General features: G+C 34.3%; 9 protein-coding genes and 1 long non-coding RNA gene across 19 annotated transcripts; 4 read left to right on the forward strand and 6 right to left on the reverse strand.

The window, feature by feature from the left end:
* Positions 1–6,368: 6,368 nt before the first annotated feature.
* Positions 6,369–11,188, reverse strand: LOC149392152 (uncharacterized). 7 transcript variants are annotated; one of them, XR_016300016.1, is made up of 5 exons: positions 10,212–11,188; positions 9,796–10,098; positions 9,292–9,405; positions 9,107–9,184; positions 6,369–8,971 (listed from the first exon to the last, which is right to left on the reverse strand). It is a non-coding gene; the product is annotated as an uncharacterized LOC149392152 (long non-coding RNA). The 7 variants fall into 7 exon arrangements; XR_016300011.1 differs by having other exon boundaries at positions 6,369–9,405; positions 9,796–9,866; positions 9,996–10,098; XR_016300013.1 differs by having other exon boundaries at positions 6,369–9,184.
* Positions 11,189–14,935: 3,747 nt separating this feature from the next.
* LOC149392153 (transmembrane 9 superfamily member 8-like) lies at positions 14,936–18,476 on the forward strand. The gene is made up of 7 exons (XM_089618808.1): positions 14,936–15,208; positions 16,030–16,194; positions 16,292–16,401; positions 16,486–16,591; positions 16,689–16,801; positions 16,939–17,092; positions 17,216–18,476. Exons 1-7 carry the CDS (start codon positions 15,086–15,088, stop codon positions 18,371–18,373), a joined length of 1,929 nt encoding a protein of 642 aa, XP_089474934.1. The 5' UTR covers positions 14,936–15,085; the 3' UTR covers positions 18,374–18,476.
* Positions 18,477–18,678: 202 nt separating this feature from the next.
* Positions 18,679–19,280, reverse strand: LOC149392154 (uncharacterized). Its single transcript, XM_089618809.1, has one exon. The coding sequence runs from the start codon at positions 19,064–19,066 to the stop codon at positions 18,797–18,799; it is 270 nt and encodes an 89-aa protein (XP_089474935.1). The 5' UTR covers positions 19,067–19,280; the 3' UTR covers positions 18,679–18,796.
* Positions 19,281–21,877: 2,597 nt separating this feature from the next.
* Positions 21,878–22,834, forward strand: LOC149392155 (early nodulin-like protein 15). 2 transcript variants are annotated; one of them, XM_089619507.1, is made up of 3 exons: positions 21,878–22,195; positions 22,295–22,493; positions 22,557–22,834. In XM_089619507.1, exons 1-3 carry the CDS (start codon positions 22,009–22,011, stop codon positions 22,654–22,656), a joined length of 486 nt encoding a protein of 161 aa, XP_089475633.1. In that variant the 5' UTR covers positions 21,878–22,008; the 3' UTR covers positions 22,657–22,834. The 2 variants fall into 2 exon arrangements, with proteins under 2 accessions (XP_089475633.1, XP_089475632.1); XM_089619506.1 differs by having other exon boundaries at positions 21,879–22,195; positions 22,295–22,834.
* Positions 22,835–22,861: 27 nt separating this feature from the next.
* On the reverse strand, positions 22,862–24,911 carry LOC149392156 (nucleoid-associated protein At2g24020, chloroplastic-like). The gene is made up of 7 exons (XM_089619504.1): positions 24,534–24,911; positions 24,036–24,181; positions 23,612–23,697; positions 23,466–23,505; positions 23,310–23,381; positions 23,173–23,229; positions 22,862–23,094 (listed from the first exon to the last, which is right to left on the reverse strand). Exons 1-7 carry the CDS (start codon positions 24,772–24,774, stop codon positions 22,996–22,998), a joined length of 741 nt encoding a protein of 246 aa, XP_089475630.1. The 5' UTR covers positions 24,775–24,911; the 3' UTR covers positions 22,862–22,995.
* A 94-nt stretch (positions 24,912–25,005) lies between these two features.
* LOC149392157 (Sas10/Utp3/C1D family) lies at positions 25,006–27,596 on the reverse strand. Its single transcript, XM_089619505.1, has 6 exons — positions 27,229–27,596; positions 27,073–27,128; positions 26,270–26,324; positions 25,702–25,782; positions 25,368–25,629; positions 25,006–25,272 (listed from the first exon to the last, which is right to left on the reverse strand). Exons 1-5 carry the CDS (start codon positions 27,437–27,439, stop codon positions 25,397–25,399), a joined length of 636 nt encoding a protein of 211 aa, XP_089475631.1. The 5' UTR covers positions 27,440–27,596; the 3' UTR covers positions 25,006–25,272; positions 25,368–25,396.
* A 1,206-nt stretch (positions 27,597–28,802) lies between these two features.
* Positions 28,803–30,619, reverse strand: LOC149392158 (uncharacterized). 2 transcript variants are annotated; one of them, XM_089618710.1, is made up of 4 exons: positions 29,894–30,619; positions 29,641–29,711; positions 29,347–29,530; positions 28,803–29,251 (listed from the first exon to the last, which is right to left on the reverse strand). In XM_089618710.1, the coding sequence occupies exons 1-4, from the start codon at positions 29,999–30,001 to the stop codon at positions 29,105–29,107; spliced, it is 510 nt and encodes a 169-aa protein (XP_089474836.1). In that variant the 5' UTR covers positions 30,002–30,619; the 3' UTR covers positions 28,803–29,104. The 2 variants fall into 2 exon arrangements, with proteins under 2 accessions (XP_089474836.1, XP_089474837.1); XM_089618711.1 differs by having other exon boundaries at positions 28,803–29,248; positions 29,894–30,608.
* Positions 30,620–32,088: 1,469 nt separating this feature from the next.
* Positions 32,089–33,585, forward strand: LOC149392159 (uncharacterized). The gene is made up of 5 exons (XM_089619588.1): positions 32,089–32,453; positions 32,522–32,636; positions 32,738–32,819; positions 32,930–32,981; positions 33,085–33,585. The coding sequence occupies exons 1-5, from the start codon at positions 32,175–32,177 to the stop codon at positions 33,145–33,147; spliced, it is 591 nt and encodes a 196-aa protein (XP_089475714.1). The 5' UTR covers positions 32,089–32,174; the 3' UTR covers positions 33,148–33,585.
* Positions 33,586–33,621: 36 nt separating this feature from the next.
* Positions 33,622–37,252, reverse strand: LOC149392160 (uncharacterized). 2 transcript variants are annotated; one of them, XM_089619586.1, is made up of 16 exons: positions 37,072–37,252; positions 36,780–36,821; positions 36,515–36,608; positions 36,209–36,387; positions 36,067–36,117; positions 35,860–35,916; positions 35,640–35,760; positions 35,105–35,171; positions 34,956–34,997; positions 34,742–34,847; positions 34,542–34,652; positions 34,371–34,442; positions 34,185–34,286; positions 34,063–34,109; positions 33,933–33,960; positions 33,622–33,757 (listed from the first exon to the last, which is right to left on the reverse strand). In XM_089619586.1, the coding sequence occupies exons 2-16, from the start codon at positions 36,795–36,797 to the stop codon at positions 33,647–33,649; spliced, it is 1,206 nt and encodes a 401-aa protein (XP_089475712.1). In that variant the 5' UTR covers positions 36,798–36,821; positions 37,072–37,252; the 3' UTR covers positions 33,622–33,646. The 2 variants fall into 2 exon arrangements, with proteins under 2 accessions (XP_089475712.1, XP_089475713.1); XM_089619587.1 differs by having other exon boundaries at positions 37,063–37,252.
* A 3,760-nt stretch (positions 37,253–41,012) lies between these two features.
* Positions 41,013–49,153, forward strand: LOC149392161 (transcriptional regulator). The gene is made up of 14 exons (XM_089619585.1): positions 41,013–41,362; positions 42,340–42,543; positions 42,619–42,800; positions 43,668–43,794; positions 43,882–44,076; positions 44,484–44,531; positions 44,657–46,081; positions 46,202–46,312; positions 46,854–46,924; positions 47,094–47,145; positions 47,234–47,320; positions 47,410–47,453; positions 48,032–48,106; positions 48,197–49,153. Exons 1-14 carry the CDS (start codon positions 41,210–41,212, stop codon positions 48,720–48,722), a joined length of 3,300 nt encoding a protein of 1,099 aa, XP_089475711.1. The 5' UTR covers positions 41,013–41,209; the 3' UTR covers positions 48,723–49,153.
* Positions 49,154–69,095: the final 19,942 nt, after the last annotated feature.

The following is a 69,095-nucleotide window of genomic DNA, read 5'->3' on the forward strand; positions in this document are numbered from 1 at the left end:
TAAATTTATAATCTTAAAATGTAATTTTTATGTTTTTTAACTAGATAATTTTTTGAGAAAAATCTGACTAGATTGTTATGAAATACTAAGTGCTTTGTTTTATTTATTTTGATAATTTCTTCAAAATCGTTATAATTTTATGTCTTTCGTAAAGCATGCGTCTGTTACTAAGATGATATTGTTTTTAAACAAGTGGGAATTGCATCCGGAAAACCTCTACAAGTTCAATGTCGTTTTTGTGCGTTTTAGAAGTGATTCTGCTTATTCATTTTGTGGATAGTTCAAACTTTTAGAATGTGTAATCATGGGCGCTCGAACATTTCGCTTCCGGCCAATGCCCATTCCAGTCCTTAATTAGCACTTTAGCCAAATGGAGCATAACGAAATTTTCGTTTTAAAATAAAATTTAAAAAAACGTTACGAAAGGGTTACAATATATATATATATATATATATATATATATATATATATATATATATATATATATATATATATATATAATAATCTGGATTGAAGATTAACAATATACACTGAAGGAACTCCTTCAGGATATTTTCAAATACTACCAGTTCCTTTATAGAATCGGAAGTTTCTGTCCAATGAGCCAACGGAATGGAAGTTCCGTTGGCCCGTTTTGTAGCGTCAGAATCAGAATTTCCAATATTTTCCCATTCCGATGCCATGTTTAGAAATGTGAGTTAAGTTGTTATGAAGAGGTCAATATAAATAATTATGATTTGTAGCTTTCGGTCTCTTTTTTTTATAAACAATAAACTCGTTTGGTTGGAGAAAATTTATCACTCGATAGAGTTTATAATCTTAACTAAACTAAACAACATTATTCATAATACAAAATTTAAATAAGAAATACTCTAAATGAGATTTATTTTGTATTTAAATAAAACAGATGGAGGAACACTTTATGTCCCCACCCAGTGTTTTCATCTCTAATTAATGAAAAGCATGTATTACTATTATGTACGTAACACTTTAGACCAAACACAATATAATAAATTTATTAATGTTAGACACGAAACTTTACGGAGACAAAATATCCTCAAAAAATAAAATTAAAGAAAAAAAACGACACTTTCTTTTAGCTGTTTACAAAAGGCGCAACTTTAGTTAAATGATTTGGAAATGTGACTAAAAAAGTAGGAATTATTATCGATATATAGGCGTGGGAATAAAACATCATTAATATATGATGATGGACACAAATATATGAGGGGCCCAAAACCCTATAATGGTAGAGAGTGTGGGTGATTCTTTATCATATGACATCATATTCCAATATATGAAATAAATTATTTCACACTATATATATATATATATTTTATTAAAAAGAAAAATAAACTATGAATATAATGTAAATAATAATAACATTTAAAACTTAATGGATTGCAATAGAAAAAATTAACGGATTACGGTGTGACTTATTAATATTTTATTTCTTTCCCGAACTCAATTATGAATTATAGTTTTGTGTTAACGAAAATCTTGCATTCAGCATTTGAATGGATAATTGGGAAGTGTGTTTGATATGCACTTTGAGTTTGATATTTTGAATTGAATTAACATTTTGATATGTTATTTTGGATAAAATGATTTTAACAGGCTTAAAATAAATACATACATGTGTCTATTGTATATTGCATTTATTTTTATTATGCAAAATAAATTTTAAGATAACTAGAAGCTAGTCATGAAAAAAAAAACTATAGAAAAATAAGGAATTTTTATAATAGTAAATGTACAAAAAAAAAAAAAATTATACCACAAATTGAATTGAAAAACTAATAATTGCTATCGGGTGTTGGTTCGTGTTTCGCAAGCCTGTTGCTTCTTCAACAATAATCATGTTTATTATGATTAAAAAAAATACGGTAAAATTTAGTTGTAATATTGTTTTAATCTACCTTTTTTTAAGGTAAATAGCCCTTATATCGTGTGTTTGAATTTTCGGTCCCCATAAATTTTCGTTTTGTGAAAAAATTAAAATTTGGCGGAGAAAACAGCGAGCTAAAATTTTTGGTCAATTAGAAGTGACTTTAGAAGCAACAATGTCAAAATGTTGTCGTTTTGGTTAACATATGAAAAATTTGGCTGAGACAACAAGAAAATTAAAATTTTGATAGCTTCTAATCTCAAACATAATGACTTTTTCACTGCACAATGTTTATATATCTATGGAATAGGTTAGAAGCGACTTGTCGCTTCTAAATGTAAAATGTCGCTTCTAAAAGTCATTTTTGTAGTATAAATTATGTAGCATTTTAGTAAGAAAAATTACATGGACTAAACTACATGAAACGTTAGAATTGCTAAACAGTTAACGTTTCGATATTTTTGTTTACATAGCAAATTCTGGTGATGTGACAATCAAACAAAATATTTGCTTCCGAGTTTGTCCTTAATTTTAATAATCATGTCTATATGGAAAAATGGACCAGTAACAAATTAAATAACTTTATCTCTCTCTCTCTTCAATTGGAATCTATTTTAGAAAAAAAAAATCGATAGCCAATTAAATAGCCAATATTATCACTTAAAATATCGCTCTCCCCCTCTCACATCCCAATTAATTATTCCATCTTTCATTAAAATTTCCTCTTCCTCTTTCTCTCTCTCTCTCACACACGCATGCGACTGTCATTAATGGCGGCGACCATAGCTCCGTCGTCGCTCCTTGCCGAGCTAGCTTATTTCCTCTTCCACACCCTTCTCCACCTCGACTGCTTTGTCTTCTCCGAAACATACTGCCATGGAGAAGAATGCCATAGCAACAAGAATGACGCCGTCGCGAGAAAACGTGAGCACACAATCACTCTTGTACTTTTCTTCCTTAAATGAATATTCTCGAATAACAACAATGAAAAATAAAAAATCTCAATCCAGCCAGAGCAGCCTAATTTTCGCCGCCATGCTTGCCAATGTCGAACGAGGCATGTCAAGGTCGATTTGGATGTGTTAAAGTCAGCGAGGAGGTTGCGGATCTCCTCCATCAATACATTTACTTCAGCGAGCCGGTCGGCAGCACAGAGACAGCCAATACAACTCGAAGGCGCGGCGTTTAAGGTGGGTCGACGAGGATCTTAAAAGATCAGATCGGGGTTTGGCTCGATTTGTGTTTATTTGTGCCAATGTCTATGTAAATTTGTGTTAATGTTGGTATATTACTGTTTATTTGAGTTAATGTCGATATATTTTTTTTGTTTATTTGTGTTAATTCAGCAAATGAAGTTTGAGAATATATGAAGTATGGCTTTTGTTTTCTTTTATTTTTGGGAAGTGGGTCAAACTAATATAATTTTTTTTCTTTGATTTTATACACTTTCCGTGGGGTTATGATAATTTTTTTTATTTCTTTAATTTCATGTTTAATACACTTGCCGTGTATATGTGGATATAGAATATTTGCTCCGCATTTAATTAATGGAGGATATTATAGTCTGATCAGGTTGGTTAATGTGGGTTTATAGCTATCACGCAAAATATCGATAAATAAAATTATGACTTAAAATTCAAACATTGTGCAACTTTTATTTGGAATTTTAGTGGTTAAACCATAATCTCATTAGTTTATTTGATAAAATTATGTTAATTAAGCTGGAAACTATGTTTTATGTAGGTGATAAAAATTAACAAAAAAAAATATATATATTTAAATGCAATGACTAGTTTGATTTATAATCAAAAGTTGGGGACTCTTTTACCCAATATATTAGTTTGTGAATCAAAATGTCACATTACAAAATACTTCACCGATTATAGTGGTTCCTAAGTTGGTGTAGTAGTAATCATATACTTACTTTCACCGTAAAATTCTAAGTTCGTTTTTCATGGGTTGTAAAAATGCATGCCCCTTAGACAAGTAAAGATTTATCCTCTTTCAATTTAGTGCTCATATACTATCATGTAATCTTGACCGATATGTCTCTTGCTCATACATTGTGAATATATAGCATGTAACTTTGACCGATAGTGTTACTTCTAATTTTTTTTAATGATAAATTAACATAAAGGGAATTGTGATAAATTATATATAAAGCTTCAACTCTCTAATATAGTTGGATTGATAAAAACAAATAAAAAAAATTAAAATTGAGCTCACCACAAGCTATTGAAACTCTATCTTACTTAGTATTGAAGTGAAACTGAACTGAAAATTTTGATCATGATATAATTGAGCAAATAATATTCAAACTAATTATACATTTTAATTGAATAGATAAAAATCGTAATACTGAAAAAATATTAAACATAATTATCACTAAGGTATCAAAAAACGATAACTCAACTCGAACTAAATTTGAGTTTAGATTATTTGAAATTTAGTCGCACCAAATCATACACGATAAGTTTTTCATTTTCATGATAACATTTATATCCATCAATATCTCATTGCTAATGTCAAAATCAATTGCCCAAGGTGGTGGACCATTTTGGCCCCCCCCTTTATGCCCAACCTCTTGGTGTGACTTTAGAATATAAATGTGCACGTTTTGGGTGATTGTTAGTGTTATTTCTTCGCTCTTGTTTTTTTCCCCTTCAAATAATTTTTAAGAGATTCTCTCTCTATCTCTCCCGGTTTTATGCTATCAAAAGCTCAACATGATTGTTGTCATTAGTCACATAAACTAGTAACTTCTTACCTCATCAATCCACTTATGTCCCCCCATTAATCTCCTTAAAATAAAATCAAATTAAAAACAATGTAAAGATGTTATTTATTTAATAAAATTAAAAGCTAGGAATACATTATACATCACATAAGATAAGATGATAAAAGAAACGGAAGAGGAAGGATAATTCAGCATTTACTAATGAGAATTGACATGGAGACAAGTGGATTCAACAATTGGTTAGAGCATTTATTTGAGGGACTAATCTACTATGATGTTTTTGTGTCTAAAACATTAGATTGCAATAAGTGAAGAAGCTGGTCCACCAAAGAGGAATGTTGATTGAGAAATCAATTTATTATTATTATATATTATCAGCCTCTCGTCTTTTCATCTTTCTTGTTCGACCACTCATAAATTGATAGTTATTGCTACGTTGATTATTGCCATCCCAAAAACAAATTCATTGCTCATTTTTTCAATCAAATCTTCAAATTATTGAGCTCGAGCGTCTAACACCATCACCTGTCCGTTTTATTTTGTGGAAGACAGGTCAATATTTTTTAATCGTTTTATAATTTTTTTAATAAATTAATCGTTTTAGATTGGATAAATAAAGAAAATTTCATCGTTTTAAATTAAACAAGTAAAGTTCTTCTTCTTGAAGTTCAACATAAATCGAAATAACAAGTTGATGATACACAATGTTAACATCAGCATAAAATAAACAAGGTTGTATAAATCAATAGAAATAAACTACATCAATATTGAAATAAACCAAGTTTTATATATAAATAACCGAATCGTACCAAATATCCTCAAACAACATGAGTCCTCAAAATTGAACGTAATATTCGAAGGACTTAACTGTTATAAACTCGAACATATATTTATTTGGTTTTTACACTTTGCTTGCTCAAAAGGGTTTAAGGTCTTTAATTTATTATTTGCGTGTTTAAGATGATTTTTATCCCCATAGAAAAATAGGGAAGATGAATTCGGTAATTTTTTTTTCTTCCGTATATTGAGGTATTTTATTTTTCTTGAGTTTGTTTAGTCGAGATTCGAGAACATAAACATGCGTTTTACCAGTATAAGTAGATTTTAATTTTTGTAGTTGCTTATTTTGGTGGTGGGACATTAACTAGTGGTATAAATGTTCTTTTAATCTCAATTATAATGGTTATATAAATAAATTGTTATATATATATATATATATATATATATATATTTTTGCAATGAAATTCCTTTAGTTGATATTTTTAGTGACCTTTTTTTTTACGCCTCATTATATATTACTATGGATTATGGTTCTCGTTTCTATACAAAAAACTGTGCTAATTACTTTTTGCTTCTAGAAAATCAATAAGATCAGGGAAGGAAAAATGTATGAATGGTAAAAGAATGAGGATAGTAAAAAGCAATCAATATAGAAAATATTGTTTTTTGTGTGAAAATTAGTGTCGTGATTGGAGTAGAAAATGAATTTGATGCTAAAATTCTTTTGAACACCAAATTTAGTATTATGGTTAGAGTGGCTCTAAAACAAACTAATCATATTTAAAGAAGAAACAAATGTAATAAATAAATAAATATTGAGAAGTAAGGGAAAGTATAAAGTATAAATTATCAAAAGAAACGAGAAGAAGAATAATTTTTTGAGTCCGGATTCTATAACATAGTGAAAGACAATAGGTAAATTCTAAAATTCCTGAACATGACAACAAAATATTGACTGTAGCTTAGAGCACGAATGCATTGTTATGTCGGTTTGTGAAGCAACAACACTGTCATGTTCCTTTCAACAAATATGGTTTCATTTTGGCCATTCACTTTTTTTTTCTTTTCAAATTCTTTTTTCTGACTTCTTTGTTGATTTGCATGGACTTGGCAATTTGTCATTTTTGCCCAACTCGGAATAAAAACGACACTTCAAAGGATGTCAAACTTTTAAAAGTAATATGTGCACATACATGCTCGTCCAAATATTATTCTTTCCATTTTTTTTACTTCTTTATTTCAATTTTGAGTCCAGGTAGTAGGGATAGCTCAATTATTGAACTTATGTCCCTGAAAATGTGGTGATACATTCGAGTCACGTCAAATAAAAAATATTAATTTTTCTTTAGTTCATAACTTATTAAACCTAAAGATTAATTGTCGATGATTGGCCAATTTTGACAAAAATAGTCACTTCAGATTTCGGCATCATTTCACTTCAAACTTTGAATTTTTATCGAATTTGCACTCAAATATCAACACTTTTCTTTTTCTTCAATTTAATGACCGTCGAGAAATGAAATGTCAGTTACATTATGATGATACACCGCGCATTTTTAGTTTTGATTATTCGTACTTTCATATAACTTTTTTTTTCCCCTTTCCATATTTGCTAATACATTTTATGATCTTTTCTCTGTTTTGTGGTAATAAAAAACATTGAGATTCCTTTCAAATTCTTGATACACCACGAATAAATTAAGACACTTCAAGTGTATTCATGATAATAAAGTGGGATACTGTCTATAATAGAAGTGAACAAAAAAATCATATATTTTATTTCGTGCCTAAATACGTCTATACACTATTTTTAAGTAATCTTCTGCAAGGTGAGAAAGCTAATTGTAAATACTAAATTTCAACTTGTCACTTACTTTTCAAATACATCACTATTTTTCGATTTTAAGGGTACCAACACAAAACTATAGTCAAACTATTGAATTTATATAACTACGGTTTTTTAAGATTCAAACAACTTTCTCCTCAGTCATTTTCCGACTTAGGTTTCATTGACAAACCCTAATGCTTTTTATTTTATTTTTTGAACACGATGACGATGAGCGGATGAGATTATATGACGTGACCAAGAGCTACCAATTAAAGATGACAAATGATTCAGATTTAGATAAAATGAAAAAGATCAAGGGTAAATAATTAACTCACAGCAAGGTTAAATATGTAAATGTACAGTGAAAAGCTGTTATTTCAAGAATTTCATATAATTTTTAAGGCATTCTTGAAATTAAAGTTGAAAAATGACACTGAGGTCATTTCTTCCAATTTTCAATTTAGTTTTAGCAAAAGATGGTGAGTTGGGTCATCCATTTCTTCTATGGTCCCTAAATTGGCCAACACAAATAATAATAATAATATACTAAAATAATAACATTTTGCCTCAATGATCCTCCTTGTCTTCTATCTCCTCAAGACTGAAAGACTCAAGGGCATCAATAAGCATCCCAAGAAATAAAAGTTATTTAAAAAGTAGATACACTATAAAATGTTCAAAATGATACCTAAATGTGCATTAGGAGAACTTGTCCTCTTCCACCATGAAGAAATGCACAAACTGGGAAAAAGAAAAAAAAAACGAATTGAAATGAGCAAAAGTGAAAATCAAACAAGCAATACATGTCAGAGTGAGAAAATTAGTACCATTCGAGGATCCAATTTGTTCGATGGACACTGAATAAATGCACAAACGGGGGGAGCAATAAAACGAATTGTATTCATTGTTCATTTGTTAATTGGTTTACATTCAAGAGATTCCATTATATAGCTGCATGGACTAGTTAAGAATAATCTATTAAGTATTTGTTTAGGGGTATCAGAATCAGAGACAAAACACAAAGCTAAATAAGGAAATGTACAGAGGGACACACACATCATATTTTAGATTACATGACAATAAAGAGGCTAACATAAGACCCTATTCTTCTACAGAAACTATGAATAAAAAAGCCAAAAAGAAACAGTGTATTACCTGATATGGAGCACATGGAAACGCAAAGGAAATATACTGACCCATAGAGTCACTCAGCGCTGACAATAGAGTCAGCAAGCCAAGCCAAAAATAAATAAATAAACAGGCATTTGGTGGAAGGGCATTCTAATGAAAGCCATTGGCTAAAACCCCATGATTCTCGACTCTGCTTCTTTATTCGGGCAACATCAAACCACAGTTGCAAGGCAAAAAATTGGGACTCGGTATATATATGGAAAAATAGAGAGGAAATAAAAGGGAATTCAAACTATGTGAATTGTTCACAAAGAAAAAATAAAGAGGAAATAAAAGGAACTCAAACTGTGTGAATTGTTCACAAAGAAAAAATAAAGAGGAAATAAGAGGAACTCACTGAACTGTGTGAATTGTGCACAACACATTATCTTTCTCTCATTCGCCTTTAGTACGTGCCACAGTGTGGGAATAAATCTTCATATTGGCCTTAATCAAAGGCAAGGCTTTTGGTAGATCTTGAACCTTGAGAAATTTCACTTGCCTTTAGTTATCTCTGGGTTTCAGATTTTTCGAAGGACTCGGACCATTTTGGTCGACGACCAGAAGGCTGTAAAAATCAAATATTGACCATCTGATACGGCTCGACGAATGAGATGAAGCAGAAATCAAACTCGTCAAGTGGCTAGTTAGGGCTATTCACCGATTCAAGCAAGTAACATGAAATCTATAGTGAGAAACTTACAGAACAAGCAAGCCGCAAATAAACCCCTACTTCTTTTCTTCGGACAACATCAAACAATTAAATTCTTGTATCCAAAACCTCCTGGCACAACTCAAAAGACATCATGAAACTGTAGTGACGAGGAGCAGAAATCTGCGACTTGGTATAGCCAAAGGAACAATAGAGAGGAAATTGGAGGAACTCACTGAAACTTTTGAATTGACCACAACCCACTTTCGGTCTCTTCTTCGCTTTTGTCATGTGTTGGACATGGAATTAAATAGAGGAGGATTTGCGATTCCAAGTCCATATTGAGATACCTGCACATTGAAAGGGGAAACTGAAGAAGAAAACTCGGAATTGAAAAGGAAAGAGAACAAAGATTAAATAAATACATATAAATGAAAAATATAAACGGACTCAAATCTGCCAGGCTATGTTACTCCCCCGGCCATTGCCTCAACTATTCTAAAAATACCATACCTTTACAAAGGTGCTCAATGTTTTCAGAAAGACAAATCAAAAGAAAGTTCATGATAAAATCTCAGTGTTCTAGAGTATGAAAAATCAGCAAATTATGAAAAAACAGAAAAGCAATTACAAAACCGTTAAAATAATATTTTTTGTCACGAGATCAAGTAATGATCCATTTAAACCCAAACCATATAAGCAACTCAAGCAAAAGAGAAAAAAAAAAAAAAAAAGCTCACCAGAACCAGAACTCATTTTCCCTTGAACTCTCAGCAAGGACGATTAACATTGTTTGCCCATAACATCAGCCCTTCACAAAATTCCAAGTCGTCAATGAAAAACCCGCATCACATGAATTCAAATCTTCAAACCAATCGAACATGCACCAAAATAATTCGACTTACAGCCATCACACGGTGTTAGAAATGTAACAGCTAACCTCGTTTGACAAAAAAAAGTCAAATTTTAAAACATGAGCGTCATGACCGAGTGGCGGGGCGAGGAGGGACTGGCTGGGAACCAAGATCACCAACTTCTGAACCCTAAATTACATAGCCATTAACGAACTTAAAAACCATTTAAGAAGAAAATAGAAGAACTAAGACTTTATAGAGAAAGAAAGAGGAAGCAAAGACAATGAAAGAACAAAAGGTACCATTTCGCTTTGTGTTGAAGACAACAAAAGAACCTCGAAGAGGAACCTGGAAGCCCTTACTCTAATCCTATTTGTGTCTCCGATCGACCTAATCAAGACGACAAGTCCTACACACTCCGATCCCAACCAGCCGGAACTGAAGGAGCTGAGATGGTGAAGATAACAGCCTGATCAGAATTCTCTGTCGGAGGCAATCCTTGAAGCTCTAGCTCAATTTCCGATCAACCTAGCCACCGGACAACAGCGATATTGGCACATCTGTCGGAGACGATCCTTCCCGAATCTTTAACCCTAGTTCTGATCCTGTTTGCCACTCCGATCGACCTAACCACCAATCGACGAGTCTTGGACTCCGACGAGAGTTCGCCATCGCGCTACCCTTCCGCGTCTTCACTGCCGCCGCGACTCTCCCAAACAGCCGAAACAGAAGGAGCCAAGCGGAAGCGGAGAAGACGACAGCGTGATAGGCGATCCTTTCCTCGTCGGCCGTGGAATCTGAAACCCTAGTTCTGATTCGATTCGCCTCTCTGACTGACATAACCACCGGGAAAACGAGTCTCGAACTCCGACGAGAGTTGACTACCGCGCTGCCCTTCCGCGTCTTCACCGCCGCCGCGCTGCTCCGCTACAGTCGGAGCTGAAGGAGCGCAGCGGAAGCGGCGTCGACAACAGCGCGATGGGAACACTCTGTCGGAGACGATCCTCGAACCCTAACTCTAAACCCATGAGTCTGAAACCCTAGCTAAGCTTCCGATTGCAAAAAAAAAATACGGTGAAATAAGAGGGGTCGTGTTTTTATACACAACTTGAAACTTGGCCTCCAATAAACGCGTTCTGGCTTTGAGTTTCCGTTTCCGATCCTCGCTGTTATGATTATATTATATTTTAATTAAAATGCAACGGGAAAATAAGAGTACTTGGCCTCCAATTAACGCGGTTTGGCTTTGACCTTCCGTTTCCGATCGTAGTTGTAAGAAATGGGGTATCATTTTAATTAAAATGCAACGGGAAAATGATCTACACTATTTGCCTTTATTGATTTATTTTTAGAAGTTATCAAACAACGGAAAGAAAATCTACAAGAATGTCTTTCTCATTTATTACTGCTTTTATGGAAATATAAATACTAAAACGCGGTATCTACTTGAGCTTCAACCTGGCTTAACAGAATTATCGGTCTTCCAATAAGCCGATAAGGACGGTTTAATGGCTTAACGGAAATTTTCCTTCCGTTAACCCATTAAGCCGTTTCCGTTTCTTATTGGAAACTATTATTCCGTTAAGCCAATAAGCCGTTTTGATTTCAATTAAAATGTAAAATCAAGAGGACTAAAATGTTACGTTTTTAATCAAAATGGTTAATATGCAAACTAAATTTTATCTTTACATACAAACTATATAATGAAAATATTTTCGAGACGTTTTTGTTTTAAGTAAGAAACGTGGACGGAACCACGAAAATTTTATTAATGAACCCTCACTTGTGGCGGAGGAAAACTGTGGTTACAATAAATATCATAAAACGAAAGGATTACAAATATTCAAGAAACGGGATTATATCCTCATATTATATAAATTACATAGAGCTTGATGAGATTGTAGAGAGAATTGTAGAGAGAATTTGTTGGATGATGTTGTGAGAAATTGGATTGAAATGAGTTATATTTATAGAGAAAAGGATGAAAGTGTAAAAAAATTAAGAAATTCGTGTATAAACAGTAAAATAACGGCCATTTTTTTTGTGACCATTGATAAAAAAACGATAATAAAATCAATGGCCGAGATTAAAACGCCACCAACGGTCAAATACCACCAACGGCTCTCACGGAATCCGCGGAAGCCGACTTTCCGTGTAAACGGCTCCGCGGAAGCCGAATTTCCGTATAAGCGGAAACCGCATTACCGCTAAGCCGTCTCACGCGCGGAAGGAAGGACGGAAGCCGCTAAGCCGTCTCCAACAAGCCAGGTTGACTTGAGCTCCAATAAATAAATTATAGAAAAATTGTACAAAATAAACATTTGAAACTTATTGATTAGCAAATAATCAAGGTTTCAACTTTTCAACAAAGTATCCAAACTTACGTTTTAAAAAAAAAATTGACATCCAAGTTTAAATTTTTTTTACGATTATTATAAGTAATTTATCACTTTCAAAAAAATTAATCTTAGGTTCAATTTTTTTTAAACCAGTTTACTGCACATTTTGATTATTTTACTAAATTAGAATAAACTTTGGCTATTTTGTAAATTCTTAACTTTAAATTGACTATTTAGCTATATCACCTGTAAATTATTAGTAAGTGATGGTAGTTATATAATTTATAAAGGGCATTTGAGATACAACAAATAGAGAAATAAAATGAGGTTATTGGTATTGGTAATCAGTAATTTGATGTATAAAATAAATAGTCTTCCTTCCTATGTACCTTTCATTTTTTTTAATAAGTAGAACGATACAAGTAAATTCGATAAAAATAAAAATAAAAAATAAAAACAAAAATAAAAAAAACGATACAAGTAAATGCCACATAAAGTAAGGTAAAGTAAGTAACTATTATGGTGTAAATTAAACTAATATTTTGATGTCTTTCCTTAGATGATTACTTGTTTGAGAACTATTATAGAAATACTGCCCATTGCAAGAATAAGAAAAATAATAAATTATAAGAATCTTCTACGAATTCGAGGTCAAATCACAAATCACTCTTCAACTTTATTTTTTTACAAAATCAGTTTACGTATTCTAATTTTACTGCAGAAATGTCCACCCCGTCAATTTTTTTAATGAATCCGTTCAAAATTAAGTCATGTGATAAACATGTGCGACATACGTAAAAAAATAAAATGGTAAACTAACATATAAGACCAAATAGATAATAATTAATTTTGCATTATATATTTAATATTATGTATTTATTTACGAAATAAAACAAACAAACAAAAAGTGGATCCGGTAGTCATTTTTTGTCATCCATCGTCCAAAAAACATCATAATCGCTTCAGCAATGTTGAGCTTGAAGAGCTTGCTACACCACCAACGCAGCAGCACGAAGAAGACCATAAAACCCAACAAGCTTTGTAAAAAGAAACAAAAGCCAAAACCACAAACTAGAAGAGGACAAAACAAAAACCCTATACAAAGAAGAAGAAGAAGAAGAAGAAGAAGAAGAAGAAGGTTTTAGCCTCAAATCCTCAACTTGATCGAACTTCAACCGCTTGAAAATCTCTACCTCAGCTCAGGCTCCGTCAACTTGAGAAATACATGCCTAGGTAATCTCCAAACCCTAACCGACGAGCTCATTCTTGAAATATTGGGTCTCTTGAGTGAGACCCCACCTGAGTGCTACGAGGATGCTGCGAGGCTGCTAAATACCTTAGAGGACGTGTCTAGAGGGGTTAGAGTTTTCATGATTGATTTGAACTTGTTGGTGGTATCTTTATTTTTTTGGTTGAATAATGAAGTGAAAAAGTTGGTAATTGGCAAATTGTATGAGCAAGCAAATGCAACGATAGCAAGTCTGAAACCCCGCGGCCAGAGGAAGCAATGAAGATGTCTTCAGAGAAACAGAAGCAAGCCTCCTCGTTGGTCCAAGCCGCAATTTCCACCAACCTCTCCCTCTTTTCGATGGACACTAAAGACCTGTCTCAAACCCAAAAGATCGGACAATTGATTTCCATAATAGTTTTAGCTCCATGTAATGGCTTTAGTGTGCTAAAACTAAATGCTGCAATTATTAAAATTTCAATGGTATAATGAATTTTAATTATGATAGTGTTTAATTATTGTAAGTGGTTTAAAATGTCACTTTTGGAATGTCTAGCGTGTAGAGTTGTTCATGACTACTATGATGAAAAAAAGAGATCCGAATTTTGTTTAAAAAACGTTTGTATTCTCTGGAGTTTCTCTATTACTTTTATCGAACTTATCAAAACAAGTCTTATCAAGTTGATCCATAGTTTATCAAGCGAACATTCACATTCGTTTGTAGCATCTTTATTATTCAAAGTTTTGAGTCTATCTAAGTGTTGGGTCGCGAAGTCACCAATCTTAATTTTTAATTTTCAATGTGTTAACGTGGTTCACATAAAATTAAATCGATTTTTACTAATACTTAGAGAGTAACACTCTAGAAATATCATAGTCTATGTTGCAATATATTATTTTTTGAATATATACTAAAAAACTTGAAGCAAATTAGAAATCTATCGGTTGAACAATCATATGACATTTTAGGGAAAAAAAATCATGATCTCTTAAGCTTTGTCAGTTGGAGCACGAGTGGTAAAAAAATATTATTATTAGAGTTGTAAGCATGAAAAAAAAACTAAATTAAAATGTAAACAATAAAAATAAAAAATAAAATTATAAATAACTAACAAAATTATTGTAAAATAGATATTTATAAAAAAAATTTGTTGCAACAAGTCAATATTTGAGTTTTTTTTTATAAAATTATAGCGAAAATTTTATTAAGAAAATAACAACCTGATCGAACTAAATTAAATTAACTGTTTTAGTTATCAGTTTGGTGAATTATTTTTGTAATAAAATAGAATTTTGATAATTTTTTAAAATGAGTGTTAGCTATTAGGTTACTAGTTAAATTGTCATTATTTATAAAATATAAAATTAATTTTTTTTTTCTTAAATTAAGTATATAAAAAAAAATCCGAAGTAATATCCACAAAAATTATCTATATTCCACTATATTTCCATAGAACGTTTGGGATTTTGGCTAATTAAGACAAAACTAAAAAATAAAATAAAACCACCACAAAGACCCGCAAATCCAACCCCTCTCAGATCTAAAGAAGTTGGTGTTTCTGCCCTCTCTCTGCTTGGCTTCTCCCTAACCGACACAAACTTGGACGCCATGGAATCTTCAAGATCTATGGCGGTCAATCGGCTCTCGATCTTCTCGCTACTTCTTGTCCTTCTCATCCACGGCGTCTCTTCTTTCTATCTCCCTGGTGTCGCACCATTGGACTTTAACCAGGTCAGCTCTCGATCCAACCTACTATATACGCATGGCTGCATATCAATCCCTATATATGTCTTCGTCTGTGAATTATCTGTTTGATCTGTGTTTTAGTTTCTCGGATCTATGTTGATTTCGATTTGGTGCGAGCGAGTTTTGATTGGATTCGTTGTGTTCTAATGAATCACTATCGCGTTTCGGTTCAGCTCAACCATAGCTCCGATTTTGGTCGGAAATCGTTGGATTTTTGGGCTTGAATGTCGTCGATTGTCTTGATTTGGATGAGTAGAACACGGATTTCCTAATTGATGCGATTTTAAAATGTTACGCTCATCTTGTTATGATTAGTGTCTCATCTATTACTAGTTGATAGGAAGCTTTTGTTCGAGAGAAGGAAATGAGAATTAGAGCCTGTAATTAGTGTCAGACGGACTAGGTCAAGGTGGATATTATTAAATTAGTAATGTTATACTTTAAGAACTTGAGACTAGCGCAAAACAATCAATGATAAAATAGGTGATGAATTAGGTTGTATGTTATCATATTAGTTATAATTAATCCTAGCTGGATGGGTTGTTGATAGCCAGGCACAGTGTTTTCATAATTATTTTACAACAAAAAGATGGAATTTTGGGAACTTATGTTTGCATAATTGTTGTTTCTTGATGGAATTTGGGAAGCCTAAATATTCTATGTAATGGGTTTAGATTTCCATAACATGTTTGCTGTGTAAGTTTCCAAATGAAGAAGGAATATCTCACTTGTGATATGGAGTTCTTCGGTATACTGCTTAGGTCATTTTTCGGGAGTTTAAGAGTTTGCGGATTTTGTGTGCACAGGGAGATGAATTGAAAGTGAAGGTGAACAAGTTGACATCTACAAAGACACAGCTCCCATACTCATACTACTCTCTTGATTACTGTCGACCGTCGAAAATAGTAGACAGCACCGAGAATCTCGGAGAAGTGCTTCGCGGAGACCGCATAGAGAACTCGCCTTATGTGGTAGGTTCTAATGCAATTTATCGAACTCGCCTATCCTTTTCGCTCATTATTTTTGTCAAATTGACCATGGTTAGTGACTTATGGGTAACATTTACAGTTCAATATGCGCGATCCACGAATGTGCAACATTGCTTGTCGCCGCACCCTTGATGCCAAAACTGCCAAGGCATTCAATGAGAAGATAGCTGACGAGTACCGGGTCAACATGTAATTTTCTTGCCCTCACAATATTTTTAGTTATAAATTTAGTGTCTTTCTTTGGGTTTAAAACTTGTGTGTTTGCCACTGCAGGATCCTTGATAACCTGCCGTTAGTTGTTCCTGGGCGAAGGTTGGATCAGGAATCTCCTCCAGTTTATCAGCTTGGCTTCTTTGTCGGACTGAAAGGACCATCTGGGGTATAATAATAACTAATAAGCATTAGTTCTAATCATTTATTGTTATTACAGTATGAAGTTTGTTTTGTGCTTAATCATCTTTCCTTATCCTTACCAGGGTAAGGATGAAAAGCATTATATCCACAATCATTTGTCATTCACGGTTCGGTATCACAAAGATCCGATAGCCGATACAGCAAGAATTGTGGGGTTTGAGGTCAAACCGTTTAGGTCAGCTATTAGTCCTGTTCATACTTCATACTTGAATAGTTCATGCAGATCTTTCTTCCGTATTATGTTATATTTTTATTTTATAGAAGTATGAGTAGGTGATGTCTGTTTCGTCGACTATATTTGGATATGTTCAGTGTGAAGCACGAGTACGATGGTCAATGGAATGAAGAAAAAACTCGTCTAAAAACCTGCGATCCTCACGCAAATCAATTGGTTGTCAACTCCAACTCTCCTCAAGAGGTTGCCGAAGGAAAAGAAATCATCTTTACTTATGATGTTGACTTCAAGGTGAGCGAGCCCTAATAAATAGTTCTCATAAAAAGTCTAGCACTTTGTCAACCACTCTTCCTTCTTTAATTGGTACAAGAGTCAGTCCGTCCTTTACTGAAATTTACGAATTAACATTTATAGGCGAGCGACGTGAAGTGGGCCTCGCGGTGGGATGCGTATCTCCTAATGAACGACGACCAAATCCACTGGTTCTCGATCGTGAACTCGCTGATGATCGTCCTCTTCCTCTCCGGAATGGTCGCGATGATCATGCTCCGAACGCTCTACCGCGACATCTCGAAGTACAACGAGCTCGAGACCCAGGAGGAAGCCCAGGAAGAGACCGGGTGGAAGCTGGTCCACGGCGACGTGTTCAGGCCGCCCCAGAACTCGGACCTCCTCTGCGTCTACGTCGGGACGGGCGTCCAATTCTTCGGGATGATCCTCGTCACGATGATCTTCGCGGTCCTCGGGTTCCTGTCCCCGTCGAACCGGGGCGGGCTCATGACCGCCATGCTCCTCCTCTGGGTCTTCATGGGCCTCTTCGCGGGCTACGCCGCGGCCCGCCTCTACAAGATGTTCAAGGGCACCGAGTGGAAGAGGATCGCGTTTCGGACAGCTATCACGTTCCCGGCGGTGGTCTCGGCGATCTTCTTCGTCCTCAACGCCCTCATCTGGGGCGAGAAGTCCTCCGGGGCCGTCCCGTTCGGGACCATGTTCGCCCTGGTCGTCCTCTGGTTCGGGATCTCGGTCCCGCTCGTGTACGTGGGGAGCTACGTGGGGTTCAAGAAGCCCACGATCGACGACCCCGTGAAGACCAACAAGATCCCGAGGCAGATCCCGGAGCAAGCGTGGTACATGAACCCCGCGTTCTCGGTCCTCATCGGCGGGATTTTGCCGTTCGGGGCGGTCTTCATCGAGCTCTTCTTCATCTTGACCTCCATTTGGCTCAACCAGTTCTACTACATCTTCGGGTTCTTGTTCCTGGTGTTCGCGATCCTGATCGTGACTTGCGCGGAGATCACCATCGTGCTCTGCTACTTCCAGCTCTGCAGCGAGGACTATCTGTGGTGGTGGAGGTCGTACCTCACGTCCGGGTCGTCCGCGCTCTATCTTTTCCTCTACGCCACGTTCTACTTCTTCACCAAGCTCGAGATCACCAAGCTCGTCTCTGGGCTTCTCTACTTCGGCTACATGTTGATCGCTTCCTACGCGTTCTTCGTCCTCACCGGAACCATCGGCTTCTACGCTTGTTTCTGGTTCACCAGGCTCATTTACTCCTCCGTCAAGATCGATTGATAGCCGTGGTGTGGTGGGTCTTCCTTCTAGCGTAAGATTTAAGAAAAGATCAGAAAGAGAGCTAAGGTATGGATTGGATAATATGATTATATTTTTCCTTTTTTTTAAAAAAAAAAAAAATTGTTGTTGTACTTGTAACATCATGCACTCAATTTTGAACTCAGGCGATAAGGTCATAATTCTGTTATACTTTCTTCTTTTTCCGTTCCAAAACAATATTCCGTTTCTTACCCTGTTGTTAGCCATGTAGTTTATCAAACATTATTGCATTTATTCCTTCTATTTGCCACTCATCCATTCCCATGTCATATAATACATAATTCCATTCAGATGCCTTGAATAGGCTCATGAAGATCTTTCCGTTTTACAAAAAAAGTACAAACATCAAGAAAGAAAGACGATGTATAATATATAATTGTAGTATTATTTCCTTGGGCGAGTGTTGTCGGGGTTTCCGATTCCGGTGGTGACTTTGGCGACGTCGATGGCGGAGGCCTCGGGTTTCTTGGTGGAGAAGAGGGTGAAGTAAGTGATGGCTCCGACGATGGCGAGGCCGGCGACGGCCATGGTGGCGGTGCTGTAGGGCATCCTCCTCCGCTGGTGGAGGACCTGTTGATGATTGGGTCTCTTCGATGGATCCACTTCTTCCGAGCTCATTTTGTGTGTCTTTCTCCAATCTTCATCCCCTCCCATCTCTCTCTCTCTCTCTTGCTTCGATCAACTGAGTGATCACTGTTTTGTCATTTGGGTGTGTGATGTTATTAGGCCAAATGTTGCCACGTTTTCTTGTTTAGTTTATAGTAGTCGGACACGATATGGCTTATGCTGTCTAGTTTTTGCATGCATGTAAAGCGTGGCAGCGACACATATGAGCGTGGTCGCATATTCTCCCCCCTTTTTATTTTTATTTTTTTTTCTTCTTCTTATGGGCTTTTACGATTGGGCTCGCTGGGACAGGGCTCTTGGATTGCATGTTCCTACGACCAAGAAATTACCTGGCATAACTCTTCATATATCGATCAAAGTTTATCGAAATGAATTTCTCATTTAGAAACAAAATATCCGCGTTTCAGAGCTAAATATCCCTTCATAATATGGCGGCAAGTCCCACATAAGAGATGAGATAAATTAAACCGTGTACTCGATATTTTTACGAGATTAAATTTGTTTAGGGTCCAGTGACTATTAGCTCTGAAACGCTGATATTTTGATTCTAAATGAGAAATTCATTTCGAAAAACTTTGATCGATATATGAAGAGTTATGCCAGGTAATCTGATATCCGAACCTTTTAATAAAGTTAAGAGATTTTCGGCCTATACATTACATCATTAATTTAATTCTTTTTCAAGAGAATTTTAAAAAGATTGATATTCTATCCAGACTCCATTGAAATACTACCATTGAAATACTAACTTATCTATTGCTGATATTGCATTAACTGAAATCGATATCTTAACCGCATCGGAGGGAAGAGATATCTCAACTTTACAATTCAGAGACGAAACTACAGTAGGTCGAGCCCCCTAAATAAAAATTATTTTACATTTTTTGCCCATTTTAAAAAAAATTACATTTTTTACTCTGAAAATTTACAAATTAATCACCTATTTTTTTTTTTTTCAAATCAGCCCCTTCGTGAGCATCTCGGGCTCCATCCCTGCTACTATCGTTATGCTTTTGCAATGTTACTCCGTTCAACTCTATTTGTGATATTTTCTCTTCTCCCCATCTTGTAATCATTCTCTTTTATTTTTCTAATTAGTTGTTTCTTAGTTAATAAAGTCAAGTTAGAGTGATAATAAAACTGGAGTTCTAAGAGAACCACTTGAGCATATGACCTTTTTTTATGTCTGATCTCGCTTCAATACCTGTATATCTAACTTCAACGATCTATTATTCATGTTCGAATGTGTATTGAATCGTGCATTTTGTATTATTGTCATTATCCATAACTATATACATTCTATTCAAACTTAATTCTTTTAATTTGACTATTTTTTTTTACGAGTTATAATTTAATTTAACTTCTAATTTGACGTATCTAATTTAAAATATGGACAATCTATTAAAAATTAAAAATAAATAGATATTTGTGTAACGTTTCAAAATTCTATTTCTTTAGGGAATTAGCATCTTCAAACAAGATATGTAGCGCTATTCAAAAAAAAAAGAAAGATATGTAGCTCGCTTGAGTACCTATATATCTAACATCAACGATCTATTATTCATGTTCGAATATGTATTGAATCGTGCATTTTGTATTATTGTCATTATCCATAACTATATACATTCTATTCAAACTTAATTCTTTAAATTTGACTTTTTTTTTACAAGTAATAATTTAATTTAACTTCTAATTTGACGTATCTAATTTAAATATGGACAATCTACTAAAAATTAACAATAAATAGATATTTGTGTAACGTTTCAAAATTCTATTTCTTTAGGGAATTAGCATCTTCAAACAAGATATGTAGCTCTCTCTATTTTATTTGATGTTTATAATTTTGGTTTTACAATTCATAATTTATTTAGTTTTTTTTTACTGAGTTCAATTTAAAAAATCGAAATTTTGAAAAGTTTTTGTAGGTAAGAATAACTCTTAGAATGAGAAAAAAAAAATCCATATGTGGAGAAACACCACATTTCCTAACGGGAAGATATTATTATGGATATTATTGGGAGTTATTATTATGGATATTATTGAGGATTACATTTGCTTTGACGCCATTGGCTATTTCTACTTTAACCGGATTCAAGCTTTTGCTTCCCATTATTTATGGTTTCAATAATGCTTCCTATTTATGTTTCAAAAGAAATTGCTTCCTTTTTACGATATAGTAGTGAACACACACTCAATAATGAGATTTTTTCCATATAGGACCCAATATAATGAGATCTAAGAACTCAAAGTTCAAACTAGTCACGCTATACGCTTTGTAAATAATCAAGTAGCAACGAATTAAAACAATAATTAAAACTTCAGCCTAATTCCTCCCTGGTGATGGTCTATGGAAGATTATTGAGCAATTTCCCATTTTGCCCTTTTTGAAAATATACATTTTTTTGAAAAGGAATGTTTTACGTTCCCAATGCGAGCTAAACTAAACAAACTGAGTTCTGAAGCAAGCTAACAAAGAGACTTTTTTTTTCCCATGCTCCTCTCCGGTCCATTTGACTGTTTCTTTTCACATTTTTTGCATTTTCGTATTATTTTAAAAGAGCGATAATTAAACTGCTGATTGCTGATTTTGACCGTTGAAAGACCAGACCCATTCTTTCTCCTCCCAACGCAACCCAAAAAAAAATTAAATACACTCAATAAAGCCTCGCCATTTGATTTGTAGCCGTTGCTTTAATATCGCAATTCTCAACTGAAAATAAAGTAGATAGAGAGACCGAGTAGAAAGAAAGAAAGAAAGAAGCCTTTGATGACCCCACAGAATCCCCTGCTTCCACTCAACGGCTAGTTTCCTCATCCCTCTCTATAAATTACAACTCTCCTCAGCCACATATTCACAATCTCGCTATCACTCACTCTCTTAAAAATCCCACCTTTCTCTCTCTCGCTTTAAACAAAGCAAAACACAACTCTCCTCTCTCACTCTCTCTCTCAAACTACTTTTCTGAATAATGGCCGGGGTTTCAAGATCTAGTCTCTTGATCGTCATCGCTCTCTTCTTCAGCTTCTCATGTTTGGAAGGCAGAGAAATCCCGGTGGGAGGGAAGACCGGGGTTTGGGCCGTGCCTTCATCGCAGCAAGCCCAGTCTCTCACCCAATGGGCCGGAGCCTACAGATTCATCATCGGAGACACTCTCGGTGACTTGACTTGACTTAACATCCATTCACAATGATACATATTTATATTCATGACTTGGTGTTCGGGTTTACTAATTTAATTATGATTACTAATTCCAGTGTGGAAGTACGACGCGGAGAAGGACTCGGTTCTTGAGGTGACGAAGGAGGGTTTCGAGAGTTGCAACACGACGAGTCCGATCGCGGAGCACAAGGAAGACGAGACCAAGGTGACTCTCACCAGGCCTGGTCCGTACTACTTCATCAGTGGGGCCCAGGGACACTGTGAGAAGGGTCAGAAGGTTGAGCTCGTCGTCATCTCTCCGAGGAGACACCACACTCGCTCGCTCGCTCCGGCGCCTTCTCCGGCCGACCTTGGAACCACCGCCGTGGCCCCCACCAGCGGGGCTTCCGGCGTCAAGGGAAGCTTCGAGGCTCTCGTCTTGGCTTCTTCTTTGGCTGCGTTTGGATTCTTGTTTTAGGTTTGAGTTTTTGTTAGGGAGGTTTAGTGGAAAATAAAATGGTGTTTTGTGTTTTTTTTTTTGTTGTTGATGTTTCCTGGGTTTTGAGGGTTTGGTTTGGTGGGATTGTTTATTTATTTATTCGTTGTAACTACTTCAGTTTCTAGATTATTAATGACAGATTATTTATTGGTTTCTATTGTTGATGGTTTTCATTTCTTCCAAAGAATTTTTTTAAAATGAAGATTAAGGAAACAATCCTAGTGAGTTTATTTGATACAACAACATTCCTGATCCTAAAAAGATTGCAGAAGATATATCCCCGAAGTCTGTTTGTGGCAATTATTCAAGTCTCTCTTCTCATTTTGGTTGTGAACCGAGACCGAAAATCTCATCCCTGAAGTCTTCGTCTTGTACTCCTAGATCCGCAGAGATGTCACTCATTTTGCACATCATCGACTGATTCAAGAAAACACAAAAGATGATTATTAGCTGAAAGCAAGAAATATCGTCTTGCGGGTATTTTTTGGTTTCAACCTGGATAGTGTTCTTGTGGGCATCTTTGTACGCTTCAAGGACCAAATAGCAGAGTTTCTGTAATGAAGAAAACATGCATGTTTATGCTAGAAAAAAAAAGAACTGTCTCAAAAAAATGTAATAACTAGCTAGCTTACCTCGGCTCCAAGCTTCAGGGCTGCTTCGTTTATCTCAATCCGAACTGGTGCCTGAACACCATTCAGGGTCACCTATGTAATAATCATAATTTTAAGTTGGTTAATCATGAATAAGCAAAAACCTTGTTCTCAAAATAATCACACTTTTATTTTTACCTTCACAAGCTCATCTTCGGAGAAACCGACATGCTCTTCACTGGAGAAAAAAATACAAATGAAAATACGGCGGGGCAGTTACATTTTTATGTTTTAATAGCCCGATTACTTATCAAGGAAATGAAGTAGCTAGCTAGTGAACATACTCGGAGAGCTGTTTCTGGGCTTGCATTGCCTCGATTTGTACCACAGCTGCGGCTTTCTTAACCCTTTTGCTCATAGCTTGCATCATCTGAACTCAAAATCATCATGGCACAAAATGTGAACTGAATCCTCAGGTTCTGATTAGCTTAGTTTTTCATGGTTTAATTAATGGATTCTTGTCAGTTTTTGAGTTATAAGGTGAAGCTACTAATTCCGTTCAAATTATGAGGCAATTCTAGCTTTTATTTTAGAGACTTTAAAATTGATCAAGAAATTTAAACAATGATTTAATATAATGACTAAATAGATCATTACTAAAACTACTGCACTGACTGCCTATACTAAATCAGGAATTTTTTTTCCAGATAAAAATAGATCAAGTTAATGATTAAACAAAGAGGACATTATGTTTGTAATTCACTGGACCTCATATAATTTTTTCCTCTCGTCGTGTTCGTTGTTGTTTCGGTCATCGATGGAAGCAAACAATCGAAGAGATAATGATCTTGTCCCTGCGGAAAGCCCAGGAAGAGATAGAGTCCTTGGATCGCCATTATATGAGCTCACATTGCCTGATAACGAAGTACAAATAATAAGATTGACTTGATTTCAACAGCAATTTCTGCCAAACACAAATTTTCTGTAAACAAGTCATAAATCCTTATCCAATAAAGATAATCATATATGTAGTCTTGAAAGAACCGAGAAAAGTATAAATGGAAAAAGGAAAAAAAAAATAAAAGAAAATGTATTCTAGATTATTCGTTCAATTAAACTGAATCAGTTTCAATCCAATTATCACCGAACCAGACTCAATGGAGAGCTCATAAGAAGAACGAATTCATCAACATGCGATTGGAGCACTGAAATTACTAACAGATTCGCGACGATTCTAGAGGCGTTTCAGAGAAGAAAATGGCTTACGAAGAGAGAGTCCAGTTGTGGCGGAGCCGGAGCCGGAGAGTCGGTGAGAGCTCGCAAGACGTGAAAAGGCCAAAGCAGAGTTGAAAGCCATTGACGACGAACGACGAAGAAACGCGAGCCAAAAGACGAATGAAAACTTGCGATCTAAGCGAGACCGGCCATGCTTTATATATCCCCTGATTTGACCCGACCCGAAAGAACTGTTTCCTTCTATGGGTTGAAAGAAGATGAGCAGTGGCATTTTTGTAAATTGAGTAGTTGGTTATAAAATCAGTTATAGGTAGTTCAGAGGTTTGATGGCTGTTATGGCTTCAGGTATTTGAGCATCATATTTAAACAATGGAATCATCTTTACTCGTGTATATAAAATTCTTACATTAAATTCTGAAGAAATGTAGATTATTATTATTACTCATTAATTTGTGATTCAAAGTAGTACTCGAAAAATTGGTAAAACATGTCATTTTCCAAAAAAAAAAATTAAAAAAATACCCGACATGTCCGTCAAATTGAATTATCAGCGGCAAACTATCAGCAATAGGCATCTCAAATTGAAAAAAAAAAATTACAAAACTCGAGTAAGATTACTAATCTAAATACGTCACAAACTTGCGTGGTTCATTAAATGTGAAAGCAAAGCAATACATCATATGATCCCCCAAAGTTTACTCTTCAAACATGACTCTTCCAATCTCAGAAACACTCCTGACTTTGAGAAATAATTGAAGGGAAGAGAGACCTGTCAAAATAACAAATGAAAAAGAAAAAAAAAACTAAGAAAAATAGTGACCCTCGAAACAGCAAAAGATAATTATACGAGGATTAAGTTATTACCTAACCCATATTTGGACTTCATTCATTCTTTATTCTTCTTCTGATTCTGATGTCACATTACGTAGAGGCCCTTTGAAGCCACCATTGTTATCACCGCCGAGAAGCTCCTGGGCAGCTTTCTCGAGAAACTCCTTGGCCGCTGTTTTTGCAGATGTTTTTTCGGTCCCTGATTGAAGTTTCCTCTTCTTTTTTGCATTCGTTTCTAAATACTTTGCCTTCTTACCCCCTCCCCTGCTGATGTTCCTCATACTTTGTCTTTGCTCTGAACAAGAATTTGTTGAATTTATTACACAATTAAAATTTGTGCGGCTCATAATCAAATGCGATCACTAACCTTGTGTGAGGTCTGGCAAAGAATGCTCGATGAAACGGGTCGCCGCTTGAGAGTTTAAGGACGTCGAAGGTCGAACAGGCGCTTCAAGAAACAAAATTCAAAGATAGCATTTAGTTTTCACTTGATAAAGGATTAAAATTTGAATATTTTCCACTTAAATTGATAAAAATGTATAATTAATACAGCATTTTTAGTTAACAGAACGAACTAAACAAACACCGTCTATGTCAAAGTGTCACCGTCTATAATTAATACAGCACTTTTAGTTAACAGAACGAACCAAACAAACACCGTCTATATCAAAGTGTCACCCTTTCAATTTATTTTTTTAATTATTTTTTTTAATACGAAAAAATATTTTGATATGAACCCATAAACCAAACAGATGACTACTAACTCAAGATATACGCTATAAAACTCGTATCCTAAGGTGTTAGAACCGACCTATTCAGAAATATCAATTGCGATCAAATCATTGGCATTGAAAAATAGTTATTGTAAAGCTTAAAAATTCTATGATTCGAAGACCTAATCCGAAAGGAATGATGTTAGAGAGAGCGATGTTAACCTTTTGCCATATGTACGAAACGGTCTAGCTTATCTTGGTACAAGCGTAATCTTTCCTGCATCATGAACCAAACATCATCAACATGCATGTTCAGTACACTTATACTATAACCGCATTCAATTATAATTATAAAAAAAAAAAAAAAAAAATCACAGAATCATGTTAGAAAATTATTACCCAAAAAAAACAAAAGAAACAAGCAGAAACAAGTTAATAATAGTTAGTTCTGTAAGAATGCTCAAACTGCCACACACACACCCAATGGAATATCACACAAAATTCAAGCAGGAAATCTTCAACACTCATTTTTCTCTATTCAAGTCTCAGATGGGAATCGACCCATTGCGATGCATTAAAGAATAATAAGGTCAAAAAGACTTCTGATCTTGAATCCGAAATTTCGGGAACCAAAAAGCTGTTCAGCCACATCAGATTTCTGCTAAAGCGCAGAAGCGTGTCATGCGAAACTAGGCCAAAACTAAGCCGCAATATTCAGCTTAGTCTATAAACCGAGCAACCATTAGGTTTGATTTACAATTCTATCTTGATTGAAGTCCAAATGAGAGAGCTTTCTTTGAATGGCTAGTGTGAAAGTACATTGTTGGCTGATTCATACTTGTTTGTTTTCCTATTTTGTCAAATCTAAAATATTTTTAGGGCATTCCTAAGACCTAACACACAAAGACCGGTGCATGAGATTAACCAACACACATAGACTTCATGAAAGGTTAAGAAAATCTTTCAATTGAACTAATGTACATAACATTCACCAAGAACCAGAATTTCAAAATCGAAAAACTCACGAGCTCGGATTTGATGGCATGTTCATCTGGATTGATTCCGTTGCACCTCAATCTCACTGAAGAAAAAAAAAAAAAAAACTGTAAGAGTCATAGACACACATCGAGATTATCGGAAACCTGGTCTCAAATCAGAAAAAGTTCGGGAACTTTTCTTACAAGCGAAGAGAATCGTTGTGGCTTTGGCGAGCAAAAGGAGAGTCTCGGCTTGTTGCAGAGGAGGCATTTCGGAAAGGACGGCAGGGTCGGAGAGAGCCACGAGCTCGAGACACTGAGCCTGGACTTCTTCCACGCTCGCCAAGGTTCGATTCACGCCGTCCATGATCGAGTCCGGTACGGCCGAGTTTTCTCTTCCTTCGACGACCTCCATTTTTGTGCGGCGAAACACTCTAGATTAGGGTTCTAGGGTTTTAGGGCTTTACAAGGATTGATATTTCTTTTTACGTGTATTACAAGCTTCAATTTCTCTAGGTTTCTTTATCCCCCTTGGGGATGTAGTCGGCAAACTGACCGTGCCTTATGGCCTTATGGGTGAAATTGAGTTCTCAAGAAATCTAATTATAATTTATTTGTTCTATAGGAGATTTTTTTAAATTAATTTATAGGAGATAATTTAAATATTTTATTGACACCACCAGGATTCCATTTATTTGATTATTTCTAAATAAATATATCTAAAATTTTGAAATGATAATGCGAGTATGAAATAATTCATTTCACCTATATGGCCACAAGTTTTGTTAGTAGAAGTCTAGTATAAGATTTTTTTTTTCAAGGGCAAATTGTACGTTTTGGTAAAACACATTTGAAGTCTAGTTGATACTTGATAAGTTGATATAGAAAGACATAAAAACCGTTAGTTGATTAGATATCCTGGTTTAATTTAAGATATATTATTTGTCTTAAACATGATAAATGATGGTATAAATTGCACAACATATACGACATTTTTTTTTTTTTTTTCATTCAGGGAAAATGATATTTGATGCGTTCAAGTTTTATGAAAATCACATCTTTATATTCTCAGTTTACCATAAATAATATAAGATATACATTTTTTTTTACTTGTTTTAAACTTTAACTCATTATCGAAAATCCAATTTTGCCCTCAATTCTAACTTTGATGTGCGGCTCGGGCGAGGCCTAGCGGTGTTCGGACGAGCTTTGGCCGGGCCTTCAATTTGCTGTCATTTTCATTGTAGGAGTGTCAAAAACCTTGTGAAAACGACATTTATCATGTTGTAGTTTATGATTTCCTATAGTAGACTCCATATTAATCTCATTACATAAAGAGAAATTGTCTCAACTACCACCATTTGATAAGTTTTTTCCAATTTTTCACCAAAAGTTTAATTTGGTAAAAAATACTAATAAACCACTTATACAAATAAAATTTTACCCTCAACATGATGTCACATCTATTGTTGACATCGGTGAGTTTTGAATTATCTGTTTGTTGATATAGATGTCAACAATCGACATCTATTGTTGACATTAATTATTAAGGGTAAAGTTATAATTGTACAAGTAGTTTAGTAGTATTTTTGACCAAATTAAGCTTTTGGATAGTGGTAGTTGAAGCAATTTCTCTTACATAAGTACCTTACTTATTCTCTCTTCAAGTCTGTTCCAAGTTTATAATCCTTTTTTTTTCATTTTAGACATGCCTGCTCATTTTTGCCAAAGGATGAGACTCTAGATCCTGATGAGCAATTAAGCATGGTGGACAATCATTTAGGCCATAATCACTGTGAAAAACCTTTCACAAGTTCATGTGGACATTTAAAAACTAAAAAACAAAAAAAGCTCTCTGCAGTATGCAATTTTAGAAGAGATATCAAACCCCAGTATATGATGATTAGCATCGACTTTTTTTATTGCTCTCATTCACATACCAAAACCTTTCTTAATTTCATGTGTACATTTATATAAATATTAATACCTCTACAGTGATCAATTTTAAGAAGATATCAACCTCATATATGATGTAATGCCTCAAATCTTTTTTACTGCTCTTAATTCTCACAGCAAAGCTTTAGGCCTCCAAAACAACCTGGTCTTGCACAGAAATCTTCTTCTTCCCTCCTCTTTTACCATTGAGGATCAAGCAATTCTTGGGCTTCTTCGTCGGTATTCTTATTATAGCCTCTGTAATCAATTCTTTCCTCTCTATTCGTTCCTGCTACACGAAAAACTCGCAATCATCAGTACACCGAACATGACATTCAAATTTACACAACTAAAAAAAATATGAATCCTGGTTTCAAATTCAGCTACCGAGATTTGCTTTGTATCCGAAACTCCAGTCTTGAAATTTACAACAGCCTCATTGTTGGCACTGTGAACAATCCTCTCCTTCGCGGATAGCTCGGCCTGTACATTGAAATTTCGATGCTTTTGATCGATTTCGGTTTCCAATGATTGCATCTTCAGAAGATATGCTTCTCTAAGCCTCAAAAACCTGAAGTGATTAAAAAAAACATAACAATCATGGGTCATCTTAACACTTCTATTACTAAATTCTATCCAGCAAAAAAAAAAACAAATTTAATTTAAAAATTAAGATCATACCGAACTTCTGCCAAGAGGATGTCTCGTTTCATATTGGCATCCTTCAATTTCCTCTTTTTCGATACAAATTCCTGAAATTGAGTTAAGAATACGATCAGAGAATTCACAAATTAGAGATATCAAAGATGAATTCTCAAATAAAATTCTGATAAATAAACCTATGCATCAGCTTCAATTATCAGAATAACGCAGCTATCTACCCAATTTCATAATCCAGAAAAAAAAAAAAAAAAAAAAAAAAAAAAACCCTAACCTTTTGCAAGTCGAGATAATCTTGCAAAAGACTCTGATGCCTCTGCCTGATTCTGGCTTCCTCGTCGAAAGACGGAGATTGGTGAGAATTAAAGGAGATCCTTTTCATTCTCGATCAAAAGCAATTAATCAAAGATCACCAAGCAGAGGAATTCGTTTGAGAAAAACCCTTCTGATGAGTCATGACACCCAAGAGGAGAATTTATTCCGTAACACAATCGACCCCTAAATATATTATAATTATTAAAAAATACAATATAAAATTCTGTCAATAATGATTAGATAAGGTCTTTTTTTTAAGAAGGAGAAGAAGAGACCGCGATATAAGGAAACAAAAGAAATTGGTTTAAGGAGATAAGAATTGAAACAAAGGTCGAATATTTTCTTTCTCTCTCTCTCTAACTCCGTGGGTGGGAATTGAAGAAACCCCAAAAAGCCCATTAGGAGCTGGGTCGGAGGAGATAAGAAAAGAGAGGGACTTGAATGGAGCCATGAAGATTGAATTCAGAGAAGGGCAATCATGGAATTATATTTTTAGTTTGAGAGAGAGAGAGAGAGAACAAAGTTGTGGTTGGAGTCCACAATTGGAGAGACTTATTTTTCATTTTTCCCCTCCATTCTTCTTAACTTCCACAAGTTTGGTCCAGCTAGGCCATTTCAGAGAGAGCGAGAGAGAGGAGATTGAAGGGTAAATGCCAAAGATGTGTATTTGTGTTTGTATATGTGTATGTATAAGTGGGTGTCTAATGTATAGCCATTTGGTTTGGTTAATGGGGACAGAAAATAAAAATGGTGTGCTTAGCGCCTTAGCCTGATGAGCAGAGATTAAACATTGGCTTTTGCCTCCTGTTTTTACTTCTTCTTTTTTAATTACTATTTTGCTCGAATCCTGTTTCTACTTTTTAGGCAAAGGAGAGCCCTTTTTTTATTTTTTTGTAGAGCAATGCTATTTATCCCTATTCACGATTAGTGACGATCCACTCACGTGTTGACACGTGGCAGTTCGTTGCCACGTGTCAACACGTGAGTGGATCGTCACTAATCGTGAATCGGGACAAAAATCAATTCCGTTTTTTGTAAAGTTCGATGGAGAATTTAACGACAAAAAATTTGGGAAACTATTAAAATACCCCTCTGGAATCTGGATTATTTGATTCACATTGAAATTCGAATGTCTTTATACATTTTCATGTTTCATGTTAGCATAGAGACTAGAGAGCAACACCAATTAACCTGCGAATTTTCATTTTTTTTTTATTTGTCCATGGTAAGTGCATAATTTGATTTCTATTGAAAAATTGATTTCTATGTTAAAATGTCAAAAAAAAAAAAAAACTTGGTACTCTAATCAAAGATTCAATTACCATTATCGATCAGATAACGATAGTCCAATTTTATTTAGATATCAGTAACCGAGAGAGATATCGACGAAAATTTTATAGTTATTTGAAATACTGCTACCAACTTACCGATCATAAATTTACTGAGATATCAAAATACCAACGGAGATATCGACAAACATTTAAAAAAAATATGTAATAAAATATAATTATATATATCATAGCTTGTAAGAAATCATAACTCTCTCGTAACTTGACACCAGTTTGGGTCAGTCTATTTTATATTATCGCAAAAATTTTTAAAAACTATATGAGATGTTATAGATGTCGTATCAAGCGTAAAAAAAATTAAAACAACTAAATCTCGTTTAGATATAGTTAAATATCAACTAGATTTGAAATCTTGACTCTAACTAAACTATCTTTTAAGGGTGATGTAGCTAAATAACCAATTTAAAGTTATGAATTTGCAAAATAGTCAATGTTTATCTTAATTTAGTGAAATAGCCAAAATGTGTAATAAGTTGGTTTCAAAAAAAATTTTGAACCCAAGTTTTTTTTTTTTTAAAAGTGATAAATTGATTATAATAATCGTCAAAAAATTTAATCTTGGCTGTCAAAATTTTTTGAAAACGTAAATTTGGCTACTGTGCAGAAAAGTTGAAACCTTGATTATTTTGCTAATCAATAAGTTTCAAATTGCTATCATGTACAATTTTTCCTTTATTTTAAAAACTTTAACTAAACTATCTATCTTAAAGATATCAAATCATCCGATATATAAAAAATAAAAATAAAAATAAAAGATATTAAATTAAACTAAAAAATTATATCCAAAAAAAATAATAATAAAAACCCTCACACAAGAAGTCACATTCACACAGAAACATGAGCCAAATATGTTACTGGTTATAGTTCTTCTCTATCCACTGAGCGACAACAATGGCTACGATGAGCTCGGCCGTATCGTATTCCCTCACCCTCTCGAGCTCTCGTAGTCGTCGCTTCCACAATATTAACCACATCCTGAGGCGGTCCAAGCGCTTCGTCAGCCTCGCCTCGTCGGCCGATCGGACGGCGACGCTGGAATCGGCATCGGAAGTGGTGAGGAAGTTCTACGGAGGAATCAACGGCCGTGATCTTTCCTCCGTGGAGGGACTCATTTCTCTCGACTGTGTCTACGAAGACCTAGTCTTTCCCCGCCCTTTCGTCGGTCGAAAGGTACTGATTTACTCTTACCATAATTAAATCATTGTTGATTTGATTTAATTCTAGGGTTTTGGTTTCAGGAGATTCTTGAGTTCTTTGAGAGCTTCGCAGATGTGGTGGACGAGAATCTCCAATTCGTCATCGACAAGATTTCAACCGAGGACTCCTCATCGGTTGGAGTGACGTGGCACCTAGGTAGGTGTATTATACTAATACTAAAACTAATTATTATTATTAATTTCGCTAGTGATAGAATATTTACATGGTTTGACTTTGTTTGACTTCTTTGGTTATAGAATGGAAAGGAAAGCCTTTTCCGTTTAGCAAAGGTTGTAGCTTTTACCAGCTGGAGATCGTCAGTGGCAAGAGACAGATAAAGTACGATTGACTTTCATTACAGAACATTAAAAATATATGAATAATATATATATATATATATATATATATATATATAATTACTTTAATTTCTGTTCATACTTCATACACAGGTATGCAAGGGACAGTGTTGAGCCTGCAATCAAGCCAGGGAAGTCTGGTTTGGTATGTGTTTGACATATAACTAATGATTTTGAAGATTTATACAGTCCTTGTTTTTTTCTTTTAAATAACAATCTGTGAAATTTTGGTTTGGGATATATTGTAGGCTATCATCAGTGGAGTTATTTGGCTACTGCAAAAATTTCCTCAGCTGGCAGATCGCTTTTGAGAACGGTTTAGTTTTTCTTTAAATTAATTTTATTGAACTTGTACAGCTACATATCAATGACATCAATTGAAGTTGATAAGTGATCAATTTTTGTCTGGTCCTGGACCTCTAACAAGTGATCAATATCCTCTCCAACGGAAAATATAAAATTTGAAAAAAAAAAGAGGGTGATGATACCACAATTTATCAAGATCTGATATTTCATTGAATTAATCTAACTGTGTAGTGAAAAAAAAATAAAAATACCTCTCCTTGGAACAGAGATTCAGGGCGCTGAAGCGCTACAAAATCTGAATCATCCTGTGATTTTTTTTTTGCTCACAATCAAGTCTGTGACGATTGCTTGTGTAACAAACAAAAAAATTGGTGTGGATAGAGAGAAAAAAGTGTTCATTTGGGCTGTACTTGTGGACCGCCTTTTGATGTATATTTCTCTTAGTTTACGAACCTTCAATTTGTGGTTATGTTATGAATTCATTTGCTTTTCCGGGTGTGAATTTCATGTTTGTATTCTTGTTCCTTCTTCAAACGGAGCGCAACACGACGAAATATTGATTTCAGCAACTTCCATGGCATTGCAGACCCATTCTGGGACGTCGCCTTTTGGAAACTACAGATCACAATAACATACCAAAAGCTAGTTTAGCGTGTAATTAATTATTGATCCACGGCAGCATTCTTTCCGAGAGATGAGAGAAGAGCTGGTGATGGAAGTGAAACTTTCAAGAAAAATATTGTCATTTCAAGGGAGTAAAAGAATCGAAAAGTTAAAAAACGAGGCTTACCATTTTTCGGAGAAACTCGTTGACAAACCTACAATAAGAAAAGGAAATGTGTTTTCATAGGATTGCCATTGACAAACTTGACCAAGAAAAAAATACTAGTAATGTAGGACATGAAAAAGAGAGGACGTACTCTGGAAATCTCTCCTCGAGTATAGAAGAGTGTAGATCTCTGCTGAGCTGCAATTACGAGGAAAAGAAACCAATGGATTACAGAAGTCACGAAAAACATTGCGCAGCGAATTTCAGTATTACCTTCATCATGTAATACAAATTATGATAGGACACAAGTTGAGATCCCATAGCGTCCACTGTAACAAGGCTATGAATGTATGTTCTGCTATAGTTTTTGCATACCTGTCGTCATGAGAGAAACATGCAAATAAAGTCGATATAAATAACAAGATAAACCAAGCAACGAATAGTTTTTCAAATGCATACCATACAATCACACGTCGGATCAATAGGCCTACTATCGCTGGCCATCGCTTTGTTTTTTAGTCTTAGTACACCCTGTACAAACCCGTTAGTCAACTGGAATATCTCTCTAGAATCATCATTGAGAGCAAATTAATTATTTGAATATTTTTGTTACAACTCACAACCCATTACCTCGGGAACGAGAGCCGAGCCAAAGCGAGCAGTGCGAGTGGGGTAAACACAGTCGTACATATCAGCACCCAAGGCACTGCAAACTACGATATCCAACGGATAACCGACCCCCTGAAAAAGAAAGTCGGTGCAAAATTCAGGGACACTGTTAAAAAGAAACGTTAATCGGTTTACGAGGGGTTAAAAAAAAATTGGAGTACCATAACGTATCGTGGTTTATCCTCAGGCAAAGCGGCCGTGCACTGAGCAACGACACGCCAAAACGAGTCTTTATCTTCACCGCCGGCAAGACCGCCGATGGCATAGCTGTCATAGAAAGCAGTGTTTCTCGTGAGCTGTATCGCATATCAGAAGTTGCTTGTACCACATAGAGTGAATTAACTATGACTGGAAGAAAGTAAATACTGCAGTTACCCTGGTAAATTTCGGTTGACCAAGCCCCTTACACAGATATCCCTGATTTAAAAATAAATAAATAAAAACAAAAAACAGTTGTGCTGTAAATATAACAAATAGAATCCTCTAACCAAAAAAAAAAAGTCACGGCTCTGCCTGAAATTCACCTAAGAACAGGGTCCAAGCCTCCTTGCACAATACCAAATAGGTTCTGCTCTTTTGGTCTTTTGTGAGCTGATCAAAAGGAATGCAAAAAATGACACCAAGTACGTAACTAAATAAATTTTTAGAAGAGTTTGATTGAGTAATAAACCATCTGATTCTTTAAAAAACCCAACATCAACAAAGGCTCTAATCTGCGACGCAAAATTATCGGCATAACCATCGCGATTACTTCCATATATATTGATAAGACCCTGAATATTCCATTACTCAAGAAATAGGAAATACAAGATATTACAAGCTCTCGAGAGGCTTGTTCTCTCCCTCGGGAAAATTCCCAATACTAATTACTATACTGTCCCTTGGGTCCTTACATATTTTTACCTACTAAACCGGGAATGAAACGAAAAAACAACAGGATTGAACCTAACCAAAAATATCATATTTAAGGATATACGTATTTTTTTGCTGATCGGTGTTATTAGACCAACCTTATTTGCGTCTCAAGCTGCAAGGAAATATGCAACATTCTTATTTTACCTGCTATACATCTGTCTATCCATCGAAGAGTCCGATACATGGCTTCCTCAATTCTCGGACCAGTAATGGTAGTTTTAACAACATCGTCGAGAGCCATAATTATGTCTGCTCCGATTCTGTTCTGCATGATTCATTGGCTATATATCAGATGCTTCGGAAGCTATACCGGAGTTTAAAGAAATGGATGGTAAGGAATTCCATGATATTTTCCCAATTCTACCTGAATTTGAATTGATTCCTCGGGCGTTAGAAGCATCGGCTTTCCATCAATGGGAGACTGAAATAAGAAAATACTCAAATGAAGCATCGAAAAAGATAACAGAAAGTACTAAATTGACAGCATTACCTGAAGTCATCTTTTTTAATAAAAATTTCTTAAAATTCTCGCACAAAAAGAACAATTGAAGGGAAGAAAAAATAAATTAACCTGAAATGTTACACCCTTTTCTGTGATGTCAGCTAAATGTAGTAACGATACCTGAAACATTATCATAAGAAAATAGCGGATATCAAGAGAAAAAAAAAAAGAGTTGTAAAATTTATTCGATTTTCGGATCTCGAAAACCGACCATCTGAAATCCACCAGAATCGGTGAGCAACGCTCTGGGCCAATTCATGAACTTGTGGAGACCACCCAAGTCTTCGATGAGCTCAGAGGTCGGTCGAAGAGCCAAATGGTACGTGTTTCCAAGTATTATCTGGCAACCAATCTCCTCGAGCTGTTTAGTGGTCAAGCCTTTTATCGTACCTTTCAACAACACCGAAAAAAAATCTTATCGACAAAACGAAATCGCTTGATACGGCAAGATTAGATGTTTGTTAGATAACACCATTTATGTTCTGTGACAGAGCTGAGAACGAAACTTCGGTCTGACCTTGAGTCCCGACGGGCATGAAAAGCGGTGTCTGAGACGAGAAATGTGGGAGTATCAGATTCGCAGCACGGGCACGATTGAACCTCCCTAAAATCTGACAATAGTTTATAAAACCAAATTTAATTTAAGCATAAAGCACAGATATTGCTTCAATGTCAATGTGTATTTACAGTTTTGATTTGCTTGTATAACAAAATAAATAGAGAAATAAAAAACGACTTGAGCATGAGCTCTGACTCGACATTATTTTGAATCAATTTCTTACCTCAAAACCAAGAGCCATTTTCCTCCGAATCTTCAATCAGTCCTGCCATAATTCAAGTTTTCACGCGAATACACATATTACGAAAGAATGGAAGGCAATATTACAACTGGATAAGATTCAAATAATAAACCCTAATTCCAACTTTTTATGCTACAACACACACACGTATATACATATACACGGTGTATGTATGCTTGTATATATATAATACAGAGTAGAGACGTGAATTTGCATATACATACACGTATATATACGAACAATGAAAAGAAGAAGAAGAGACTACTTCGCTTACGATGAAATGTGAAAGAGAAATCCAGAGAGAGAGAGAGAGAGAGGGATGTTTGTTCCTTGGCGGCGGGACTTTGGCCAGTAACGTGGGTTTTTGCTTTTTCTGGGTTTTCTTATTTTGTTGCCTCTGTTTATTCATTAGTACAAAACCCACGGAAGTGGAAACATCTAAAATTGTTTTCCTCTTTTCTATTGTTTTTGTCTTACATGATCGTGTCGCATCATATCTAATTACCTTTCTAATTAAATTGCTTTCCCATTTATAGAAATGGACGACAATGTTAAGAGGGCGTTAGATTGTAGATTCTGAGTGACCTATTTTGTCTTTGTCCTAGTCCTAGAGTATTCATTTTTTTAAATTATTATCATAACCTAGATTATTCAATTATTCATTTCATTGTTGAAAATATAAGATGTATGAAGGGATTGGCACTAATGATTTGTACTTAAATATATATAACAAATTATTAGAAAAATGTTGATGATGATATCAATTATAACATAAGAGAAATTTGATAAAAATATTATAAATAACACATTAAATTTAATTTTTATTTAAAATCTATCAATTATAGCATAAGAGAAATTTGATAAAAATATTATGAATATCACATTAAATTTAATTTATATTTAAAATTTATTTGTTAAATATCAAATTTCATGTTTTATTAAATTACGAGTCAGCTTAATGGAAAAATGATAAAAAGATATATAAGTTGTGGCGTTTAGTAATGTACATAATCTAAAACGTGCTGCAATTAAATAGCAAATGTGAGTTCTAACACATAAAGTATTATTAGAGAACATATTATTCTATAAGATTAAATACACGAATCCCCGGAAGTCTAAATCGAGTCACAAATCATCCCCTCAACTTCATTTTTCCACAAAATCGACTTTAAGCTCTCGTTTTACTTCATTATTACCCCTTCCGTCCAAAATAGATACTTTCTCATCATCTAATTTTTTAGCATGTGACTCTCACATGATCAATATATAGATAGCATATTAGTAATCTTGTTAAAATAAATAAATAAATAAAATTTTATTAAACAAGTGAAATAAAGAGTAAAATTAAAAAGGAAAAACAACCATTTATTCAAACTTATTCTTTACTTTTTCTCTCTCAAATCTATTGTGGATTAAAAAAATATATCTCCACCATGATAATAATAATTAAGATATTTCTGTATTGTTACTTTGCTTCTCCGATGGAGGGAAAAATCAACTATGAGAGCTTCAAGGACGCCTCGTTCTCGTACCCGAGGTCCGACCATAAATCCACGGCGGCCAACGCTCGCACTTCCAAGACCACTGCTGACGAGGGCGAGATCAGTGTCTTTGGCGGCGACCACTACTTCAACACGCCCCTCCAACCCATACACCCTGACCGGAGGCGAGATTTCAGAGGCGGCGACGACGAAGATAACAACGACGCAGCCTCCGTTGCCACTGTCACGGACGTCGAGCGCCTGCTCTAAGGGAAGTCGGAGTAGCGCCATGCTTCTGAAGTCCGGCTCTGCCGCTCTTCGGTGTTCCTCGTCCTCTCAGATCGTCCAAGTCTCTTTGCTAGCTTGATCGTCCAAGTCATGATGGAATCATTAGACCGCTTCGAACATTTAATATTTTTCTTGTTAGGATAACGCTGGATCGAAAGAGCAAGCTTCAATGACGTTTGGCCTCCGAACTGGACAATGATCCAATCGGGACGTTCCAAATCGATGATGTTCAGCGCGTCTTCAACAGTCAACGGTTTCAAATCAATGATGTTCATAACGTGTGGAAAAGCCCCCAATTTGAACTTTGAAGTTTTTAATTTTGTAAATAATAATAATAATAAACAATGATATTTTGATAAATTGCACATATTTTAAGTTACATGTGACTTCCACGTCATTAATATTTTAACAGAGCGAAAGGAAAATTGACGAAAGGAGCAATGGTGCAGCAAAACGAAAGTTCAAAATCAATTTTGTGGTAAAATGAAGTTGAGATGATGGTTTGTGACTCGGCCTAAAGTTCAGGGAAAATTCAAGCAATTAATCATAATCTATATTGTTAGAATTGACTTAAAATGTTTAACTAAAAATATCAATTGGTGTATTTATTTAAGTATCAGACATCATTCTATATTATTTCGCGAGCTAATATTGTATTCACGCATATTATTGATGCTAAAAAATAAAGTTGACACACAAGCATAGAGTTATTAACATATGAATACTTATGTTAGAAGTATAGTTGATGTAATTAGAGTATTAATAAAGAGAATAATAAATATTATAACGCAAAAAAAAAAGACACTACAAACTTTTCGATGTCATTTTCGTAGAATAGAGTTAGTTGTAACAATGTATCTGATAACAATGTATAGATTTCGTATTTGAACAACAATGTGTCTGACGGTATTTATATTTTGCATGCCCTTAGGCGAAAACAAAATACACATATATACGATATTAGCGTATTATCAATATGCATCATGTGGACCAACGTATTTATTAAGGTATTGCATCAGACAAATGTGAATGCGTATGAATCAGTAGATTGTCGTATCCTTTAGTGGAGTCCAGTACCAAGAATGAAAGTTCGGAAAAAAAAAAATTGAAACTTTTTAGTCCGAATCTGTATTCTTAAGCTTTATACATATGGATCCATGAGGTGGTACCGTGGTAGCACTAAACTAAATTATTAGGATACGTTGAACTCCCAAAAAAATGAATTTCAAACATTAATTATGATGACAAGCCCAATAGATTTGATCTATAGTAACTATGTCACTTAATTGAAAAGGAAAATCATTATCATATTATCATGAACAAGTTATCATTTTTTTTTATTTGGTTTTGAACTTTTGAAGAGGATTAATGATATGTCAACGAATGAATGCTGATGACTTTGTTTGTAGTATTACGGTGGTTCGTCGTATATACAATGTGGTCAAAATGCGTAAAGAAATAAATGTATAAGAAATTAAGACACATCAAATTTATTATTTGCTAAATAGTCAGCATTTTATTAATTATAGTTAATTAGCCACTGATTCTATTAACAAATCATGTGTTCGATTTGATATTTGAGTGTTTTTCACATAGGGTTTCAATGAATGTATTTGATTTTTTTTTTAATTCAGCTATGGTAGACATGTTTTTAAATTGTTATAAATCCTATACATGTGTTCCAATCAGGGATTGAAATGTCAGGTAAATCGGAAGAAAATTGGTCGGTATATTGAATTTTTGGTATTTCCTGTAGCAGTACGAACAAAACCGATAGATATCGGAAAAATCGTCGATTACCAACATAAAATTAGATCGGTTAACGAAACTCCAAAAACCGTCGGTTACAAGATTATTATGTATTTTGTAATTTGCATTTGTATTGGAGATGCTCAGAGACCTTTTATTTAATTAATCAATTTAAATTTTGAAGTACTTATACAACGTGATAATAATAGTATAGTTTATGTTCCCTTAAAAGAAATAGTATAGTTTATGACTATGTATTCTAATTTTATTTTGAAGCAAGAATTCTCAATTAAATAACAAAATTTTTATGTAAAGACAAGTCCAACGGTAATATTTATTTTTAGAGGAGAAAAAAACATACCGAGTAATTATTTAATACCTGAGTTCTCAGAAGAAGAAAAAAAAAACATTAAAATCTAACGGTTCCAACTAACACAGTGGGTCCCACTAGGGGCTAAGATTCAAGAGGCGGATTTGAAAACCCAAATTGAAATCGAATTCACAGAGCCAGAAGAGTCCGAGCTTGATATTCTGGAATCTCTTTTCTGAAGCGCACAAACAAAATACAAAAATGCCAAATTGCAAAGGCAGAGAGAGAAAAAAAAAAGGAGCCAAATAAAGTAAAGCGTGACCAAAGACCGACTGAGCGATAAAATAAATAAATAAAAACTTAAAAAGCCACACAAATATTTATTCATTTACGCGTCATATTTATCTATTTTTCTTTTCAATTTTTTTATTTTTCCCGTGAAAAACCAGTTCGTAGAGTCTCTCTCTAGCTCGCTCCCGAAGAAACCCTAACTTTCAAAATCTTCCATTTCTTGATTCTTTCTCTGTAAATCCTGCCATATCTCCACGATTAGTGGATTTCTAGGGTTTCAATGTTATGAATCTATGAGCAAGGAGCCTGAGGCTAGCGAAGGATCTGGAATTTCGAAGAGAGTAGCAATGGCGTCGGATAAAGAGGTCGAAGGTCAGCTTTTTGAATCTGGGAACAAGCTCGTCGAGCCTCCTTCTTCTGTCGACGAGCTTCTTCCTCTTCTCGATGTAAGGCCTTCATTTCTTTGTAAATTTCTTATTGTTATGTTTTAGGATGTTTTGGTGCTTCTTGTATTCGTTTCGTACGGGAACTCGTTTTCTGTTGGGGTCATGTGTGTGTTTTTATAGAGAATGTGGTGTTTTGTTTTGTGGAATTGTGTGACGTTCGCTTAGTGTGCGTTCTTCTGGATCTGTTTTCTATACTTGCTGGTTTTGGCGTTTTGATTTGTGCTATTAAGTTCTTTTTGTGCGCTTGGGTTTGTTTGTTTTCCACTGGTTTAAGTTTACTTGGTATATTTAGCTTCGTGAATTCCTTTAAAGTTAGGGTTTTGAGAAATTGCATGTACTTTGTTTGCACTTTCCAAAGAAAACATCTCGTTGTATTTGGGTTTAGAGATGGGTTCGGAAGGCGGATTTTATAGCCTAGGAATTAGGCAAAATAATTTCTTGTGTATGACTAGGACAGCCTTTGGAATACCATTTCTTATTCAATTGCATATATGTGTTTCATTTGTTCGGGGCGAAATGTGCTTAAGGGCTTTACATTTGAAAGAAAATTGTAATTTAGTTTTTAACAGATTTTTAAAGTTGTATAGATTAACATCTTCAATTTGGTCCTTTCTTGTTGCCTCTTCCCATCTGAAGATCAAGCCATAACATCTTCTTCTTTGGCCTGATGATTCATGGTGTAAGGCTTTTATTGAGAATTGTGTTAACCCGATAGAATCAAAGTTATTACTGTTTATTTATTTGGCATGGTTGCTTCCTCCTGGAATTTTATTTATTTATAAAGAAAGCCATACATATCTCTAATGAGCAAAGTCTTCCTGTTAAGAATAGGCGCAAAAGTGGTGATCACAAACTCTAGTCACCGTCAAGGTGGTCTGCTGAGTATGTTAAATGTACTTGGGATGTGTTTCACATAATTTATTGAACGGCATTATATATGTTTTTCTCAATTGTTTTTTTTTTGTTTGTAAATGCAGAGCGTGGAAAAATGTCTATTGAACGTTGAGCAGTCACCTGGTGAATCAATGCAAACTGCACTGGCTCCATCGCTGAAAGCATTGGTTGATGATAAGCTTCTAAGACACTCTAATGTTGATGTCAAAGTTGCAGTTGCATCTTGCATTAGTGAGATAACAAGAATAACTGCACCCGAGGCTCCGTACGATGATGACCGAATGAAGGTACTGAGAGTCTTTTTTATTACTATTTATTTGTTTATTTATATTTACTTCATTGTTTTATTTTTGTATGTTCAGGAGGTTTTTCAGCTTATTGTATCATCTTTTGAAAATCTGTCTGACAATGAAAGTCGGTCATACGCGAAGAGGACCTCTATTCTTCAAACTGTTGCAAAGGTCAGGTCATGTGTGGTGATGCTGGATCTTGAATGTGACGCCTTGATAGTGGAGATGTTCCAACATTTTCTTAACTCGATTAGGTACAAATTACTGCAATCTTTATTCACATACAATAATATATATCATCAATAAGCGTTGTAATAATTTTGTTACGAGGTCAAATAAATTAACAGCAGCATTTTCTCTCTTTTATGGAGCAGCTTTTAGTTGGTATAGAAAGAATTTGTATATATGGTAGTCCTCAGAGGTGACTGTCCGGAGGATTTAGATAATTCTACGATGGATCTGTAATAGTGTGAACTTTCAGAATTAGGCATTAGTATTTTTAGTACAGAATAGGCACATAAATAGCTGATAAATACCCGTATGTCTAACCCCAAGGGGTTGGTCTAGTGGTAAGGGCGATTCTTGGAACCTTGTACATCCCCGGTTCAATCCCCCCCTGGACGCAACAATTGGGGCATTGGGGTAGTCTCCCGGTCGATAATGCCAGGCCTCGTGGATTTTAGTCGGGTCTAATCCGGACACCACGGCTATATTGTTATGGACACTTGTTTTCACAGAAAGTATAGGTTTCGAATTTCGTATGCAGCTGTTGCTTCAACGTAGATGTTTCAGCTTATCATACTTTGCTATCCACCCTGGCCTCTGGAGTCGTCTAGTAGGAATACTAGTTATAGCTGAATATTAGTGCAATGATGGTTTTCAAATGAATCTTGTTGGTGGTTCTTAGTGTACTATATGAATACTGTTGAAATTGGAAGGAAAAATGTTTTATGCTCTTTATATTACAAGTTTTTAACTACCTTTCTACATGCATAGTACGTATGCTATTTTTGTTCGTCTATTTGTTTCAATGACGACTATAACTACGTATCCTATTTTTATTTATCTATTTTTTTTTTCAATGGTGAATGTAACTAATGTTTGCTGTTTTTTACCTCAAGGGATCATCATCCGGAGAATGTCAGTACAGCCATGGAGACAATAATGACCCTGGTTTTGGAAGAAAGTGAAGATATTTCTGTGGAGCTACTGTCCCCCATACTGGCCTCTGTGAAAAATGACAACAAGGTTGACTATTGTTTTGAGTTGCAGTTGGCCAAAGTATTTATTTTTCTAATTTTGTTATTTGATTGTCAAACAAACATCTGTTGGCAGGAAGTTCTGCCCATTGCTCGAGGGTTGGGGGAGAAGGTACTCCTAAACTGTGTCGACAAGGTTAAGCCATACCTGGTTCACGCTGTAAAAGCATTGGATAGTGACGTAAATGATTATGGTGAAGTTGTAGCTAATATCTGCCAAGGTGTAGATGGTGATGCTGAGAAGACTCAAGTCCAAGCTGATGAAATTATGGTACACGATCCGGTTCTTAAGATTGAAATAAATTGCTTCGATTATCGAGTATTAGATTTTTCACTCTTCTCCAATACCTTTTTTCCCCCCGTGTTGTTTGCCTTAATTTAGTTATTCATGGAATCTTTTCTTTGACTGTCGTTGTCATTTCGCTTCATTCTCCACCGGCCTTTTTAAAAAAATTCCACATTATACACTGCTCGTATTTCCCTTAAAATGTAAATTGACATGCTTCTTAGTTCCATTGTATTTGCGCCTTTTTATGAATTATTTTTTCTCTACAATGTTGCTACTTTAGAGTTTGACAGTTCTGATGATGCCTTTATTTGTGTGAAGACTTTCCTTATTAATTTTACGTCTCTTTTTATTATTATTATTTTTTAACGAATTACACTTGTTTTTATTAGGCTAATGAGAGAGAGACAGTGAAACCGTCATCAAATAAGGAAGCCCAGGCATGATGTCTCTCTAATGCTATATCTCCCTGTCATACATGTTTTTTTGGCCTCGTTTTCTGCAGCTATATCCTCAGATCTTCGAGATCTTTCAATTGATTAACATGTATACTTCGTTAATTTAGGACGATGAAGAGGTTGCAAAAGAGGCAATGTCAGAGAAAGTCGCCCGTTCTGGTGATAGGTCTCCGCAATCTGCCCTGAGCAATGGTGTTGTTGCACAAACTGGTGAAAGTGCTTCTTTGGAGGATTCAAGCTCCATTAAGAAGCAAGAAGACGACCATCCTATTGAGAATGCAAATGATTTGGCTGCAGAAAATGCAGACAGTTTGAACCCTGTAGAGCTAGCAAATACGGATGAAGAGGCAGCAGTGACCTCGGAAAAAGAAGCAGCAGCCAGTTCACCAGTGAAACCATTAGAGAGTCCACATGTTAGCAATGAAAAGGCGCAAGAAGATTTACCAGATGGTGAAGGTCAAACTGATGATATTCCTTCTCCGCATCATGCGGTCCCATCTGCAGAGGCAGCAGTACCTGTAGAGAAAGAAGAAACGTCAGATGTTAAGCTTTCCCCGTCTAAGACATCGGAGCCTGCATCTGCGTCCCCAAGTCGGAAGACTTGTGATGAAATTCTTGAAAAAGCTGAACCATGTGAGAAGGATAGTTCAGGTAAAGAGGTCTCACCATCTTCGGATGATTCCAAAAAGGTTGCTGATGCGACGAGTGATCAGGAGGCGAAGCCTGATGCAGCAGATGCTCAGAAGAAGATACCAGCTGCTAGCTCTGTCAAGACTAAAGCTTCAGAAGATGTCGATGTACCCATGAAGGACGTTGAAACGACAATTGTGCCCACGGTAAAGCCGAGTAGGTATGCTCGGAAAAAGGTGCTACCTTTTGATTCTGATGAGGTTAAAGCTTCAGTAGAGGTTGATATACCCATGAAGGACAGTGAAGACGCTAGTGATTCAGAGGTAAGGCAAAGTAGGCGCGCTCGGAAAAAGGCTGCAACTGGTAGTTCAGGTGAGATTAAAGCTTCAGCAGAGGTTGATATACCCATGAAGGACAGTGGGGGCGCTAGTGATTCAGAAGTAAAGCATGGTAGGCATGCTCGAAAAAAGACGACAGCTGGTAGTTCAGGTGATATTAAAGCTTCAGCAGAGGTTGATGTACACATGAAGGACAGTGAAGCCACAAGTGAGTCAGAGGCTAAGCCCTTGAAGCAATCAGCTAAGAAAGTTGACGGAGGCAGCAAAAAGAATGCACCCATGAAGGACAGCGAAGCCACAAGTGATTCAGAGGGAAAACCCTTGAAGCAATCAGTTAAGAAAGGTGATGGAGGAGGCAAAAAGAATGCACCGGTAAAGGAGAGCGAAGCCACAAGTGATTCAGAGGATAAGTCCTTGAAGCAATCATTTAAGAAAGGTGACGGAGGCAGTAAAAGGAATGTAAAGACGACCTCTTCAAAGCCGGAGGATAAGAAAACGTCTGCTCGTCGAAAATCTGTTGGTGAGAAAGATGTTAAAAAAACTCCAGCAAAAGATAATACCAAGGTACATTTCTATTTTGGTGCTGCTGAACTTCACTCTCCTTTTTATTTCAGTGAATTGGCTATTTCACTTTCTTTAAATCCTATCAGCTATTAATTTTGTGTGTGGTTTTGAACTGATCAGGATACAGTTGTTTCACCAAAGTCATCAGGGAAACCAATCAAGGATGAAGATAATGTGAAGGAGACCCCGAAGACAGATACAAAGCGAAAACGTACTCCAGGCAAAGAAAAGGTGCGTATTTTATGAACTGGGTTAGTTTTTCCTTTAGAGTGCGACTAAACTACGCTATACTAAGAAACAAACATCACATAAATCACATCATGGTTTAATTTCCTTCAAATTAGAATATTCTGATTGATGTGCGACTGGAACAAGATTCCTATCAAAACCACAAACATCTCGTATGTCAAGTATTGCTGTCATTACTTTGGACAAACAAGTGTCACATGCAGTTGATTATTTTTTATTTGCCACCACTGCTTTCTCTGTCACGTGGTCATAATTGGCATGGCCATTGGGTGCTAAAGTTCTGTAATACTTTGTATTTGTTAAACTTAAATCCAGTCTGCATGTTGAACAAGAGCTACATTTTTGGATTTTTTCAACCTAATTTGTATGATTGATTTTGTTCTTTGTACAACTTGTCTTTTTTTCCCCAAATTACAAACACAGGAGAAAGAATATCGTAGTAGTTGGTTTTTGCTAATTTGTAGTTTGTTTTAGTCACTTGGTCTTAACAACAACTCCCCTTTCTCTTACCGTTGTTTCTCAGGAGCCTGCTAAAGATTTCGGTGAGAGCCTGGTTGATTCGAAGATTAAAGTTTACTGGCCAGATGATAAGAAGTACTAATCTGGCTTTTCTTTATTGCTAAAGTTGCTATTAAATAATATTTCAAATTTTTTTTTGGGCATACTGAATGGGGTGGTATGCTCTGTCCATGATCTCTTACGCTAGTTGATGTTTTCTTTATTCACGAAATTTTCTTACAATCTCTGATTGATGACTTTGCAGGTACTACGATGGTACTATTGTATCTTTTGATTCAAAGAAAAAGAAGCACACTGTAAGAGAGAAGTTTCCCTCTTTATTTATCGTTTAGTTCTTTTGTGCTTTGTAAGTTAAACTTAACATTGTAAGTTATGACATTATAGGTTTTGTACAACGATGGTGATAGAGAAATATTAAATCTTAGAAATGAAAGGTGGGAATTTATCGGACGTGGCTCTCGATCAGATGAGGTAAGTGGAGCTTTGTATAATTTTTTTTTTTTAAACTCTTGATCTTCCTGTATCTGTGTAAGATTCATGCCACCACACTTTGTTAATAGGAAGAGGAAAATGCTCAATCAGGTCCCGAAGATTCCACAGAAATGTAAGTATCTTTCCCTAAGCATTCCACCCGGATTCCTGTGGCTATTATATTTAGAATATTTAGTCTTCTGATATTGTGCACAACAAAAATAGGGTGTTCCTTTAATATTTATGTAGTCCTTAGAAATTACTGCAAAAGTTTGACAAACCGAAATCTAATCAGTGTTTTGGTTTTTTCGAATCAAATCAATCGCATATGTTTTATATTCTAAGGATTGTGTATGTTACTGCCTAAACAAAATGATTTCCCACCTTTTTGCCATCAAATGCAATGTGCCATATCTATAGTGCTATACCTAGACTCTCAAGGACAAATTAGAGTTGAAGTCATTAAGGTTAGAAATACTTTATATGGAAGCGATTGATTCACCTCTCGAATTGTGAATCGCTGTCAATATTATCCTTGATTATTCCGAGTCCTACCCGTGTCAAGCCTCAATCATTTAAATCTGGGAGTTCAGTGATCCATTGGGGTGCAATGACAGTTAACGGGCAACATTAATTCCTTATGTTTATTCACATTACATATATAAACTTATTCTGTAATTCAAATCTTTACGTCAATGATCAATGTTACAGGCCTCTGAAGAAGAGGAGCAAGATAAAGCCTGATGAGCAAGCTAAACAAAAAAAGGTCCAAGCATCTCCGAAAAAGTAAGAACATGTTCTTGGCCAATTTGAAAAGTCTTTACGGATTTATTTATTTATTATTATTTCTAATATTTCTAGCATGATGGCGGATAGGGGCGGAGGAGGTTCATCTAGCAAATCCAAGTCCACCACCCCAAAATCACGGAGCGGTAAATCAGACAGCAAATCCAAGGATGAAAAACCTGCCAAGTCTGCCGGAAAGTCGGAGGATCAGACACCAAAAGCAGGAGGGACTAGTAAATCAACCATAATTTCGTTTAAATCGCCGAGCAAGTCGAAGAACAGCGAGTCACAGACACCCAAGGGAAGCACCAAATCCAATGAGGAAAGCACCACCAAGTCCAAGGCAACTACCACGACCCCTAAACCCCAAGGGAAGTCAACGACGAAGACCACTGCCTCAAAGGACAAGTCGGGCCACGGCATTACCAAGCCTAACGGCACTGGAAAATCGAAATCCGGGTCATCTTCGTCAAAGGCGAAAGAACTCGAGAAAATCGCCGAGGAAGTAGAAGAACACGACGACGAAGACATGGGCTCGGAGGAATTGAAAGGGAAGTCGAGGGGAGGAGAGGCGGTCAAGTCGGGCAAGAAGCGACGAAGAAGTGTCAAAGGCTAACGCTCCACTCGATTCATTGTAGACACAGCCAAGTGAGTTGTCGTAATATTCGGTAGTTTAGAATGTTCTTTCTTTTTAGTTCTATTGTAATAGTGATCGTAGGATTAAGTTGATTTTTCCTTTCTAGTAATGCTTTTCTGGCCTTAGATGGTGATTTCTTGTTGTTGCTGAGGAGGAATTAGCAGACTTTTGGGTTAGTTTTTCTTTTTAACATTTGCGTTTTTTTCCTTCTTTTATTTATTGTGGTTATTGTTATCGTTATGTATCATTAAGAAAAGCAGATAAGTGTCGCAGATTGCAAACTTCTTGTGGTCGGAAATAGTTTCATGGTGCTCAGATCTGGCTTACTTGCATTTGTCTGTGCCTTCGTACCCAGAAATCACTAACCTTATTAAGGTTACCATTGAATGTCAATGACTTATTATTGTGTATTGTTGAATGATTTAAATAGCTTATCGGCTAATTCAATTTTTAACGTCTAGGAATTTTAAGCTTGCTGGAGAATTTGTATGTTGCCGAGTTTTTTCATTATGCTAATGCACTGGACGCATTTAGGGGCAAACATGATTGGGCGTGGTAGTGAATTATCCAACGAATTGCTGTGAATAGCCATTTCTCTAAAGCAAAAAAGTTCCTTTGTAGTTGAGAAAAAGGAAAGGTAAGTTAATTAATTGACGACCTACTTTTATTTTATATATATATTTTATCAAAGGACAAAGAACATTGGCGAATCTTGTGCTACATGAATTATTTAATTTTTTTTGAAAAACCTGGGCAAGACCAGGGAGTATCATTAATGCAGTTCTGCCATCAAAATGTCACAACATTCAGGAGGAAGAGGAACAAGCTCCTCTCGAACAACCAGACCCTGAAACAATAAGGCCTTGGCTAATACATGAGAGCAATTTGATTACATTCTCGAGGGATAAAAGAAACATAAATAAAGAGAAGCTTTCAACGAGGAGCTATGATACTATGAGGAGGTCGGATTCGTTCTAGGCGAGGGACCTTTTTTTAAATTTTTTTTATTAAATCGACCTCCCCGATTGCACGAGTACCCTTTCCAATCCGATGGACCTAGTGACTTGCACGGCTGAGGAGGTGATCGCGTCGATAGAGGGGCTATAAAGAAGCTTTTATTTGTCATGTGTCCCGTCATAGTAGTACGAACCACTCCTCTCCTGGACTCCGACACTGCGTGGAGGGGGCCATCCCAACTCCCATGTCATACAGCGTGTCCTTCCGATCCACAAAATGTCAAAATCCAGGGCTACGAATGTGTCAAAATCCGTATGTTTTCACAAAATGTCCACTTAATTAATTTCCACTATCCTGTACCTTCATTCCTCGGCGATGGAGATTCCCAAGTGTCGGGATCCACTCCCTCCTTATCACGCGGTACCTAATCTTCACCGAGTACTCCCTGTCCTTCGTGTAGTGCCAACTCAAGACATCGCAAGATCTCCTCAATCCTCGGAGAATCTTCAGCACTTCCCGCCCATCGTTGGCCTCAAGCCACTCTCTAAGACGAGCCTGGTTCCAATCGCCGCCGTGTCTTCGGGAATTCGAGATGCAACGCGAACCTTAAAATCCTCCATCGTTGTGATCCATCTTCCCTTACGAGCATCCACCGAGAAGCCGGCACCAATCCTCCATCTCGAACCTCTCGTGATGACTTCTCTTCCCCACACCAATCCTCACCAAAGTCTAGAGGCATATGAAGTGAAGCTTGGCTAAACGGTTCAAGGTTGCAAAATCCCATTCATCCATCCCCGTTCTCTCAAACAAAGCTTTTCCGATTTCTCAAAATGTTTCTTCCTCTTCTCGTCGCTCGAACCCACCAAAAATTGCCTGTCATCCGATGAAATCCTCGATAAGAGTCTTTGGGAGCTTGAAGGAACACATCACATAACTAGGGATGGCTTGAATGACCTCCTTAATAATCACCTCCGACCCGGCCATCGAAAAGGTTTAAGAGTAGGTTTCTATACATCGAGAGCTTGTTTTTTTTTTTTTTTTTTTTTTTTTTTTTTTTTTTTAATTTCAGGAAATATTGTAGAGAAAATTGAGTGGTATAGTTTTTTTTAAAAATAATTCCATGAATAATATGTCTGTAAATTTTTAGCATGAATTTTTTTAAATAATTACTTTTCTTTGATGCTTAATTTTAAAAAAAAAATTATTTATCATTTTGAGATTCGTATAGATAGTTTGTAAGAAAATCAATTGTTTAGAAAAAAAACATTATTATATATATAAAAAAAGGTGATGTAGTTAAATAGCCAATTTAAAGTTATGAATTTGCAAAATAGTCAAGGTTTGCCTTAATTTCGTGAAATAGCAAAAATGTGCAGCAATCTGGTTTTAGAATTTTTTTTGACCCCAAGATTAAATTTTTTAAAAGTGATAAATTGCTTATAATAATCGTAAAAAAATTTAATCTTGACTGTCAAAAAAAATTTGAAAACGTAAATTTAGCTATTTTGCTGAAAAGTTTAAACTTTGACTATTTTGCTAATCAATAAGTTTCAAATGGTTATTTTGTACAATTTTTCCTATAAAAAAATACGAATCTTTTGAACAAAAATACACTGATGGCTCGAGCCCCCCGGAAGGGGGCTTTCTTGGCCTTCCACAAGACGGGAGATCAAATGCTTTAGTAATAGATTTGATTCCAGTGTACAGATTAGCTTGAGTGGATCAGGTCATATTTAAAAAATATTTTTTTTCTTCGCTTTTCAGCTCGTTTATAATTTTAATTTGAGGACTAAACAATCATGGTAGGATGCAAATATAGTATTTTTTTTAAGCTAAACTCATGAAACAATAACTTAAATATAGGATTTCGTGAAACATAACAATTCGCAGCTTGTAATAAAGTAGAAGATACAAAAAATATATCAAATTACGGATAAGAATAACCTTCAAAACAATCTGAAACTTGTTAATTTTTTTAGACAAGTTGAGAAATCTCATTTTATATGTTTTGGTTAATGTGTGATATGTCTGGTTGATAAGAATAAACGAAGCGAATATATATTGGTGAAGATAAACCAATGGATCTAAAATTTTTAATTTGATGAAAATACTCCCAAATATATCTTATCTGTGAGCTTTATTTTTATTTTTTTTTTATTTATTTTTTAATCAAATTAGTAGTTGTATGTAACTTGTAATAGCTTGATTTTGGTTTATGAATGAATTTCTCTTAAAAAAAGGGTAAACTAGCAACGTAGCCATTTTGAAACATGGTTTTCGGAATCTAGCCAACGTTTGGTAAATTTTGCAATCTAGCCATTTACTGAAATTTACGGATATAAAATACCTAATTTACCATTTTTCTTATACTTACTTGATCAAAGCACTAGCCCACGTTTGACCGGTTTGAATTGTATACAGCCAATTAATTTCAGATTTTTTCGCAATTTAATTGGATATTTAGCTATTTTAATAGGAGATTCGGTGAAGTAATTAAAAGAGAAAATTTAATGCAATAAATGCACATAAAATTTACCATAATTAACATAAATTAACAAATCAGCGGAGATTAACAAAAATTTACAAACATTTACACTGTATTTGCTTACACGGCTATAATTTCAGCAATTTAATTTCAGCTTTTTGAATTCATAATAGGAGATTCGGTGATGTAATTAAAAGGGAAATGAAATATTTATTTGATTGAATAAGTCAAACAAGATAATGAATACACGTAATTATGATAAAATCCCGTTCAAAATTAGAAAATAAATTTGGAAAACAAAAATACCGTATTAAAGTAAATGAAAGAAATCAGCTCTACCTGCACATATGTAAATTTACCATAATTAACAGAAATTAACATAACAACGGAGATTAACAAAAATTTACGAACATTTACACTGTATTTGCTTACACGGCTATAATGTTCATTAAAGAAATAAACGCTCAATAACCAACTTTGCCAAATATAGAGTTTTTTTAAAAATTCGAAATATAAACCGAATATAACAAATTCAGCTACAAAACCAAGTTTCAAAACGTGGGCTAGTATTTTTGAAACCAAACCAAGGCTAATATAGTAAATACCATCTTACATAAATATGACACGTCATCAAATTTGGCTAGATTCGAAAATTAAACGAAACGTTGGCTAGATTACAATTGCAACGTTTGATGTGGCTTAGATCGACTAATTTTTCTAAAAAAAATGCACTGAATACCATAAAATGTGGGAATTAAACAAACGGATTATAGTGAATAAATCTACATCAACATTGGCAAATAATTATCTTGTTCCTAAAAAACATAAATGAATTACATTACGAGTTTACCGGGTTATAAGGGCTTCTCCAATCAACCACTATAATGCCAAATATAGCACTGATTCTTCTCCAACCCAAACTGCAAAAGACACAACATATATAACGTGTAATATAGTATCACATTATATTTGCCGTGATACTGTATCACACGGCATTCTTTTTTAATTTTTTTATACTAATTGATTTGGCAATATTATATAATCCTATAAATTTTCATTAAACATTAGAGCTCATAAATTTACTACAAAGACACATTAAAACAAAGTTCAATTAAAAAAAAATTAAACATAGGTTACAATGTTAAAATTAAACACACAAAATAAACATAAAAACTAAAAACAATAAAATAATTTTAAAAGAAATAGTAAAAATTTAAAGGATCCAACTTTAAAACATAATTTAATAAATGGAGAAATTATTTCCAGTTCTGGTAAGATAATAATAATACTGAGTAAAATATTGATCTTGATATTCTTGAGCTTGTTCTCCTTGAAATTGATCTCGTTGATAATTAGATGCTTGATATTGAAATCTATAATATTGGGAACCTTCTCCATGTTCTTCAAATTGGCTTGTCTGTGCTTTTTTTTGCATAATTTTTTCTTTTTCTTTTTCTAAAAGTGCATGCAAATTTGGATCGGATATAGTATCCAAATTCGTGAATAAAATTTTATTCTCTTCTTTCATTTGAGCCACCTCAATCTTCTATTTTCGAAGTTCATTCTTTTGTCTTTGAACTTGAATTCTATCATAACCAGCTTCTTTAATAGTGTGGACAAGACTCTCATTTTTCTCCATCATTTTTTTGAAATTGTCTTTTTGTTTTTTCTTTGCTTTTTTACAACCATAGGTCTTCCAGATAAATTGCAAGTGCCTTCTTGATCGTTCATGTTATGATCAAATGAATTCATACAAGGGGTTGGCTAAATCGGTAAAAAATGATGATGATGACTTAAAATTACGACATTCTTCTGGAAATAAATTTGAGTTGTTATTAGCAAATTTTTCAATTCTATTAAGGATGGGCCACACATGATCGAATTTGAACCTTCTCTTGTATCTGAGATCCTCTACCAATAATATATTCGCTTGAATTAACTATTACGTATTGATAAGTGATGTGTGTATTTATACGTACTAATCTATCATTCTCGAGCATGAATCTAGCAAATTTCCAAGTGCATTTGAGATTTTTGAGGTTTTCTAGTGAATTTTAGGTTTTGGGGGTATATTTGAGCATCGGATCGTCCTTGGAGTCATTTAGAATAAATAGAGGTCAACTCAAAGCTAAACGGAAAATTTTATGCAAAGTCAACTATTCTTGGAGGTGGTCAACGCTCCGACGCGCTATGCTGAAAGTCCGATAAGACTGCGTTCAAATCCAACCATCAGCGCGGCACGAATGACAAATTTCTGAAAATTTCTGCTGGGGCGCACCGCACCATTCAAGTGGCGCGCCGCACTTTGTAAAAATTTACAAAGCATGCCGCGCTATAAAGAGGTGCAATGCGTCAGTCCAATTTCAACAACTTTTTGTTACGCAAGTTTTGGCATCTTTGAGCCTTTGGATCCAATCCAAAGATCCATATTGCTCTGAAAAACACCCCTAAACTTATTTAAAGAGTCATTGTAACCTAAAAACACACCTTTTCCTTTGTTTTAGTTTCTATTTTATTGTATGGCTGCTTTTTAGAGCTTTTGGAAGAGAGTAAAAGTGTTATTCGACGGAATCAACGCCTCCGACAAATCTCTTTAACTCAGCTCCAGTCGTTCTTCTTTCTTCTCATCTCTTAATTATTTTACTGCTTAGATTATTATTGAACCTTGTTTAATTTAATATGAGTTCGTTTTTCTTTTCAATGTTGATTATATTGCTTTCGATTACTGTTTTGTGTTTATGATTGTTTATGGATTTCTTTAGCGGTTAGATTTTTATGGGGCTACGATGTAGCCCGAACCGATACTCAATGCACTAATGATGCCCTAATTTAGTCTATTTCTCGTTCCAATATTGTTTGCTTGATTATTAGTCATGTTTGTTGTTAGTTCATTGATTAGCTACCTTTGAATCATCCTATAGGATTTGTTTGCTACTTAGAGAGAAAGAGAGAGAGAGAGAGAGAGAGAGAGAGAGAGAGAGAGAGAGAGAGATTAAATTTATCATGCTTTTGCTATAATCTTCTTGATCGACATTGGTTAGTAGAAAACTCTAGGCGGGAGTTCAATCGTTTAAATTCTTGTTATTAATGCATATAATTGTTATAATATGATTAAATGCCGAAAGGATAACAATTTGTCAATTGCATAGGTTTGTTAGAATACTCGAGAGATGCTAGTGAATATATTGAAAAGGGTGAGATTAGTAACATAGGAATAAGGCATTAATAGACAATATAGGAATAGTCTATGTAGTCGATTCGTGGTGGAGTCGTAGTCCTGCTTTTCTCTTCGATTTAAACTCGTGTTTATTGTTTTCTTTATTTTAATTAGTTTCGTTAGTCATTTAAAACCATCTTCTTCATTACGTTGGAATCAATTCGCGTCAATATAAACAAATCGTTAGAATTGCTTGTACTTGTGAGATCGATACTCGTACTTTACGTACACTATATTACTTGGGCGACACGTGCGCTTGTGTGTGTGATATATTCGCAACAATAATAGAATAATGTGAAAAAGATAGTAAGTACAAATAAAAAAATGGTGAGTATAAATTATCCAAAAAAAATATACTTACGATGTCTTATTCCGAAACACTGCCTTATTTTCAATCTGTTTAACACATCCCCTTAGTTTGAAAACAAAATAAAGACTGGTTTCCATTCTAGTTTCCAAGGATTTATAGGTAAGTTTGTTAGTTTAGATTGTATGTATTGGGAGTGGATAAACTGCTCAATAACTTAGGGAGGTCAATATGCTGGACATAGTAGACCTCTTACTCTTATTCTAGAAGCTGTAGCTGACTATGATCTTTGGACATGGCATGCATATTTCGGTCTACCGGGACCTAAAAATGATATTAGTATGCTAGTGGCATCTCATCTTTTTGCTAATCTTGTTGAGGGTACTGCTTCATCGGTTAATTATATCATTAATGAAAAATAAATTAATATGAGTTATTATCTAGCTGATGGTATAAATCCAAAATGGTCGATGCTGATGTTGGACTTCATCCTCAAGATGACAAAAGAGGGATTCGGCCCAACACAAGGAAGTTGGGCCCAAGCTCATGAATTTGTGATGACAGGTCCAAGAACATCGCCAGCCCGATAGAAGATTCAAATATCAGCTCGAGATAACCGCTCCCCGAAGACCGCAGGTACAAGGCCAGTCAGGCCGAACGATCCGTAACTGCTATCCATATGAATAAGTCTTTGAACAACATGTGTCCCATAACATAGTAGTGAACTCCAACTGACATACGACGTGTCACCCATAACCCGGAGCTCGCAACCTCATCTCTAGTACTATAAATATAAGATAATTAGGCCTATGTCGCGCACATTATTTTGAGTTGTTCTTTCCTATTTTACGATCTTGCAATCTTTACCTCACAATTCAAATCATTGTACTACTTTGAGCGATTATAATAAACAACCCCGAGCTTACTTTGTATTCGGCTTTTTTCTTGCCTTTACTTGTTATAAAAATTCTTCCAGTTTTCATGTTTGGTCTTGCAACAGAGAGTTGATGCCTAATTATAAATCTAAATCAACCCATCTAATTGTCTAAGTTGTCGTGACTGCTTTGATGTGATTTCTCACATCAACAATTGACCCTTGTTCAAACTATTCACGATCCACGTGCCCCCAATAAAAAGTTATTTACAATGAAACAAGAAGTATGTAGAAAGGATGTGGAGCGTGCATTTGGAGTATTTAAGTCAAGATTTGCAATTGTGACCGGACCATTCCGCATATGGAGTAAGAAAGTGTTACATGATATCATTATTATGCATAATATGATTATAGAAGATGAACGTGCTGCTAATCCAACAATTGTAGAACGAAGTGAAGTCCCAAATGCAGAAGTTAAGATGGCGAGTGACGACGATACTCGATTTCAACAATTCTTAGCTTGACAACGACAACTCAAAGATAGAGACGCTCATATTGAACTTCAAAATGCATTAATTGACCACTTGTGGATTGAATATATATACTAATTTTGATAATAAGTATAATGTAATCTATCTATAAAATGTATATCTATAAAAATGTATGTTTTTAAATTTAGAATTATTTAAATGTAATGTGTTTTTTAAGTAATATAATATTTATTTCAGCATTTTATTATTTTAAATTTTTTACATTTTAATTTTTGTTTTATATTGAAAAGTAATAAATAATTTTAATCACTTAATTAAATAATTATAAACATTATAATTATTTCTTGAAATATTTTTTAAACGAAGAGATTTTTTTTAGTTTTAAAAATATAAAAATGGTGGATAAAATTTTTAGTGTGAAATTTTTAATTAAAAACACACAAATTTTTTGTAATTTCAACGATAAATTTGGTGCATGGATTGGAGTTGCCATAAAATATTACATTTTTGTGTGAATAAGTTTTAATTATTTTAAATTGTTGATCTAAACGTTTTTTTTTTTGGTAAAAAGTTATAATTCTCATTAATAGAGAAATCATATCAGAAAGGGCGTTTTTCTCCTTCAAATTACAATTTGACCATGATTAAGAAGCACTTGCAAGGAAAAGAGCTACATTATTCACATATCGTTTCACAAATCGAAAGGAAAAATCGTCAAAAGGATACATCAGAGTCGTTTTTGGAGGCTATTGGGTTTAAGGAAGCTTAGAGCTAGATCATCAATAACAAGTGGTAACATGCTGAGATTGGATATATCCTAAATAAAAGAAGCATATAGAAAGAACGCACTGTTAGATATGTGGAGTCTAATCGACATCGAGGTGACGAGCTGACGGTTGAAGTCCTTATTAGTTGAGGGTATTTTGGGAATTTCTCAGTTGTTAGTTCTAATGTGTTCTCTATAAATACTTTATGCGCCGATGTTCTTTGTAGAACGCAAGAGAGTTATAGACATTTTTTCTCCCGATTTGAGTTTTTAGTGAAAATCTGCAGCGAAAAAGTAGATGTATATTCTTTGTAAATATTTTTTTCTCCCGAATTGTAAACATTAAAAATGAACTACTATAAATATGTGTGTGCGAATTTTATTTTTGTCAAATTTTATTTTTTGATTTTAGGTCGAATTTGTGTGTCGAATCTTAACACGCAATTTATATTAAAGAATAAGATGCCTTGCAAAATCAACTGGGGAATAGCAGCAATAAATTAATCATTATGGGGAATAACTAATTTTGCGTGAACAGTTATTAGGAAACCAAAATATAACACATCTGGAGAGGGACCAGGACCACAGGCCTTAATAACTTTCTAATGTTAAACTCTTAATAAGCATTTAACAATCAGGAGCAACTCTAGAAAACTTTTGTTAAATGTAAAAAAAAAAAAAAAAAAAAAAAAGGCTTCATGACTCACTTCTACGACACACTATAATTCAAATAAAAATATTGCTATGTCCTATGAAGCTATGATGTTTCATTATCTCTTTGATATTTATAATAATATGAAGCCTGATAAAATATTTATCAGGAAAAAACTTTATTTTTTCAATCCATTTACGGCTTTATCATTATCAAAAATCATTTAAGTGAAATAATTCTTGGATGAATCTGGATGAATCCATAAATAATCATGTAACAGCACTAACAGCAAAAATCTGACACAAAACTATTTGGCGTTTTTATTTGCCATCTTCCTGATATTTGTGTTGTGTATATCAACTCTCCTGGACTTCTCTATATCAGTATTCAGTATACTATATAAATATAATATATATATATATATATATATATATATATATATATATATATTAAGTATTAACAATGGAAACTATCGAGAAGTCAATTTTTGCATGATAACTTTTTTCTTGTCTTTCACTTTTTCTTCTTTTCTTCTGTGGATGGGTATATATATATATATATATATATATATATATATATATATACATACATATAATTAATAGGCCGTGGAAAAAAAAAAGTGGTGCTTGTAAGCATATCATATACTCTTTTACTTTGGACCTTTCGTGCGTCAACAACGTTGAAAATGAACTGCTATCATATATGTTTGTCGAGAAATAAAAAATGAAAAAAAGGAAAAAATAAAGACCACGATCCAAGGGGACAATTGACAAACTATATTTTTGTTAAAAAAGTCTGGAACTTTAGTATTATAATTGAAAAAGTCTACATTTATTTTCTATTACCACGGAAAAGAAAAAAAGTCTTGTTATCGTCATGGTACAAAAGAAGGATTATAAATGCAGTCAAATTTGTTTTACATATATAAATCATACATGAATATGAAGTCTATATTTGTAGATGAATACGGGTAATTAACATGACTATGGGACCATATATTAAATGCATTTTTTCGTTACTATAAAAGTATATATATGTCCATATCATATTTTTGCAGTAAATTAAAGAATTTAGCAGCCACACAAACAACTAATAATATTAATAAAAATCAACTGTCACGTACCGTACACAAGTATGAACTGTACACAAGCATGAACTGTCGAGATGTATTAATATAGTGATAATCATTCATCTCTCTTGTAAATATATGTCAGTTTAGTGGTGTTGTATTGGACCCTGCTCTTTTCCATAAATACACTGTACCTTATGTTTTTTTTTTTTTCTTTCTTTTATTTCTTCTTCTTCCTTCTTCTTCTTCCTTCTTTTTTGACGCTTATAATGGTCCACGTAGAAACCTCATACAAATGACCACATTCAGAGATTAAAAAAGAAAAAGAGACACGTATTTGGGGTAATGATGTAAATTGTTTCTTCGAAGAAAATAATTGTTTGGAGGCTCTAACTTTTGATATAATTGCTTCAATCCCCACATGCGACTTTCGCTTGTCCCCCACTTTTATAGTTTTACTAATTTAGACTATATATATAGTGCGTGTGGTAGTTGAAAATAATCAATGGAGTGCATTCCCTTTTTGGGTGTTTATTAATAATGCCGGCCTTTTCTTTATTTTTCTTAATTTTCCCTTTCAAGTAAAAAGTAGACTTTTTCCATACTTAGGTTATGCAAATTGCGGTTTTAATCATTCAACACTTTAATTTGATGTTTATATCCCCCAAGAGAAATGTATGACTTATTTAGACCACTTATATTATAGGGCACTGTAGAAAAATAGCCAGTTTGAAACTATAAATTTTGTTTTTAGCCTATGTTTCATAACTTTTAGGGAAATAGCTAACGTGCTTAGGTGTCAATAATTAATAGACTAATTTGCCCTTTTACTTAATCAAATGGAAATAATGAATATAATTATATTAAATAATAAGCAATAACAATATAAAATAACAGACAATTTCAAAATTGTTATAAGTAGCATTTAACCTCTAACAAATCTCAACAAAATATTTTATCAAAAATATCATTAATCACGCGGCGTGCTAATCTAGAACGGCTCACCAAGACTGACGTTACTGTTGGGAACCTGTCAACACAGATAATAAACGTAAATTATTGGAAATTATCTCATTCTCCACATTTAAGTAATTTGAATGGAAATAACTGTAAATAAATCATCTGTACCTCTACATTTTTCCAAAAACAGATATTCGAAAATCTTCACTGTTAAAAAAAAAAAATAACAGTGAGCGTCGGGTCACCTCTAATCAAGCTGGAAATAAATGGAAATAAATCATCTGTACCTCTACATTTTTTCAAAAACAGACATTCGAAAATCTTCACTATTCAAAAAAAAAAATTAACAGTGAGAGTCGTCTCTCCCGCCGACCACCGCCGTCAAATCCGCGATCATCCCATCTTCGATCGCAGCCGTCGGATCCGCGATCATCAACGACCTCCGTATCGTGTGGTTGGCCTCGCACGGCATCTCGGCAACCAACTCCTTGGCCTCCTCCGAAAACCCGCCCCGGCATCTCGGCAACCAACCCCGTCGAACCTCATCGACCCGAAGATCTCCCGAGCCTCTTCAACCAGACCCCTGTGCCTGCAGACCGTGAGAGCCCCGAGATAGGTCACTCTGTTGGGCTTCGAACCGGACTCTCTCATCTCGCGGGACGCCTCGGTGGCTTCTCGGGCCCGCCCGTTCTGGCCCAGCCCGACGATGATCGCGGTCCAGCAAACCACGTCTCGTTCCCGCTCGCCCAGCCCTCGAAAAAGCACCGACGCGTCGTCATCTTGGCATGTTGAAATTTAAAAAAAAAAACCCAGATCTCTGATTTTGTGGAGAGAGAGAGAGAGAGAGAGAGAGAACGTGGAAGATGAAAGAGAGAGAACGTGGTTAAAAAAACCAGATCTGATTTTGTGGAGAGATAAAGAGAGAGAGGGAGAAAACGTGGAAGAGAGAGAGAAGAATTCTAATATTTGGTAACTACCTTCTACAAAATAGGATTTTAACATGCACAAAAAAAGAAAAAAAAATAACGTGATTTTAAAAAACTACTTTAATTATTGAGGACAAAAAAGTAAAAAATATTTTGCCACCTAATACGTTTGGCTATTTCCCTAAAAATCTTCAAACATAGACTAGATCTCAAACCAAACGTTTTAGGTGGCCTAGTTACTTAGAAAACTCTATATTATATTCTAAATTAACTATCTAATTATTTTAAAAAAATAATTCTAAATAAGACAAGATGCATGCGTCATATTAAAAAAATTTAAATATAAATTGAATTATATTTTTAATATTCAAATACCTAAACTCGGTCACACGAAGTCACTACAAAATTAGGATTGGCTGTAGGCCCTCCTAAATTTTTTTTTACACTCTTTGCTTTTTTTTTTTTTAATTCAATTTTTTTTTACCACAAATCATCCCCTTCTCAATTTTTTTTTTTCTTTCCCTCTTTAATTTAAAATCCTGGCTTCCCTGCCTAAACTCTATATTTAATTGCGGATCGCATTTTGATTATTTCAAACGGTTCCTTTTATAATTCCATGATTGATGAAATGACAGCTTTTAGGGTTACGTTCATTTTCTTACACTGGAGTTATAGAACTATTCTATGAATAACTAAGTAAAATATCCGATTAACCATAATAATAAAATAAAATCCATGATATGAAATATTAACAAACAAATGCGAAAGATAGTTTAATCATACATAAAAATACATTTTCGGTTACTTTCACGGTTAAATGCGAATATTTTAATAGCAAATATCACTATGTGGTTCAAATATTATATATATTTTAATTATTGCATACAATAAGCTAAAACATGAGAAAATTATTTTGATTAAAAATTAAATTAATAAAATACGGATAAAATTGAAGTCTCGAAGTATATTCCGCTCCATTATGATTAGAGTTCATTGGTTGTTTCGTGTCTATCAGCATGTGAAGTGTCAATATATCTTTCGTTCCATTATGTTTTTTTTAATAAAAATATACGCTCCTAGCTAGGTCGTCAAATTCAAATGTTACTGCAAAGTGCATATATTCATGTCAATCTATCCATGAATAAGACAGGGAAATAGTAGATATGATTCGTTATAGATAAATGGTTAAAGATATGGTTTGTAATGGAAAAAGCAAAGTGGCTTTTTCATTTATTTATTTATTTTTTATTGCTGAGTAAATCATTGTGAATTTCTAGACACTATCGTTAGTAACTTTTTATCCTCTGGTTTATTCAGATATTGTTGACTATATTTTACTTGTTCCAGAAATTTAATACGTCTATCATGATAATATTGACTGGATACACATGCACGTTTCAATCTCTTTAGCCTTTCGGCTCATGAATGAACATGCTTAAACTAACATACATGCTTTTTCAAGATTAAAAATTCTTCCAGTCTTGTGACGATTATATATATATATATATATATATATATATATATATATATATATATATATATATATATATAGTTGACAGTTTTATAACTTTTAAAAATCGATATAGGTTTGATGAGTTTTCATATGTACATTATGGATATGCTATATGCGTATGTTCTTTAGGCTAATTAGGCACTTAATCCGAGCTACCAAAAAAAAATGTTTTTACACATTAATCCTTAATGCAAGAGCCAAGAGCTACATCTAATTTTGTCGTTCTAAACTCTTACTATAATTAAAAAGTGGGAGAAATCAATGCAACAAAAACAACTGCGCATAAAACTCCAAATGATATAAAAAGTAGGTCAAACTCTCTAACCTAAAAATATTTGGACGATTAGTGTACGATTATGTATTTGTTAAATGTGTCCATTACTATATAACATTACACATCAATAGAAAAATATAGGATTTCATATAATTCAAGATAGGTTTTTGAACTATAATTAGGGCTGTTGAAGTCAGCTACATCAACTAATTTGTGTTCACCAGATGAAGTATAAAATTGAAGTATATTAACGAACTATTTTTTTTAATTAAGTATGATAGAATTATGGGAGTAGTATTTTTAAAGTACAACATAAAAAAAAACTTGAGAAACAAAGTTTAATATAACCTCACATTTGAAAATCAAACCTCATATTGATCGCTTTAGGAAACAAAAATTTTGGATGGCTAAAATATCCCAAATATCTTTGTTAAAAAACTTTGAAACGATTAGAAAGATTGAGGCAAATTTTTTGAAATCATTAGACACATAAAGACAAAATCTTTGATATCAATATAAATATTAAGGAAAAACTTCGAAGTTTTTACTTTCGACAAGAAGGTCTCATCCTCTTGCATCTTTAGATTCTCAAATTCGGTATAGTCACAAGCTGGAGACGCGAAGTCTTTACTATGGACGTTCCTTCATTTGATGTCTCTAAAATTTCCCATGCATCTTTGTCATATACAGGTGTTGATCAATAACACATTCTTGTCAATTTCGTTGTAAATAGCATTCAACACACTGGCATTTGCAAGAGCAACTTCATCTTCAGTAGGATCTCAATCTGTCGCAGGCTTTTGAACAATAGTGACTTTATCTTCAAGTGTCATCGTAAGAGAGCTCAACTTATAAATAGTCGCTTCCAAGTCTTATGATCAACGGACTTGATAAACGCTCTTCCAATAAGCATAATTAGAGCAATAAAGTAGATGTGCACGACTAACAAATCATCATTCCCGGAACACATCCATCTTCATAATAACAACCAGATACCAAGGAACATACCCAATTAACGTTGGGTGCCGCTCTGATGCTGATTAAAAAAATGCATCCACTGTATTATGCGATGTCTCTTATGACGTTAGGGAACAACATGATTTACTAGATTAATTAGACAATTAAAGTTATAAATAAATAGATACATAATTGGTAATCTAATTCGGAAAAAATCGTGTCTACGTCTTGAGGGATGATACTCCCAATGAAGAGGAACTTCACGATCAATCGATAGAATAAGTACAACGTGGTCCAATCTTAATGATTTTTTTTCAGATCCCCCTTACTTCAAAACTATCATAGTGAATTCAGACTCAGGCTCCTGAGTCCCCTCACTTCCATTAAACTCAATTACCAAGTGTTTGATCAATACCATGATCTACAATACCATGAATATAAACTGAACTCTGCCACTCGCACGAACAATGGCAAAAAAGAACAAGATAAAATTAAACCACACAAAGAACAAAAGTGTTTTCGCACAATACTCTCGCAAAAACTCTACATGTGTTATTGGATTCTTAAGAGCGGACTATCTCTTTTATAAGAGTGTAATCCTGGAATTAGATGTCAAGATAGGGTTCCTATATATTGATCGCCTTGATCTAATTCGATTTAGAAAAGTTTAGAAGCGTATAAATTAAAAAGTCGAATTTGCGCAGAATAAAAACAACATCAGGGTGTAGGCGGCGATGATGGTACGGTGAGAAGCGGTGGAAGTGCGATGTGGGGTGCCGTCAATGGTGGTCGAACACGTGTCTCTCCATTGGTGCGGCTTTAGTGGTGGTATGATATGAGTCACCACGACGATGCTACGTCGATTTTCAAACAAGCGGGCAACATTGTACTCAATGGCGCGTGACGTTTTTAGATCGGTGGTACGGGGCGCCGTCCGTGTAGCATGAATGCCAAAAGTTAGTATGTGAGATAGGTACCCCGTTACTTTCCTATTTTTATGTTTGTCAATGCTTTATTATATATTTGTGACTAGTTTATTTTGTTTTAAATTGGAGATAATATTTTATATTATATTTTTTCCAATATAGTCTAAAAGTTATCTTCTTCTTCACGGTCAATTCTTTCATGGTTAGGACCGCACTTGCTAGGATGTAAATTTATGGGTTGACATTGTTCAACAATTTAAATTAGAAAAATGATTATAAAAAAAAAAGTTTTAAAACCCCACCCAGCTCATAGACAAATAGAGCAGTGCTTTTTACTATGACTTTTATTTTCTTATTGGTTGATACCTCAGAATTCAGATGACAAAATGAGTAAATTAAGTTCCATTGAAATGAATAAATATATAAAATACTGATAAAATGGGCACATGGGGCGGCAGTTTCCCACTTGTGAAGATTCCTAGACAACCTATCATCCCACACCCATGGAATGGAATGTGGGGATCGGAGAAGAAGACTGTACAATTGTAAACATATGATAATATTTTTAACGTCGTTACAATTATAAAAAAAAATGAAATAAGAATAAATAAGATATTACAACCTAGAAAAAAGAAAAAAGAAAAACAAGGAAAATAGATTACTCCAAATATTGGTGATATCTAATTTTCTTAGTATCTTTTATAATAAGATTACGAATATATATAATGACCTAAAGCCGAAAAATCTATAGAATAACGAGTGAAAATAACCCTATTTTACCAAAAAAAAAAAAAAAAAAAAAAAAAAAGGCTCAGCGACCACATTCTGCCCATGATACGCATGTTTAATTTGAACTCCATATTTTTCACAACAATCATAAAACACCCCTATTAGCGCCGCCAATGATCCAAGTAATTATTAATAAAAAAATCTTTATAAAATAATATCAATTAATTTACACCAGCTAGTAGACACATCAACGGTCTTATATGCATATTATTTCTATAATCTCAATGCTCTCTCGCTATCAACAAGTGATAATGAACTCCAAATCTCTTCATCTTTATATGCATTATTTCAAAAGAACTAATTCGGTTATAGTATTACCCTAGGAAAGAGACATATACATGATGAGACAGTCCACTTGTAAGATTGTTACACATATTAATTATATAAATATATATATATATATATATATATATATATGTGTATTGACAAAGGTACGTACAGTCTTCTACTCTCTATTATGAGTGGTCCATGACCTCTCTAAGCACACCCTATTGCTGATAAAAGGTGAGAAGAGTGGCTCGATTTTTATTTTATTTATTTCATTCTGTGGTTCTCAATGCGAATGAGAGGCGAATGAGAGAGCCATGAATGTGGGGTATTTAGGGCTTTGAGGACGTGTTCTCTACTTTCCATAAACCTTATCCTTTCCACACTGTTTTGTGTTAGTTCATACCTCCATCGAGTTTTGTGATTTTTATTTATATATAAATTTCTGAAAAATATCATTTCAATTTAAGTCAAACTTTAACACAAACTTCCATCATATACTTATAGCTAAATTATCCTTTATCTTTATTAATATTAAAAATTTATCACTCATATAATATTTTAATGAGAGAGTTAAATATATGATTCTTTAACACTTTACATTAAAATTCTAGCTAAATAATTTCATAATTAAGAAAATAGCTAAAACTAAAAAAAAGATGCATACACTATAATATGTAGACGTAAGTATAAATTAAATTATTTGTTTAATATTTAAATAACTTTACTATTATTTTAATTGATTATTTCTTGTAGTTTCTTCAATTTTAATTAACTTTAGCCTATTTATTAACCAAAATCGGCATTATAAAAAAAAACAGATCATATTATGTATATTAAGAAAATTCAAACTGATTAAAAGTATACAAAAAATTATGATGGCTATCAACGGATAAAAGATGCTCATTTTATCGATTTTTGTCTAAGTTCCACTGAAAATTGATGATCTTTCGATGATTTAATTCCAGAAGAATATCAATGGAAAATCACGTAAATCATTAACTGAAATATCAGAAACTCCAATAAAAAACTATAGAATTTATTTCGGCATTCCATTAAATGATATCATCGGCTAAGCAGTGCCATATTTTAATACTTGATTTATACGTAACTGTTTTTCTTTGGCATTGAGACTATTTTATATTTATTTTTAAGTGTTTATAAACTTAAACTATATAAACTTTTTATTTTTTATATGATAAAATTATGAGGTAATACTTAGTCTAGTATAAGATAAAATAATGAGCACTACTTTATAAATGTTATGGCATGAATTATGATGATTTTGTAGCTGCCGTTTGGTCTAACAAGTCAATCGTTTTAAATATGAAAATCAATAAATTCGAGGGAACAAAAAAGCAGATGAACTACTTTATTTTGTTTTTTAACAGCATTGATTTGAGGAGAGTTTTTTTTTTATAATTTTTTCGTTTCATGTATTCTCTCTCTCGGTTGATTATAAAAATGTACTCTCTCTCTCTCTCTCCAGATATAAATATATATATATATATATATATATATATATATATATATATATATAACATTTTCATGTAGTTCATCTCTTGTGCCGTATAATTTATGAATAGCATTATAGCTTTACTATATAAGATATAATTTGCTGACATTTAGAAAGTTAAACTATAAAATTACAACTAAAAGTGAAGGTATTACTGTACAAAAATTATAATTTTACTTTACTATTTATATAATTAAAAAAAATGAGTTAAAAAATAAAAACTGATGGTACCTGTTTTGTATTTGACTTTATAATGAACAAAAAAATTATCTTAAAGAACTAGTTTTTTTTTTTTCGTTTCATGTATTCTCTCTCTCGTTGATTCAAAACAAAATTATTATCTATCTCTCTCTCTCTCTCTCTCTCTCTCCAGATAAATATATATATATATATATATATATATATATATATATATATATAACATTTTCATGTAGTTTATCTCTTGTGCTGTATAATTTATGAATGGCATTATAACTTTACTATGTAAGATATAATTTGCTGACATTTAGAAAGGCAAAGTATAAAATTACAACTAAAAGTGAAGGTATTACTGTGCAAAAATTATAAAAATACTTTACTATTTATATAATTAAAAAAATGAGTTAAAAAATAAAAACTTATGATACCTGTTTTGTAGTTGACCTTATAATGAATTGAATAAGTTATCTTAAAGAACTTCAAAGGCGATTATATTTTACTATTTTTTTTTTCCATCAGACTATTTTTCTTGACATTTTAGACTCTTGATTTTTTGCTTTCCTTTACACGAGTGGTCACGAGAACCACGTACTACGTAACACACGACACAAACATATTTATGATTTCAGTCATGCATGTTTGTTTATTATACAAGTCAACCTAAGGTTATCGGTTCAAAGCACGACTAATTAAAAAAAAATAGAATTAGTTTTAAGGAGTAACCTAGGCTAAAATAATTTACAATCACAATTGTCTTCTTTACACTAGGATCTATATATTATTTTATTGATAACCGTCGGCGTGGTTTTCTTATGAGATTGTTGTTAGTTAGAACTTAAACTAAGGAGCTTATTAGCAAAACAATAATAATAGTTCTCTCTATCCGTTAAAAAATTAAAATTGTACTTTTTATAATATTCATTTTTAAATCAACACATAAAACCATACGTGACCTTGATTTATCGTTGAATCCTTGGTGAATGATAGTGCAATTTGCCTCATCGAAGAGTATTTTTCGACTCCTCGCCGCATGAGAAAAAAGAGAAAAACGAACTAAACAAAACTTAAAAGGGATTTTGCTCGATGCGTTATCCGACGCTAAACATTAATTTTTCTCATCTCTAGAGATGGAGAGAGCGAATATATGTAGTGATAGAGAAAGTGTTTTTAGTGTGAGAAATTTTGTGAGAGTAGGGCATAGTTTTTCC

This window comes from Urtica dioica, chromosome 7, assembly GCF_054948205.1.
Source record: "Urtica dioica subsp. dioica isolate 48M chromosome 7, U.dioica_male_clone48M_v1_H2, whole genome shotgun sequence".
NCBI classification, from domain to species: domain Eukaryota; kingdom Viridiplantae; phylum Streptophyta; class Magnoliopsida; order Rosales; family Urticaceae; genus Urtica; species Urtica dioica.

Excerpts from the sequence above, each read along its gene's own strand:
- LOC149392153 (XM_089618808.1), top strand. The coding sequence starts at position 15,086 with ATGGAATCTTCAAGATCTATGGCGGTCAATCGGCTCTCGATCTTCTCG. Across the intron at positions 16,195-16,291 it reads TAGAGAACTCGCCTTATGTG|TTCAATATGCGCGATCCACG; the intron begins GTAGGTTCTAAT and ends TAACATTTACAG. Across the intron at positions 17,093-17,215 it reads CTTATGATGTTGACTTCAAG|GCGAGCGACGTGAAGTGGGC; the intron begins GTGAGCGAGCCC and ends TAACATTTATAG.
- LOC149392155 (XM_089619506.1), top strand. The coding sequence starts at position 22,009 with ATGGCCGGGGTTTCAAGATCTAGTCTCTTGATCGTCATCGCTCTCTTC. Across the intron at positions 22,196-22,294 it reads CATCATCGGAGACACTCTCG|TGTGGAAGTACGACGCGGAG; the intron begins GTGACTTGACTT and ends TACTAATTCCAG.
- LOC149392158 (XM_089618710.1), bottom strand. The coding sequence starts at position 30,001 with ATGAAAAGGATCTCCTTTAATTCTCACCAATCTCCGTCTTTCGACGAG. Across the intron at positions 29,531-29,640 it reads ATCCTCTTGGCAGAAGTTCG|GTTTTTGAGGCTTAGAGAAG; the intron begins GTATGATCTTAA and ends TAATCACTTCAG. Across the intron at positions 29,252-29,346 it reads CGGATACAAAGCAAATCTCG|CAGGAACGAATAGAGAGGAA; the intron begins GTAGCTGAATTT and ends TTTTTCGTGTAG.
- LOC149392154 (XM_089618809.1), bottom strand. The coding sequence starts at position 19,066 with ATGGGAGGGGATGAAGATTGGAGAAAGACACACAAAATGAGCTCGGAA.
- LOC149392156 (XM_089619504.1), bottom strand. The coding sequence starts at position 24,774 with ATGCCACTGCTCATCTTCTTTCAACCCATAGAAGGAAACAGTTCTTTC. Across the intron at positions 24,182-24,533 it reads CACAACTGGACTCTCTCTTC|GCAATGTGAGCTCATATAAT; the intron begins GTAAGCCATTTT and ends CTTCGTTATCAG. Across the intron at positions 23,506-23,611 it reads GCCCAGAAACAGCTCTCCGA|TGAAGAGCATGTCGGTTTCT; the intron begins GTATGTTCACTA and ends TTTTTTCTCCAG.
- LOC149392160 (XM_089619586.1), bottom strand. Across the intron at positions 34,443-34,541 it reads GCTCGGCTCTCGTTCCCGAG|GGTGTACTAAGACTAAAAAA; the intron begins GTAATGGGTTGT and ends GGGTTTGTACAG. Across the intron at positions 34,110-34,184 it reads ATTTGTATTACATGATGAAG|CTCAGCAGAGATCTACACTC; the intron begins GTAATACTGAAA and ends TCGTAATTGCAG.
- LOC149392159 (XM_089619588.1), top strand. The coding sequence starts at position 32,175 with ATGGCTACGATGAGCTCGGCCGTATCGTATTCCCTCACCCTCTCGAGC. Across the intron at positions 32,637-32,737 it reads TGGAGTGACGTGGCACCTAG|AATGGAAAGGAAAGCCTTTT; the intron begins GTAGGTGTATTA and ends CTTTGGTTATAG. Across the intron at positions 32,820-32,929 it reads AGTGGCAAGAGACAGATAAA|GTATGCAAGGGACAGTGTTG; the intron begins GTACGATTGACT and ends CTTCATACACAG.
- LOC149392157 (XM_089619505.1), bottom strand. The coding sequence starts at position 27,439 with ATGGAGGTCGTCGAAGGAAGAGAAAACTCGGCCGTACCGGACTCGATC. Across the intron at positions 27,129-27,228 it reads CACAACGATTCTCTTCGCTT|TGAGATTGAGGTGCAACGGA; the intron begins GTAAGAAAAGTT and ends TTTTTTCTTCAG. Across the intron at positions 25,783-26,269 it reads TTTCGTACATATGGCAAAAG|CGCCTGTTCGACCTTCGACG; the intron begins GTTAACATCGCT and ends TGTTTCTTGAAG.
- LOC149392161 (XM_089619585.1), top strand. The coding sequence starts at position 41,210 with ATGAGCAAGGAGCCTGAGGCTAGCGAAGGATCTGGAATTTCGAAGAGA. Across the intron at positions 41,363-42,339 it reads AGCTTCTTCCTCTTCTCGAT|AGCGTGGAAAAATGTCTATT; the intron begins GTAAGGCCTTCA and ends TTGTAAATGCAG. Across the intron at positions 46,925-47,093 it reads TACTGGCCAGATGATAAGAA|GTACTACGATGGTACTATTG; the intron begins GTACTAATCTGG and ends ATGACTTTGCAG.